Source organism: Emys orbicularis, chromosome 19 (genome assembly GCF_028017835.1).
Source record: "Emys orbicularis isolate rEmyOrb1 chromosome 19, rEmyOrb1.hap1, whole genome shotgun sequence".
Lineage (NCBI taxonomy): Eukaryota > Metazoa > Chordata > Testudines > Emydidae > Emys > Emys orbicularis.
In genome coordinates, this window is record NC_088701.1 from 18,752,087 (window position 1) to 18,821,894 (window position 69,808).

Below are 69,808 nucleotides of genomic sequence, written 5' to 3' on the forward strand. Positions count from 1 at the left end.
GTTTTCCCGACGGCATCAATGTTCGTTCTGTTCAAAATGTTCCCATTGGTTTTGGTCAAAGAACCAAAAATCAAAAACATTCTCCTTTCCCCATTTTGCTGCTGGAAAAGAGGGGGGAGACCCCAAATGGTGACTTTTTGGAGGGGGTCAAAAATGTAAAAATGTTAGGTAGAAAATTTCATTTTGTTCTGCAAAAACAGTGACCATTTTCCGACTGTCTCTAATCAGAACCATGGGGCCTTAAGAAACATCGCGGAACCCGCCAGAGTTGGCAACACCATTGTTTGCAAGCTCAGAAAATGAGGAATTCTCCCTCAGAATCCCAGAGGCCCCAGGAGCACTGATATGGTCTAGGGGGAGGTTTTAGCAGGAGCCCTTCCATAGTTGGGCACCAGGGGCCTTAGAATCCTAGAATATCAGGGTTGGGAGGGACCTCAGAAGGTCATCAAGTCCAACCCCCTGCTCAAAGCCAGGACCAATCCCCAGACAGATTTTTGCCCCAGATCCCTAAATGGCTCCCTCAAGGATTGAACTCACAACCCTGGGTTTAGCAGGCCAATGCTCAAACCACCGAGCTATCCCTCCAATAAATGGAAATCTCCTTTGAGCTGGAAGTGTAAAAGTTGGAGCTTCCCAGCTGTTATCTTGGTCGTTACACACACAGGGGTTTGAACCAGGGACCTCCAAGCCTGACAGTGCAAGCTTGAGCTAAGGAGCCAGGGTGTCATTTCAGAAAGATGGGGGGAAGGCAGGGTCGGGGCAAGGTTGTATCAGCATAGAGACCATTGTATGTTATATCCAGCAAAGTTGGGGGGAGAACAAGTGGAGTGCATAGACCTATGCAAAGTCTGGGGGGCAAACCCAAGTCTGGGGGGCTGGGCAAACCTAGGACATATCCCCCAGCTGTGAACTAGGCAGAGAGAGGGCTCTGTAATACATTCTCCCCAGTGGGTTAGACATGCTCTTTCCCTCACTCCTTTGGGCTGCACAAGGGTCTGCTCTGTTGCATTTTTCTTCCTTAGGGCCATGCAAAACCGCCCCCCGCCCCCGATTCCAGGCCGAAGCTCGCTTCAACCCATCGGCTTTTATGTGATTAGGGTTTTTTTGTTTTTTTAAAGCTTAAATACAAGCTTCACTTGGTTTCAATGCAAAGCACTAAATCAGCCCTAGGCGGGCTCCAAACATTGACACCTGCTGCTTCCTTACTGCCTTTCATCTTAGACATTCAAAGGCAGGCTCGCCACCCCCTTTTGTAGGGATGGGGAAACTGAGGCACAAGGCGGGGCGGCGACTCCACCCAAGTTCACACAGCACATCGGTGTCAGAAACAGGCACAGAACCCAGCAGGCCTGACTCCCAGTCTCAGACACCCCCCTGCTCTGGCGTCTAGATCACGCGTTGTCCGTCTGGAGTGGGCAGTAGAACCCAGGACCCCTGACTGCCTCTCCGCTCCCAGAGCTGGGAATAGAACCCAGGAATCCCAGCAGCCCAGCCCCCTTCTCTAATCAAAAGACCAGGCTGCCTGCCGTAGCAGGCCCATCTCAGTTTCTAACATGCCATATAACAATCCCTCTTGTGAGCTCCTCGCACAGCCCAACCTCCCAGCGGATGCGCCAGGATCTCTGAGCGCTGACCCTCTGTCACACACTTGCAAGAAGCGAAGGCTGGAAACAGGGGAGAATACTTTATTTCCTCCCCGGCTGCTGGCGTCTCTGTTGACGAGTTCCCCCGGCTTTGCCATTCTGGCTACGTTCCTTTTAAAAAGGTCTTTAATGTCATGTTGGAAAATCAGTCTGAGGTCAGGAGCGCATGCCACTGCAGTCTTTGATTCCCCCCTCCCCTTTCCACCAATTGCTGATTCCTTCTCCCCCCCCACCCCACACCCGTTGACTTCAGATGCACAAAAAATAAATACTTCCAAATGTGGCCTCCAAATGGGCAGCGAGCTGCTGTATCTTTAATTAGTGGCTTCCCCCCTGCTAACTAAAAAGGAAAATCCAGTCAAAGAAAGGTCTGAACAGACCCAATGCAAGGCCTGTCCTTGTAGGGAGGAGGGTAGGAAGGGGACTCAGCAGATGAAAGACTGTCTGATTTTATTAGTGAAACGGTTGTGATACTTGCATTGCACCATTGCAGGGCCTCTGTGAATGTAGTGCAGGGACAGGGCGCTAGGCTGGGGCCCTGGTTTTTAATTCCTGGCTCTGCCACTGGCTTGCTGGGTGTCCATGTGCAAATCACACCCCCACTGTGTGCCTCAGTTTCCCCTCCCACCCTTTGTCCGTTTAAACTGCAAGCTCTCCAGGGCAGGGCCTGTGGCTCACACTGTGTTCGTTCAGCACCCGGCACGATGGGATCTTAAGTGCTACTGGGGTGTGAAGCATAATCAACGGTCTGAAAGTCTCCAACCTTTCAAAAGCAAGTGCAAGGAGTTGTGGGGTATCGCTGGAGATGAAGTGGAGCCCGTCGGTGCTGGGCATTTTATTTGCTAGAAGCAGGCAAATTACCATCGAATCCTATGTTCCCAATGCCACACAGAGCGAACGCTGGTCCATCTGATCAGGCTAGATTCTGCTCTCATTTATACCTGAGTAAAAGCACATCAAGGCTGCTCGCTCCAGATTTATCCCAGTGTCAATGCAGGGCACCGCTGCTCACTCCAGATTCACCCCAGTGTCAATGCACGGCAGTGCCGCTTAGTCCAGCTTTACGCCTGTTTAAATGCAGAGCAAGGCTGCCGACTCCATATTTCCACCAGGGTAAATGCAAATCAGACTCTGGCTCTACATGAGACTAAATCGGCGCAATGTACACCTCCCCTCGGCCTGTCAGTTAGAGCCACCCCCAGCGCCTCTGTCCCGGTCCCACTCGCTGTCTCGCTCGTTCACCTTTTCCTTCGTGACTTTTCTCTTTGCTAACCTGGCCTGTCTGCCCTTCTCTTTTCTTTTGTACAGTCATTGCTTTCTCTCTCCTCTCAGTTCTCTCCCTTCCTATCCCCTTTTCTTCCCCGCTTCTCCTCACTCCTTGATCCACTGGCTGACAGCCAGACAGATAGCCGGACTCTCATACCCCTTGTCCTTGTCCCACCTGCACTCAGGGGCCCTCAGCACCTTGGCCCTGCGGCTTGTGCCCCCAGTGCAAAACGTGGGGGCGAACTGGCCACCGCATTGATCCTGGTAGCGCTTTGGGCCCGTGTAAACCTCTGCCCAGAGGGCGGCAGGAGGCTGGATCGGGGCCCCCCACCCCATAGGAACCGGATCAGCCCTCGGGCGAGCGTGTTCTGGAAGAGGAGTGGGAGTCAATCTGAGCTGCGATCCTGCTCTTTTTGACGTCGACGGCAAAACTCCTAGGGACTTAAATAGGGTCAGGATCGGTGTTGAAGCATTTGGGCCTGATCCTTCAGTCCGTTTACAGACTACCCCACCCCCAGCTTCTCGGCCTGAGCGGGAACAGAGAGGGTGTGAGGACTACAGGGTTACCCTTCATCCATCCCGCAGACGCAGCCTCCCCCAAGCCCCCCGGCATTGCCTTGTGCCCTGGCGGAGAGACCCAGCCCAGCCTCCCAAGGGGCCAGGGAGCAGAATGTCACCCGGCTCCCTATTCCTGGCTTCCCCCCTTTCCATCGCTTGACTGGGAGCGAAGGAGGCTGCTCCAGAGCCCCCGAAAACCCTGGGAAAGCAAAGCAGGGGCTGAGCCGCAGCAAACCCCAAGCAGCCGGCACCAGGGCTGTGGGGGAGCAGCTGGGCTGCAGCCCCTAGAGTCCTTCTCCTCTCCTCCTTCTCTTTCCTGTCGTTCCTTCTTCCTTTCCTGACTTCCTCCTTTGTTTCCTTCTTTCCTCCTCCACTTGCTTCTTTTCTCCCTCCTTCTTTTCTTTCCCTCTTTTCCTCCGTTCTTCTTCTCCCTTTATTTCTTGTGCTCCTTCCGTTTCTCTTCTCTTTCCTTTTCTTCCAGCCTTTCTCCCTCTGTTCCTTTTCTTCCATTCTTTTCCTTCCTTTATTTCGTTGTCTTCTCTCTCTCTCTCTTTTCCTTCCATCCTTTTTTCCTTCCTCTGTTTCTTTTCTTTCCCTTCGACCATTTCCCTCTCCCGCTACTTCTTCCCCCTTTTCCGTTCTTTTCTTTCCCCATCCTTTCCCCCTCCCTCTGTTTCTCTCTTTTCTTTCCCTCTCCCTTTCCCCCTCCATTTGTTCTTTTCCATTCTTTTTTCCCCTTTTCTTTCCCTCCTCCGTTCCCCTCCCTCGATTTCCTTTCCTCTTTTCCATTCTTTTCTCCTCTTTTCTTTCCCTCCATCCTCCCCACCCCCCATTTCTTTCTTTTCTAACCTCTGAGGAAACAAGGATCAATCCGAAAATGTTGACTTCTTCCCCCCACTCCACCCCCTTCCCTCCTCCTTTATTGGATACTAGCGGGTGCTCAAAGGCTCCTAGGCTGTAATTAGAGGGTGGATCCTAGTGCAAAGGGAAGGAGCTCCCCCCCCCCAGTCCCTTCCAACTACGGATCAACTAGTTCCCTCTCCCTGTCTCTCCTCCAAATCTGCCGCAATCGCCCCAGGCTGGGACACACAGAGAGATGGCATCTCCAGCCCTCGAGGTAATCTCCCCACTGCATGTATTCAGGGGCCTTAGGGAATCCTGACTTAGCAGCAATTGGGTTTTCTCAAGCCAGGTGGAAACTAAACCCCAAGGAGCTGAAAAAAAGTAAGAAGCTCTTTTTTTTTCTCCTCTCCCCTTCTTTCTTTCTTTGCGTTTTCTTTTTATTTGGGGGGGGGGTGTCCTAAAATCAAACCCATTGTGAAGCTATAAGGACTGGGCAAAGGGGGTGCTGGGCAGGCAATCTTAAGAGGGGGTGAAATATACCAAGAGGAAGGAGAAGCAATAGAGATCAAGGATGTTTCCTCTAAACTCTGGAGTGGGAGCGCCTGGGTACTGATTGTGGGTGCCCTGGATTTCAGTGTGATCTGTGTTTAGTTTGCCTGAGTGTGCGTGTGTGTGTGTGTGTATAGACTTTCGCAAAACCAACCCAGGACTGTGCCCCATTTAACAGGGTATGTTTTTTAAATCTGAAGGGGTGTTTTCCTTGTTTAGATGAAAGGCAAAACTTGGAAGAGGGGAATCAAGTTAAAGAAAAAACTTTTTCTAGCCTCGCCACCCTTCACAAGCAGCGATTGCCTTCAGAGCAAAGGTTGGGAAAGATTCAGAAACCCAACTGCCCGGCTGCTATAGTCACAAATATTTAGGTTTCGGCTGAGGACAAACTCCCAGCTCAGGGCTCTTTTCAGATTTTATTGGCTACAGAAATTTCACCGGCTGGAGTTGCTATTTAAAGGGTTGTTTTTAAGATTTTTTTTTTAGAAAAAAGAAAAATCCTTTTTAATGATCCTACGGGATCGTGCAGCGAAAAAGTGTCTGACAGTCTTTTTTTTTTTTTAAAGAGGGGGATCGGGTAGGTTTCGAAGTTGGCTTTTTATTTTTTGAATAAGGGGGAAGAAGATAACGAGGGGGTTTTAATTAAAAGAAAAGGAAATAATGATCGGAGATGGAAAATAAAAGCTGCCCGAAGCTTGAACATTTCAAAAAACCCACAACCCAACAAGGCGTTTGAAGTTAAAATTTCAGCAGTGGCGAGAGATTTGAAGCTGGCGATAGGTGTGTTAATAAGGTCATGTTCCACATTAAAACTCCCCAGCGCCCCGCTAGCCCCCCTTCCATTCTCCGCTTCGCAGTCTCGGAAAAAAAGAAGAAAGTGGGGGGAATGGATCTTGTTAAAGCAATGGTGCTTTCAGCTTCCTGGAACCCGGCTACTGGCATCGGGCGCTTGGCACTTCAGGCAGCTGGCTTAGTTAAGAGTAGGATCAATCGGTCCTTTGAGGCCCTGAGGGCCCTCAGTTAGCAACAGTAAGGACAGGCACCTGGGCTGGTTTAAATCAGAGTCGATCTGTTGAGGGCAATGGGGCAAACCCTCCCCAACGGCTCCCTTGGAGTCAATGGGGCCAGACCCCCAGTTGGCATCATTCCATTGGCGTCGATGTCTCTATGCAGAGCGACGCCGATTGACTCCCCCCCGGGGATGTGGCGATGCGGATGCACGGCACCGTCTGAGAGGGTGCTCACAGCTTCCCAGGATTGGGCCCATGGTGCGTTGATGGGACTACCGCAAACCCAGCTATGGTCTCTCCCAAGAGGCTAGCTGGGGGTGGTGAGGGGGTCATCCCAGCTAGTGGCCTACAGACAAATATCTTTGCCCAGATGGCCACTGTTTCCAAGGAGATACAAGCCACCCAGTTTCCCTCTGCGCCCGATCTCTGCGGTGCCGCTCGCCCGTAGCTGTCTCGGCTTTGCTGCAAGTTGAGGGCACTTGGGGACAGTTTTGAAAGGTATTTAGGTGCCTAACCCCCAAGAAATCTGGCCCTTGGTCTCTAAGCTTGGCCCATGGCTGGGCCCGGAGCTGGTTCAAAGGGGGTTGCCACACCCCTGAGTCTTCTGTCTGATGTTTTGCTGACACCGGTCTGTTCTGTCTGTAGCCAGTCCCGTGTCTGTCCACCTGGGGCTGGTTAACCCGGCTGCCCCCTGCTCTGTCTCCTATGGAGAGGAGGGATTCAGTCAGGATGGACTCACCGGGGCAAGAGGGGGAGGAAACGGTCGACCAAAGGGGCTGCCTCTAATTTGGCCCAGTCAATTCCCCCCCGCCCCGCGTCAGTTTCATCCTCCCCCCACCAAAACAGCTCTGGGCTGAGGAAAGTTACAGCTGGAAAAAAACAAGGCATGTGCTGGTCCCCTAGCCCGACTCGGCTGCCGTCCATGCATGGGGAGCCAGGGGTGGCAGGGGAAGGGGGTGCACGGGAAAGGCTCGCTCCTAGCTCCTGGCACAGGTGGGCTTGGGATTGCAGCTCTTCTGTGGGCAGTAGGAGCCAGGACTCCTGGGTTCTATTCGGGGAGGGAGTTGAGTGGTTAGAGCAGGGGCCTGGGTCCCCTGGGTTCTGTTCCAGCGCTGGGAGGGAATTGAATGGTTCGACTGGGATGCCTGCGTTCTATTCCTCGGGAGTGGTCAAGTCAGGGGAGTGAGACTTCCCAGGGGAGTATTGCCTAGTGCTTAGTGGCCGGGGCTAGGTTCCGCCATTGACCTGCTGGGTGACCTTGGGCATATCCCGTCCTCTCCCCCTGCCTCCATTTACCCACCTGTAGAACAGAGTTAATCACCCTTTCGCACCTCCCCGCAGCACCCGGCGGGGAGGTTAAACAAGGCCCCTAAAAGGCAGAGGCACGGCAGGCATTGCTGCCAGCCTCGCCGAGGCATGCCGCGCTGGGAGGGAGCGGAGCATGTGCGTGCCAGGGGCCGAGACGTGGCGTCGCCGCTTGCAGCAGGTCCCACCTGGGCCAGCTGCACATTGGATGCTGATGGAGCAGATCTGGATGGGCGCTGGGGTGAGGGTGGAACTGACCCTTCTAGGAACACAGCTCGAACCATCTGAGATTCCAGGTGGGGGGTAAATCTGCTCCCGTTTTAGGGAGCAGGGATTAATTTCGAGCACGTCGGACCAATTAAAGAAATTCCTTATCCCTCGTATTAAAGACCCTTCGGGCCAAGCTCCTTTGGGCACAGCTGCAGCCGCTCTGCACCAGGTTATGGCAGGGGCAGACTGTCCCGTTTAGGGTCCCATTTCCGAGTGCTCAGCACCCACACTCAGGGCTGGATTTCCCAATGGCTTCAGCCCCTCAGCAGGAGCTGTCGTGACACCAAGTTTTCAGAAGAGTCCAGCAGCCAACTAAGCACCTTTGCCGTCTGACCTCCCCGCACCAGGCTCTTTTCCATCTTGCATCTCTTGCCGCATCCGCTGTGGGATTCACTCGTGATGCTGTAGAACATTGTTGTTTCTGCTGATATGAGTTTTACCCATTATCAGCCACATCCCCCGCTCCCCTTCCCCACCTCCTTCACATTAATTATTTTTGTCCTGTGGAATTTTTAGGGTTTCTTGAGGATTAGAGGGCAAAACACAGGTCTGATGCATCCCACACCCACCCTCCTTCCTTTGTCATGTAGAAACCGATCCTCCTCTCCTATCTTCCTCATGAATTTCTCAACACCCAGATTCCCCTCTTGCTGTAATGAAACAGGAAATCCCCAAAGGAGCAGATTTTCAAAGCCGTCAAGGGGGATTATTTTATCATCACATGACTCCAGGAGCTGGTGCTTTAATTAAAATGCCAAATATCATAAGTCTTGGCCAGCTGTATATGTCATTAACCTGCCAGAGGCCCGAGCTGAGATCAGGACTTTATCATGCCAAAGATCTCACCGTCTAAATAGACAAAGGGTGAGAGGGGAAACTGAGGCATGCAGGGTCACCCACCAGAAGCTGGGAATAGAACCAAGATGTTCTGAGTCCCCATCCAGTGCCTGTTCCACTTAGACACGTAACTCCCATTGAAATGAATCCCCTAGACAGCTTGAAAAATCTCCACCTTTGTGTGAAGAATAATAATAGTTTTGCCAATATGAATGACCCCTCACCCTGTCCCATATGAGGCCAAGGTAACATCATTATCCCCAGTTGGGTGTGGAAACTGAGGCACATGAGGCCATAATGTAGTAGCTCACCCATTAAGTAGCTCTAATTTTGCACCCAAGCAGCCAGTGCAAGGTCTGTAAGTTTCTTTCCATGGTATCATGCTTAAATTCTCAGTATCCTCAGAGCTAGCAAGTCTCCCACTTATTTGGAGCTTAGGGTCTAGGAAAGGTGAATTGTGGCATTGCGCATACACTGCACTGAGGTCAGAGGGGATCTGAGGTCTAGTCACAGCTTGGCCTGCTGGGTGACCTCTCTGGGCCTCAGTTTCCCCATCTGTAGAATGACGATAATACAGACTTGGAGATCTACTGATGAAAAGCGCTATTTAAGACAAGACATTTCTATTATTATTACGGGTGCAGGCTAAACCAATCTGAAACTGATCGAAAGGTGTCCACACAAGGGTTTAACCACATGGTTTGTTAAACTGGTGTGACTTCTGTGTTCGGCAAGCCCCGAGTGTGTCCCCAGGAGTGCTTTGCATTGTGCATTTTTAAATCTGTGTCATTAAACTGGGGCACTTTGCTGGCCCAGACAAGGCCAAAGAGAAGACGAAAAGGAGGGGACTGAATTACTGGTGGTCGCTGTTAGCATCAGGCCAGAACCCTGGCTCCTTCTTTGACTGGGCAGAGGCCTGGTCCAGCTAGTGGATCAGAGACATAGTCTATTGTTGGATGAAATTCCCTCTGCCAGTATCAGGCACCAACAGAGGATCAGGCAGAGCCCAGAGCTGAGAAGAATCCAGCCCAAGGTCTGGTGAGTTTCCCCCCCGGTTCAGCCCAGAACTCAGAGCAGGGACTAAAAAAAAAGCACAGACACTGAGCATATAAACGCAGCCCCCATTCCTCTGCCTCTGATTCTTCCCCACCTGTGGCAAACTCCCCGTCCGCCCCGTAGGCTCCAGTAGTCTTCCTATTGGAGCACACTGATTGTGGCCCAAAGCGCCTTGGCACGAAGACCGGCCTCCCGAACAAAGTCCACCAGGGCTCCCAGCATGCACCGGGGCTCCCCTTAGCATCTCTTTGGTTCGGTGGTTTCAAAGGCCTTTCCCAGGAGGTCCTGGGTCCCTCATGCAGAGTCCCGAAAGCTGCGTTGGCCCCTCTCCTGGAGGTTGGGTCATGTTGGTCAGTCCCCTTGTCACAACAGTGACCTGCTGGAGGACGGGCGGAGTCAGTGGCAGAGTCCAGAATGGAATCAGGGCTCGGGGGGATTAACTCATTCTATCTGCACCATCCCGTCGGTTCAGGGGTGCCGAAGAGCCCCTGGGCAAGGCAATAACAAATGAGAATCCAGGCGTTCTGGCTCCCCATCCCCTGCCCTAATTCCCAGAGCCAAGAATAGAACCCAGGCGTCCTGATCCCAGATTTCCTGCCTTCACCAAAGGACTGGAGGCTGTGAAGGGTGGAAGGAGAGGCCGGAGGGAGAACCCATTAAGGATTTTTTTTTCCAGGAAGGGAAGGACATCAAAGCTGCCCTCTGTCCCCTCCCGTCTGCCCCGCCCTCCTCCCCGCACTACTAGCAAGCGGGATAGTGGTTTCCTAGTGGTGGGTCCTTGGATCACATTTGTCCGCCCCCTAGGTTTCACGTATCCCGCTCGCTGGATTTCACACGTCTTGTTCTTGCCGGGCCGGCCGGCTTTATTTAATTCTCAGGAGGGCATTGGTGGGTGCAATCCAGTGGCACAGATCAGGTTTCCATCATAGAGCTTGTCCGGACTAGGGAGAATTGCACCTGTCGAAGGATAGCAGTGGCATTACACTGATGCAAACCCCAGATGTGGAGCACACGGGTCTGCCTACCTGGCCTCCGCTGTGAGGACATGGATCTGTTACAGCTCCTAGCCGTGCAGGCTGGAGCTTTAGCTCACGCTGTAGGAGGGTGGGCTTGGGAGGTCCCTGGGGTCGGACATCACAACTGCATAGGTGCATAGGCGTTACTGCAATTTACGTGTTTGCGCTGTTGCAGTGTATCCACATCGGTGTGTGCAACACCTTCTCCCCAGGGCCGGGGCCTTAGCTCTGCCAGCAGAGATCGATTCCAGCTGTGACTCCAGGAAAAGCCCAGGGAGCACCCGGGCGGTGATCAGGGGCAGAAATTTGGGCTGAATAGTTTCTCTCTCCCAAAACTGGAAGGGGAACCGTCTGTCTGTGATGGCTGAGCTGACCGACTCGGCGGGCAGAGAGAGGGTACTTCATCGGCGTGGGCAGCAGAGCCCTGCACTGGTGCCGCCACAGTCTTTCTCCCGTCAGGGTTTCCATTACAGCCCACGCTGCACCCCAGAGGTAGGGATAGAGCCCAGGAGTTCAGGTCCCCTGCTCTAACCACGACTCTTTCCCGGAGCTGGAATAAAACCCCAGATCCCAACCCCCTGCCAGAGCCTTCTTTCCATTGGAACCCAATTTCATTCCCAAACCATCTCCCTCCAAACCAATTAATCCCCCCCAGCCCCCTAATTTCATTCTGGGAATAAAACACATAACCCTCCTCAACAAAGAACCTGGTTTGAATTCTTGAGAAAAACATACGGACTCCCCCACAACAGGCAGCTTTTAAAGCACTCAACCCCCGCCCCCCCATTCATGACTTCAAAACCTCAACTTTCAGACAATGCCCCAAAAATCATATTTAAAGAGCACTCCCCCAAATGCCCCAGTTCCATTCTTTAAAACACGCTCCCCCTAAAAGCCAACTTCATTCTTCAAAAGCAGACACCCCTCCCCGCCTCATTTAATTATTTTTGACACTCTCCCTTCTCCCCCAACCCACTCCTTTATAAGCCCTAGGTCAGGGGTTCTCAAACTGGGGGTCGGGACCCCTCAGGGGGTTGCGAGGTTATTACATGGGGGGTCGTGAGCTGTCAGCCTCCACCCCAAACCCTGCTTCACCTCCAGCATTTATAATGGTGTTAAATACATAAAAAGGTGTTTTTAATATATAAGGGGGGGTTGCCCTCAGAGGCTTGCTTTGTGAAAGGGGTCACCAGTACAAAAGTCTGAGACCCCCTGCCCTAGATCATGCCACAAAAAACAACAACTCCACAACCCAAAACCAGTTCATTCATTCTCGCTCACACGCCCAGCCTGGGGTGCGGTGGGGTGAGCGGGCAGCACGGGAAGAATCTAAAGTCCTTGTTCTCCTCCACTGGGGTAAATCAGAACGAATTCCACTGAAGTGGTTGGAATTACAGCCATTTAAAATGAGTGTAAATGGATTACAATCAGGCCCTCATTTCTTGCCGATGCTACTGTGCAGAGCCCCATCCGGCTCCGATTTAAGCCAATGGAGAAGTGTGACTGTTTAAAGAGACCTTAGTGTACATGAGAATCCCAGTGTTGCGATTTTACCATGAGTCTCGCGAGCTGTGGTTTTTCGGGAAGTCCCAGAGCTGGGAGTCACGGGGTGAGGTCAGAATATCTGGTCTCATTGTTTTAGACAAGGAAATAAGTCTCTAACTCTCATAATTGTGAGGAAAAGCTCGAAATGCGACTGACCGGAGTGTAACCCGAAATGCTCAGACCCCAGAAAAACAATAATACAGGTAGACAGCGAGGGCCACAGTGCTGGGTGTGCATGCCCACGTTGTATGGCTTTATTCCGGGCATCTAAAAGCTCCAAAGGGTTATTACTGAGTCAGTGCACCAGGTTAATCACAGGTTAGCCACCAGTCCAGAGCTGGCAAAGTCCCTTCCTGAGCTCACGTCTGATTTTCAGGGCATGATGTGCGAGGACTTTATCTCCAAGGCAGGCTATCTGACCAAAAAGTGCCAGCTGGCGATGACATGGTGACTTCAGTCCGCCCGAGGCTAGTTCTCAATAATACATCCCTATTACTGATGTAATCTAAGCGTTTTACCAGAAGCCAGAATACACGTAAAAAAAAACCCCAACATTTATTATTTAATTGTAAAAGCTTATGAGTTTTTTAAGCCAATCTCAGGCATTATTCAAAGCTTGACTGATGGTTTTTGAACACTCCAAGTTGGTAATGCTAGAATCAGGCCTATTCTAGTTTCATGGGAGCCAGGTTGGAGCCTTATTATTGGCCCTAAAGACGTGTAAAATGTGCTAGATCTTGAGAGGTCAGATCTTGAAGTCTTTAAATCATGATTTGAGAACGTCAGTAACTCAGCCGGAGGTTCTGAGTCTGTTACGGGAGTGGGTGGGGGAGGTTCTGTGGCCTGCGACGTGCAGGAGGTCAGATTAGATGATCAGGACAGTCCCTTCTGGCCTTAAAGTCTATGAGTCTAAGGGCCTCGTTGGTGCCCATGGAAACTGTTTCACAAATAAGCCGAAATACGCGAGGATCCATCCAAAGGCAGGCGGGCACTCTGCCAGTTCCTTGCGTAAAATAAGAAGAGAAAGAATTCGGAACCAACAAAAATCAGCCTGGAGATATTTAGCTGCAAGAGCAGAGTGGCCGATTTGGGGAGAGTTTTATAAAAATGAGGGGGATGCTTTGTTTATTTAAAAAAAAAAAACCCAAAGAAGAATCAACAAAGAAATAAATAGATAAATAAAAAGTTTGGTGCTTCAGGAAACTTCTCACTGGCTTGAGGAAGTTCTAACGGGCCATGAAATATTTTTAGATTTTCTTTTTTAATACTTTTCCCTCCTCCCAAAAGTAAAAATCCCCCCTTTTGCCTCATCCTCTAGCCCTGTGCTTGGCTACTTGCACAAACGTAACAGCTACCCTGCTTGGGACTGAACCTGGAGCAGTTTCTAGTGAAGAGTATGAATGGGTTCTGCTTTAGCTAAAGCAGCGGCTCTCTGAACTTGGTGACAGTAGTTGACGCTCTGGTTTTGGCACGGACATTTTTTATAAATTTCACGGCAAATGGGGCAGGAAAAAAATGATACGTCACCAAACGGTCACAAAACAACGTAGTTGGCGCTGAAAGGTCAGGCCCAGGGTGTGTGGTGGGGGTGGAGAGGAAGCCCACCCTGCATTCGCCCCACACTGGTGACTCCTGTCCCGTGGGGCTGGACTTGATGTCCTGCTCCAGGCATTGCAACCTGGCACCACTCAGGTTTGGCCCGCCCACCTCTCCATCTACAGACGGGCCAAACCTCAGTGGTGTTGCGACCGAGCGCGTGGGGTTTCAATGCCAAAGGGGGTCTAATCAAACGAGGGTTGCCACTTTTGGTGGGACGTATTCCTAGAGGTTTCATCACAGGACGTAATCTTTAAAGATTAATTCCTGGAGACTTCAGGACAGTCCTGGAGGGTTGGCAACCCTACATGAAATGTGGTTTTTCCACGATTTCAGGGACTTTCTTCAAACTTGCGATTTCCATGATCACTATGACCCTCCATGACAAAAATGCAGCCCTACACATAAACCCCTTGGTGTGGTCCGGCCTCTGTTGAGGGCTAATCTAACCTATAGGCACTGACAGAGGGGGTTGAAACTGCTGGGTCTGCCAACCAGATGGCAAGGGCTCCACCTGCCCCCCACTTCCTGCTTTTGTTTTGTTCTGAGTTTCACCCAAATCAATAGGGTTCTCCCCACCGCTGCCTAGAACATTGCCATGGAATTGATCAGCTGTAGCATGCAAAAGTGATCGCGATACACAGACAGACAGAGACACGCCACTAGTCGCATGTAAAAGGCCTCAGAAGCTTGGGGCCAATGGTATTTACCCAGAGCTCTCGGGGCAGATGCAAGCCTGCGAAGGGGTTGTAATGGCTTAACCCTAATTCATCTTGCTAGGGTAATCATGACAATTACTCCTGGACCCCGCTGGCTCCCTACCCCCCCGACTCCCATCGCTCCTGGCTCCCTCTGTCTCCCTCAATCCCCCACCCATTGCCCCAGCCCCTGCTGCCTGCCCATCCATCCCCCCAGCACCCCTGGGCTCCGCTGCCTCCCCAGGTTTCCCCCCAATTGCCTCTGGCCCCCGTTGCCTCCTTGGGATCCTCCCAATCGCCCCCCACCCACCCAGTCCCCGCTGTCTCTCTGGTCTCCCCACCCATCCCCCCATCGCCCCAGCCCCTGCTGCTTCCCTCAACCCCCCAACCCATCCCCCCTGGCCTCTGCTGCCTTCCCGTCCATCCCTCCATCCCCCCTGGCCTCTGCTGCTTTCCTGGGCTTCCCACCCACCCGCATTGCCCCTGGGCTTCGCTGCCTCCCACCCCCCCCTTGCCCTGAGCTCCCTTCCATGGCCTCACACCCCAGGCCTGCCACGCTTCATGCCTCTTGACCACAGCGCCCTGGGCGGTCGCCCACCCGTAAGGCTGGCCCTGGCTAGAAGGGACCATTCTGATCAACTAGTTAAACCTCTTGCCTAACACAGCCCAGAGAAACTGACACCTAGTCAGTCCTGCATGAAGCCCATGTCTTGTAGCGGAGCTAGAACGCAGTTTGGATGCAGAATCCATCCCTTGGTAAGTTGTTCCAATAGTTAATTGCCTTTCCTGTCCAAAAATTGCACCTTATTTCTCAGCTGATTATGTTTAGTAGCCACTGGATCTCATTTGCTTTTCCCTGCTGGGTTAAAAAGCTCTCTGTCGTCTGGCACCTTCTCTTGAAATGTCCCAATTCAAGCTGGGCAAAAATCCCCCACAGATTCGGTTCGACTGAAACAGTTTGTGAATTTATGTCGATTTCTGCAAATTGTTTTGGTCAGAAAAAACGTCTCTAAAAACAATTCAGAAAAAGTCGGAACCTTTTGTTTCTGTGCTTTCGAAAGGAAACCTCTGACTTTTTGGTTCGATATTAGGTTGAATATGATTTTTTTTAATTGAAAAAGGGTGGGGGGAGCGCAAAATGAAACATCGCGTTTGGGGTCGGGGACAAGGTTTCATTCGACCCGAAATGAAATTTTTTTCAACTTTCCGATTTGCTAAAAAGTTTGAAAATTTGGGTCAATGAAACTAATCCCCCCCCCCCCCCCGTTTTTTTGGAATTGCCGCGAACCAAAAAATCCATTGTTCGCCCATCTCTAGACCCAAATGATGGTGCTTCCACTACCTCCATTGAGAAAAGATTCCCCAGCCGAACAGACTCAATCATCAGAAAGAATTTTCTGATATTCAGCCTAAAGGTTCCCCTTTGTAATATTCTCCCGTTACTCCTCCTGTGGCTACAGCCCCTTGCAATGCACCCATTCGGGGCCTTCCTTAGATGTGGGTGGCGGGTTCTTTCTGACAACTCCAACCAGACCAACTGGCTGCAAACAAAAGCACTGGGCAATGCCTGGGGAACAAAGGAATTATCACTCGCAAGTGCTGGGGTGGGGAGGGGGCAAATAAGTGTGAGTCAAACTTAAGGAAATATTCAGTGCTTGCTGGCTGTGTGCGTAGGGCAGGGGGCAAGCGCAAGGGTATGAGCCAGGATACCTGGGTTCTGTTTCTAACATTGCTGTTGAATGGCTGTGTAACCTGGTCGTTTCCTGCTCTCTGCCTCAGTTTCCCTATCTGTGAAACAAGGATAAGGGAGGGTCAAATGCTTCATTGCTGCTGTTGGCCGAATTTGTTGCATGCCCCAGGGGGCTTCTCCATTCCCCCACAAGTCCCTTGTGTGTCATCCTGAAACTCCCCTTCCCACCGGCCTAGGGTGACCAGACGTCCCGTTTTTATAGGGACAGTCCCGTTTTTGGGGACTTTTTCTTATATAGGTGCCTATTACCCCCCACCCCTTGTGCCGTTTTTTCACAGTTGCTATATGGTCACCCTACAGAGGCCAGGGGCTCTGTGTGTGACCCCCCTCTTCCTTCCCATGCCAGGATCTCTGTGTGCTCCCCCAGTTCTTTCTTTCTTTCTTTGGATGTCAGCATTTTAAGCTCAATTGGGAAATGGACAGAGCTGAAAGGAGGGGTGTTGCTGTCATGCTGGAAGGCGTTAATTTCTGACATCAGCCAGTTCCTTGATCTATAGCGAATTAGAGGCGGCTGATGCTGATGGCTTTGCCCACCTGATGCCACGGGCCCCCCTTTGCCCCTTTTGTTTTCTCCAAATTTCCCCCAACTCAGTAGGGTTCTGTCCATGGACGCCTGGAATATTCCCTGAAATTTGTGGAATGGGCAGGCTGTGGCAATCAGAAGCTATCGCATTGCAGACCGACAAGCAGCGAAACGCCATCAATCTGCATGGAAGAGCCCCATAAGCCAGTGATATTGACGCAGAGCTCGGACCCGGCTCAAAGGGTACCAGGGACTGTAATGGCGTAACAAAAAGTCAGGTGAAGACGAAAGGACAATTCCTGCTCTAGCAGTTATCTCTTAATAGCTGGGACATGGTGCTGGATGTGGTATAAACCCCTCAGCGGAGAGCTGGAGCCTGCATCTCAAAGGCCATATCTACATGCCAGACTTCTGCCGGCATAACTGCGTCGGTCATAGGTGTGAAATGGTGTGACCCGAACGACACAGCTGCGCTGGCAGAAACCCCAAGTGCAGACGCAGTTGCTCTGAGAGAGCTGTGCTTTTATTGCTATCGCTTGCTTCGGTTCACGGACCAGGGGGAATAAGTTCTACCCGTGAGATTGCAGCTTTGGTGGTATAAACTATGTCCACACTAGGAGCGCTTTGTATAGTCTAGCAGTATTCCTGTAATAGTAGAGGCCTGACCTTAGTTATAGGCTAGGTTAGCTGACAGGCTGGGGTAGCCGGAAGGCACAGGGGGTGGGTTTAGGGTGTATTTGACAGCTAGGTCACCAGCTTAAACCTGGCCTACATCCCTAGGCACTGGGAAGGGAGCCCCTGTGTGGAATAAGTTTGGAGGGTCTCAGCTTAACTCCTAAGGAACAAGGGTCAATGTTGCAAAACCCACTGGCACAGCTGAGTCCCATGATTGGCAGGGCCAGGCCTGTTGATGCTGAAGTCCCATGCTTGTCTCTCCTGGCAGGGGGGCTGGAAGCCATTGAACCAAACCGTAAACCCTGTGTATAATGGAAACCACTTCAAGCCAGGGGGTGCTGCAGTTCCAGCACCTAGGGATGCTGGGGACACTGCCATGGCCTATGCTGGGTCTAAAACCTCTGGTGATTAGAGCCTGCAGGATTTTTTCCCAGGGCTTAGGTTGGTCAGTACAGCTTTTGGGAATTGGTCCTGCTTTGAGCAGGGGGTTGGACTAGATGACCTCCTAAGGTCCCTTCCAACCCTGATATTCTATGATTCTATGATACAGCAGCTGTTCCAATGGGGAAGTGTCTAAGGGCAAAAGCTAGTGGGTTTCCAGGAGACACTGTGGTCTAGTGGCAAGGGGCACTGGCCTAGCTGGATTCTATTCCTAGTTCTGCCATTAAACTTGGGCAAGTCACCGCCGCACTCTGTGCCTCAGTTTCCCCTCCTGCCTTTGACTGTTTAGAATGTGAGCTGGGGTAGGGATTGTCTCTCCCTGTGTGTCTGTGCAGCGTCTGGCACCATGGGGCCCCGATCTCAGCTGGGGTAGGGACTGTCTCTCGCTGTGTGTCTGTGCAGCGCCCGGCGCCATGGGGCCCCAATCTCAGCTGGGGCAGGGATTGTCTCTCCCTGTGTGTCTGTGCAGCACCCGGCACCATGGGGCCCCGATCTCAGCTGGGGCAGGGACTGTCTCTCCCTGTGTGTCTGTGCAGCGCCTGGCACCATGGGGCCCCAATCTCAGCTGGGGCAGGGACTGTCTCTCCCTGTGTGTCTGTGCAGCGCCTGGCACCATGGGGCCCAGATCTCAGCTGGGGCAGGGACTGTCTCTCCCTGTGTTGTCTGTGCAGCGCCCGGCACCATGGGGCCCCGATCTCAGCTGGGGCAGGGTCTGTCTCTCCCTGTGTGTCTGTGCAGCGCCTGGCACCATGGGGCCCCGATCTCAGCTGGGGCAGGGACTGTGTCTCCCTGTGTGTGCAGCGCCCGGCACCATGGGACTCTGTTGTGGGCTCTATGCTACTGAAATATAAATAACAATGATAATCATTCTGATTTGGTCACAATTCACACCCAGCTCACGCTTGTGCCTGGAGCCGGTTTTCCATAACCGCTCAGCAGCTCCCATTGAGGACTCTCTCTCCCGCTAGCCCTAGAGATCTGTCTCCTCTGGCCTCAGCCCAGCTAGCAGCTCCCTCAGCTGCTGGTACCAACTGGCTGCCGATACCTCGCTGGTCTCCTGGTTTCACGTTGTCCCTGACAGCGGCCGGGGCACGGCAGGGGGGTGGGTAGTTGGGCTGGGACCCTTGGCCTGGGCTGATTCAAGCCGCGGGTCTATCTCAGCCACGGCCCGGCATATTCTGTTCCCTCTACCTGCCCCCACCACCGTGTTTCCTCAGACTCTGAGGCGGCAGCAACCCTGGGGTCTGGCACTTCCCACGGAGCAGCCCGGCCGCATCTGAGTCCCTGGGTGTTTTGTGTGAATAGCTGAGGCTCTGGTCTGGATGTTTCCATCTGGCCATGCCTGTTGCCAGCCAGAAGTGGGGAGGGGAGGGGGGATCTCAGACAGCTCCCTGTCCTCTCGCCTCGCCCGAGGGGCAGCACGACGTGGTGTCGACAGCCAGACTCATCCCCGGGCCAGCTCCTTGGACTGCATTGCTCCACAGTGCCTGGCACTGCCATACTGTGGTTGCATTGCAAAGCCAGCAGGACCCTCCCAGGCTGCTGAAAGAGACACTCTGAGGCCGGATTTGGCTTGACATTAGGTGCTGCTGGGAAGGGGGCGAGTTCCTCTAATGCCCAGTCAAAAATGTTCCCCTGGAATCTACGTCACAACGGCCAACAGCAAATCCCCGTTGTCCTGGCAGCGGGTCGCCACTCAGGTACTGCAGCAGTGGGTTGGCATGGAATGGAAGCATGCTGGAAACCCATGCCCCGGTCTGCCCCTCGAATCAAAGCCCCGAGACCACAATGAGGGGCATTGCTACGAGATTTATCCAGCCTGTCTACGCTACATGGGCAATCCACTCTAAGCACCCACTGTCCTGTCCCAGCACACCTTGGGATGGATCCTCGGGGAGGCAGGCTCCTCTTGGGTAGTTTCCAAGCCCTGAGACAGCTCTAGGGGCTTGTCTATGTGCAGCATCGCTCCAGTTTAATTTAAGGTGTGATTTGAAAGTGACTGAACGAAATCAGAGCCAAAGCCCCTTTGGCCACGTTTATTTCAGTTTAAACCAGACTCATGTTAGGAACAGGTTTAAGTGAAACCAAAATAAGATGCTCTTAATCTGAAATAAGATCGTCCACACAGGATTTTGCACTGGTTTAACTGAACCAGTTTAATGAATCTGGTACAACACATACTATGTGTAGACAAGTCCAGGATGTTACAAAACTGGTTGACTGATCAGCTGAAACTGACTAACTGCAATGGATTAGAACAGGAGCGGCGCCAGGGTTTTTGGCGCCCTAGGCGGGGGTCCTTCTGCGCTCCTGGTCGTTGTTGGCAATTCTGCGGCGGGGGGGTCCTTCCGCGCTCCCGGTCTTCCGGGCACTTCGGCGGCGGGTCCCGGAGCGAGTGAAGGACCCGCCGCAGAATTGCCGCCGAAGACCCGGAGCGTGGAAGGACCTCCCGCCGCCGAATTGCTGCCGAGGGCGGCAAAATGCCGCCCCCCCAAATCCTGATGCCCTAGGCGACCGCCTAGGTCGCTTAAATGGAAGCGCCGGCCCTGGATTAGAAACAAAGTGACAGACGATCTTTTTCATGGATTCATAGATGAAGGACCACTGTGATCATCGAGCGGACCCTCCTGTATAACACAGGCCATAGGACTTCCCTGAAATAATTCCTGTTTGAACTAGAGCATATATTTTAGAAAAACATCCGGTCTTGATTTTAAAGCCACCTATTTGAATCAATGCAAACTGCTAGTATAGACACACTTAATTCGGTTTTCCCCTTGCATCAATTGACTCAATCTAAATCAAAGCTAAACTGATTTACGTGAGGCTGTCTGCATTAGGCATTTGCATTGCCTTAACTAAACTGGCTTTTCGTTAAGTTTGTGCAGCTCTTTCAGTATGCAAGGCCTGTGTCTTGTTATGTTTGGAAAGCGAGTAGCAGATTGTGGGTGACACCAGAATCCTAATAAAAATAGTCTTAGCTCAGGGAAATAATAATAATAATTTTTTTTAAAAAGCCACAAATAGTGAAAAATAAAGTGCTTAAAAATATGATTCCTGAGCTGACAATCTTCCTGTAATAACAGACAAATCTAAGGCCCTCTAAAAATTCTTGGGAACAGTAGAGCCAGAACTCAGACTCTTCTGCTCCGAAAGCGCTACTACCTGTGTTCAAGGAGAATCTCCATCAGCAGTTTGCAGTAGAGGGTTTAGGACATATAGCTGAGCAGTTGTGATTCTCTCCAGCAGAGGGCAGTGGCACGTGTACAAAACTAGGCAAAACTATTACAAACATCTACAGAGTCTCTCAGCTCTTCCTCACCCCAATACAAATCAGCAGGGGGGCTGGTGGGGTGGGGGTGGGGGGATAGCTGTGATGTTAAAGAAGGAAATGCCAGTTTTTACACTCCAAATTCCAATGACAATATAGATAGATGCTTAGCATGTGGGTCAAAGCCTCTGAGTGATGAGCTGGAAATACGCTATGTTTTTTTACGCATTGCATGTTGGAATTGGCAAAGCCCCAAGCTCCCAGAGCAGCAGATTAAAAACATAAAGGGAGCAAATAAAGAGGAAGTCATTTAAGGAAGGGAAAGAGGAGGATTTAAAATGCCACAACGTAATTCAATTAAAAGGCCATAAAAAAAAGAGAGAGAAAGAGAGGGAGGCGAGATTGGAAACAGGAGGCTCTCGGAAGCCGTGAGCTCCTGCGTGGAGAGGATCAGCCATTCGGAGAAGCAAAATAATGAGACAAGCAAGGGGGGAAAAAAGCCAAGGGGCTGACGGCACGGATTCTGTGCAGCAAAGCTGGATTTATATCCTCGCTTCTGCATGTTAGGAAGGACGAGAGTTTTACTGAATGAGTTTTAACGATTCCAACAGAGTCTCTGTCCCTCCCCCAAATCAGCACTGGGCCCCAATTCAGGAAACCACTTAAGCACATGACGAGACATTTTATCATGAGCCTGGCAGTGCCTGGTGTTTAATGTCAAGCCCTAGCTCCCGGAGTCATGGGGCAGTGCGAGAATCTCACTAAGAACATAAGAACGGCCATACTGGGTCAGACCAATGGACCATCTAGCCCAGTGTCCTGTCTTCCGACAGTGGCCGATACCAGATGCTTCAGAGGGAATGAACAGAACAGGGCAATTATCGAGTGATCCACCCCCTGTTGTCCAGTCCCAGCTTCCAGCAATCAGAGGCTTAGGGACACCTGGAGCATGAGGCGGCATCCCTGACCATCTGGCTAATAGCCACAGAGGTGGCTAGCGCTTGTGGTTGCAGAGCAAAGCTGAAAAAAGGTGACCCTCCCCCCGAAACCCCCCCAGAGAGCCAATAAAAAGAACATCAATCAGACTTCTTTTTGCCTAAATATGATGATCTTTGGGGGCCTGACCCAGGAGTTTTTTGAACGCTGGATGAGTTAAGCACGTGCTTAAATGCTTTCCTGAATCGGGGCCTGAATTCTCAAGCCTCCAGCCCTGGGCTAGGCTAGATCACACCACAAGGGCTTAGAAGAAGGGTGGTTTTGTGACTAAGCTGGAACTCGAGAGTAGAGGCCTCTCAGGCCTAATTTTTAAGCCCAGCCTGGACTCAAACCCACCCAACCCAACCCTGACATGCCCACCGGCCGCCCCACCTTGCTGGGTTGTATGTGTTGCGGAGCGAGAGAAGCTGGGACTCCCGGCACGTTCACTCTGCAGCACACGCAGCACAACGAGGTGGCAGTGGCCGGAGGAGCGGGGCACACAGCTGCCACCGCGCTGACTCCGCAGGCAGGAGGAGGAGAGCTGATCCGAGCCCCAGAGGGTTCAGTTGTTCGCCCACGCTTGTGGTCAGGTCCCATCCAGGTCGGGTTGCAGGGCTCTACTCAAGAGACCTAGGTTCAGTTCCAGGCTCTGGCGTAGACTGTGTGTGACCTTGGGCAAGTCACTTAGACTTTCTGGGCCAGATCCTCAAAGGTATTCAGACACCTAACGCCCACAATGGGTGTGTGCCTCAGTTCCCCACCTTTAAAATTGGCATAATAATCCTGCCTTTCTCTGTCTCGCCCATGATTGAGCTCAAGGCCCCGTTGTGCAAGGTATGTACATGTAGCATGATGCGACCTTGATCTCCACTGAAATCTCTAGGTGCTACCTTAATGCAAATAACAACGTGAAGGAAATTCCCCAGATTTCATGCAGCTTGCAGTCGTTCTGTGACAGTGCAGCTTTATGACATGCATGGCAATGCCGAGTCCTGCAGGAAGATGTCGCACAGATCCATCGGGGCAACCAGATGCTTTAAGGATAAAGTGATGTATCTTGAGATTAAGGGGGGGGGGAAATGCAACAAGAAAAGTTAAAGAGTAAAGTTGCTTGGAGAGAACACTGTGTGTATAGCTCCTCTATGACAGGCTGCGGCAATGCTGAGAACAAAATGGCTGAACAAGCAGGCAGAATTCTCTCCTCAGACTATTTAATTTTTTCTCAAAAATAACAGGAGTACTTGTGGCACCTTAGAGACTAACAAATTTATTAGAGCATAAGCTTTCGTGGGCTACAACCCACTTCTTCGGATGCATATAGAGTGAACCATATATTGAGGAGATATATATACACACACATACAGAGAGCATGAACAGGTGGGAGTTGTCTTACCAACTCTGAGAGGCCAATTAAGTAAGAGAAAAAAAACTTTTGAAGTGATAATCAAGATGGCTCAGTACAGACAGTTTGATAAGAAGCAAGTGTGAAAATACTTACAAGGGGAGATAGTTAATTTTTTCTCGTTAGGTTCTGTTAATGACAAGAAAGGTAGAAATTAGGGCTGGTCAAAAATGTCCTATTGAAACTGTTTTAAGGTAGAAAATTGGGGTTTTGATTAAACAAACATTTTCACTAAACGTGTCTGCTTTCTGCAGAGATTTTCAAAGGTTCGTTGAAAAAAACCCCCAACTCCCAAAATTTATATTTGGAAGCGATGTAATGGTGCCTTATGGGAGTTGTAGTTTGGGTGCCTCGTGCCATCACCAGCAAGACTACATCTCCCATGTTACACCATGTCTATGCCGCACCCATGATGCATTGTGGCAGCTCAGCAAGAGGGAGAACATGGTGTATCATGGGAGATGTAGTCCAGCCAGGGAGCCCAGTCCAGAGGGTAGAAGGCATCGAAACTACAACTCCCGTGAGGCACCACGGCAACATTTCTGAATAGAAATTTTTGGGTTTTGGATGAAAACTTTTGAATTTTTATTTTTCACCCACAATGTTGAAATTTTCCATGAAACCCTCCATTTTCCAGCCAACTCTAGTAGAAACATAAAGGGACAGGGCAGAGAAACCAAAAAGTTTCCAGAGTTTCAGAGCAGGCCACTCTTTTGGAGTCATACATGCAACTGGCAATGAAATCCTCCCAGACCATGAGGGGTGGCAGGTGGGACTGTATGTTACCATATGTCATGGGAAAGGTAATTTCCCTTGCAGTTGCAGTAGATTTGGATTTCACCTCTGTCCACAGTGCTATAAGCAGTGGTTTGCAAAATATCTGGAACAAAAATGCAATGCTTCTTGAATTTCAAGTCTTTTCACATTTCGTTCTGAACTCCAGAATGGGGACCGTTTCCATGGCAAATTTTGGTCAGGTGCATTAATTTTTCCAGTAAAAAAAAAAAAATAAAGAACCCATCTTCTCTTACAGCCCCATCCCCCATGCAAAACACGTTGCCACCTGTTATTATTTATTATTTGTTATATTTAGGGTGACCAGACAGCAAGTGTGAAAAATTGGGACAGGGGGTGGGGGGTAATAGGAGCCTATATAAGAAAAAGACCCCAAAATCGGGACATCTGGTCACCCTAGTTATATCATAGCATCTGGGAACGCCAGCCACGGACCAGGACCCCCTTGTGCTCAGAGCTGTACAAACACCAGACAAAAAGTCCCTCTCCCAAAGAGCTTCCAAGGCAAGCTATAAGACACATGGTTTTATAAATGTGAAAACAGTCCTTTTCCCAAAGAAGTCACACATAGAATATCAGGGTTGGAAGGGACCTCAGGAGGTCATCTAGTCCAACCCCCTGCTCAAAGCAGGACCAACCCCCAGACAGATTTTTGCCCCAAATGGCCCCCTCAAGGATTGAACGCACAACCCTGGATTTAGCAGGCCAATGTTCAATTGAACATTCCACAATGGTACATGGTCCACTCATGAGTATTAGTGACCCTTCCATGAGTAATATGTAAACCAAACCACACATCCCTTCTGATTCAGATTACACATGAGACATCCGAGAGCGATCCTGACTGCAGGTGGCCATGAAGACTGATTCTGACAAGACTTAAGAACTTTTCGAACTCCAGGCATGGGAATAACCCTACTGAGGGCTTAAAATTAACTCTTTGCGTGGTCAGAGCACATCGCTTTCTGTAAGTCTGAGATGTTACTCTAATGTCCTGCCCAGATTCCAATTTTGGGGTCAGATCCTCAGGTCAATATTAATAATAATTCTATTTAATTTATCATTTACATAGCGACAGCTGTTGTGATCGCTGCTTTGCTAGCTCCTGCCCTAACTTCCGCCTGCAGTTTCAAATGGACACAGTATTTTTCACTTCCTGCCCCAAATCATTGCGAGTGTTTCTGCCCGTAGGTAAACAGCTGGCACATCCCACCCCAGAGGTGGCTGCATTTTAATGGGGGAGGGGTAAAGTCAGCCATAGGTATACACAGTAGTTAGGCAGCAGTAAAGTGGGTCAAGTGATTTGGAATCTTTTGGGAGTCAAAGACACGATAGAAACTCAACATACATTGGCTAGAATGTTATTCATTTACAAGGATAACGTCAATTCGTAGAACTTACTAATGGCTGAAATGTGGCTTGGACAGAGGCATGAGATTGGCTGAGTAAGGACACAGGAGTGAAACGACAGCTCTGGTTTGTTTACTAACTTCTGAGCTATCTCAGGATCAGGACTGGACTAAGCAGTGAGGTGTACCAGCAGAGCGGTGGGTCTAGGGTGGTCCCAGGTTTGGAAGAGCAGTGGGGAGAAGAAAGCCAGGACTAAAGAGCATGTGTGCAGAAGGCCCCATAGCAGACCCTGGGGATTGAAGGGCATCAGCAGAGCTATGCACAGGGAGGGTAATCCAGGGCTGGAACAGCAGAGGGGCTGCGTTCCAGACTGGGGGCAGAACCACAGCCTCTTGTGCTGCTGCTCAGATCAGCTCCTTTGGCCGAGCCCCTCTCTGCGAGAAGCAATTTTTTAAGATCAGAAGGACCGCGCCACCCAGAGCGAGAACAGGGGCTAGATGCGAGGCGCGGTGATGCCAATTAGTGAAGCTACTCAGTGAGACCCAGATCTGAAGAAACTGACAAGCAGATCCGCCCCATTCAGTTAGGCTCCAGTTCCCAATTAAGCCCTACTCATCCTGCCATACTCTCTAGACCAGATTTCCAAGACATCTCAGCTCCCATTTAGGCACCAAAGGTCTCAGCCGCTCAGGTGCAAATTGAGGGCTGAGCTCTATGGGAAATCTGGTCCTGATTGTGGAGTCACTTAGATTCACACCTCTGGTGAGCCCTTGAATATGTGACCCCACATCCAGTAGCTACATGAGAATAAGAGAAAAATTGGTGGGCATCTTCCAAGTTCCACCCCCATGATAGGCTTGGCCCACACCTCTCAGAACTATTATTCAGAGAGTTCACACCTCACCCAGCTATTGTTTCAGGCTCTCTGCAGATTCAGGCAGACGTCGCTGTGTCAGTTACACTTGGTAACTGCACTGAAAACGTGAGATTCTTGCGAGCAGGAAGGCAATTTGGGATAGTTACGAGTATGCTGTATTGCCACGTACTAGCCCAATCCGAGCCCTGTCCACATCTCACTTCTGTTTTCACTAGCGCTGATTGGGAACATTTTTTCATCAGAAAATGCTGATTTGTCAAAACCAAATCTGCTCATGGGAAAGGATTGATTATGACAAATCTTTCAAATAAAAAAAAAAATTGAAAAAAGAAGCGTTGACATTTTTGAAAATAAAAGTTTTGTTTTTCAGTTCGAAACAACTTTTCATTTCAGAATTTTGGTGCATTTATACTTTCAAAAAAGTAAAAGGTTAATAAAAGGTCAAAATCAACCTGCAATGTTTCGAACTTACCAAAATGAAATGTTTCAGTTGACCTGATCTGAAATTTTTTCAGGTTATTGTTTTGCAAAAATATTTGAGATTTCAACTTTTCATCCTGATTCAGAATGGGAAAACATTTGGAAATCTCAGAAACTCTCGTGATATGGGAAAACCTGCCTGGCTCTAGTTCTCAGTCCCTCTGCTCAGTTAGCGTTTGCCTCCTGTCCCACATTCTCCTTATGCCATTGGTGTGAGAACGTTTTGCTCCTGCTGCTTGGAGAAGTCTCCTTGTGTCTGTCCTCATCACAGACTCTCCTTGGTTTCTACCCCTTCATTTTTTCTCCGCTTCTGTTGGATTGTGCTTTAGTCAAATGCAAGTTATTGTGCTCAATACGAAGGTGAATGGGTGAAATTCTCTGGCCTGTGACATACAGGAGGTTAGAGATGATCTAATGACACATGTTGGCCTTAAAATGTATGAATCTATGAGTCACACTATATATTTTCTAAAGTTGGGATTTTCAGAGGAGGGTAAGGGATTTAGATGTATCTGAGATTCCTACCTAATCACATGACTCCAGGAGCTGGGGCTTTAGGATAAACAGCAAATATCTTGCGATTTGTGATTAAAATCATAAGAGTTGGTAACACTGTAACTGCCCAAATCCCATTGAAATTCAGTGGGAATTGAGTGCTTAACTAAATTCCCATTGAAAACCCCAATCGACTTTGTGAGCTGCTAGGGTGCATCATGGGAATCCCATGACCGCTGTGCAGCATGGGAAGTTAGTTCAGCTGAGGAGCCCAGTCCATAGAGGGGAGAATGGGGGCGTCAGACACCCGAATTACAACTCCCACAAGGCACCACTTTGGGGAACGGGGGAGAATCCAATTACTATGAAACAATGAAGCCGGTTGGGAATTTTCCATTGAAATGTATCTTTGACGGAAAATGTGGTTTCTGCAAAATGGAAATTTTGTGTGGGAAAATGTTGACTTAGCCAATTTTTTTTTTTAAGCTGTTGGAAAAATCAAAAGAAAATGTTTAGTTTGGGGTCAGTTTGACATTAATCTGCATCTGCCCGAACCACTGCAGTGCCTTCTGGGTGCCTCATGCCTTTTTCTCCCGCTTGGGCAAGGCTTGCTGGCTGAACTACATCTCCCATGATGCACCACAGTCTCCCCTCTGGCTGGCCTTGGTGCATCATGGGAATCCCATGACCTCAAGGCATCATGGGAGATGTAGTGTCTCTGTGGAGCGCAGTCCATAACAGAGAATGGAGGCAGGAGGCACCGAACTACAACTCCCACGTGGCACCGCAGTGGCTCAGGTGAATGCAGATCTTGGGGATGCGGGGTGATTCTCTATTGTTCTCAATGGGGTGGGGGAGACTCTCCATTGTTCCCAGTGGGAGCTTATCTCTATCGTGCTGCATTTGTGTTGCCCCATGTCCTGGCCCCCTGCTCTTAGGATGCCCCTGAATCAGCTTGGCCCTGTACAAACCCAGCTGCTGAAGGCCTCACTGAGCCCATGCCAACGCACATGATCAGCCGGTCCTGTCTCCCTTTGCTGACGCCTTGCCCTCCTTTCTCCCTTCCTGCAGGAAGAAGCTCGCTATGGCTCCAGCCCCCTGGCTATGCTAACGGCCACCTGCAATAAATTTGGAGGCTCCAGTCCAATCCGGGATTCGGCCACGCCTGGGAAAGCGGGGAACCCTTTGGGGAAGAAGCTGTACCAGCTGGGAGCCGAGCAGTCCAGCCCCAAGCTCCGCAGCTCCGAGGCCATGGGAGATTCCTACACGGCCGCCTTCCCCAGTGGGAACGGGCTGATGTCCCCCTCGGCCAGCCCGCAAGCCTCCACCACCTACGGCAACGACTACAGCCCCTTCTCTCACTCCTTTCCAGCTTCCTCCGGCTCTCAGGACCCCTCATCCCTCCTGGTGTCCAAGGGCCACCCCTCGGCCGAGTGCCTTCCCAGCGTCTACACCTCCTTGGATATGGCGCACCCTTACGGATCCTGGTACAAAGCCGGGATCCATCCTGGGATCTCCAGTAGCTCCAGCAATGCCACGGCCTCCTGGTGGGATGTGCACTCCAATACCAACTGGCTGAGTGCCCAGCCCCAGTCGGACGGCCTCCAGGGCTCCCTTCAGCCTGTGCCGGCCCAGACATCCCTGAGCCCTCAGCTGCCAAGCTACAGCTCCGACTTCACCACCTTGAACCCTGCCCCATACCCGGCCGTGGGCATCACCTCCTCCTCTCATCTCCTCCCTTCCGGCCAACACATGCTGTCCCAGGAGATGTACAAGCCCAAGCCTGTGGCCAACAACTCCCTGATGGAAGGCGGGATCGGACTGAAGGCCCCACGTGGCGGCACCTTCAGCAGCACCACCGGCCGCTCGACGTGCGATTGCCCCAACTGCCAGGAGCTGGAGCGGCTCGGGGCCTCAGCCGCCAGCCTGCGGAAGAAGCCCATCCACAGCTGCCACATCCCGGGCTGCGGGAAGGTCTACGGCAAGGCCTCCCACCTCAAGGCCCACCTGCGGTGGCACACGGGCGAGCGCCCCTTTGTCTGCAACTGGCTCTTCTGTGGCAAGCGCTTCACCCGCTCAGACGAGCTGGAGCGTCACGTCCGCACCCACACCCGGGAGAAGAAGTTCACCTGCCTGCTCTGCAACAAGAGGTTCACCCGCAGCGACCACCTCAGCAAGCACCAGAAGACCCACACCGAGATGGGGGCGGCCAAGCCCGCCGAGGGCGAAGCCGAGAGGGAGGAGACGGCCACTGGCAGTGGCTCTCCAGGCGCGGCCTTGCAGGACGGGCTTGCCAACGACGACAAAGACACCACCAGCCCTGAGCAAAGCAGCTTGCTGGAGATCTAAGCTAGGGGTGGAGCTTCTCCTCCAGCCTCCTCTTCTTCCTCCTCCTGTTTAGTTCCCCCTCTCGCTGGATAATTTATTTCCTGGGGGAAGTGGCGGCTCAGATGCAGACACCTATTGGGTTCTTGGACGGGATTCTCTTGGGACCCTTGCTTTCTGCTCCACCCAGGCATGGGAGAGTTAAATGACCTTGATGCAAAGTCACATGGAGCAGGGGCTGGGATTTGAACCCAGTCCCTAGGTCGTGTTGTTTTCTTTGCCGTGAATAGGCCTACTGAGCCTTTTGTCCTACCTGGCCGGGATCGCTCGCAAAGCCACTGGCACCGTCTTCCTAAGGAGTTACTCAAGGTTGACCAAGGTGTGTGTGGGAGGAATCATCGCCCAGTGAGGGCTTGATCCCGGGCACTGGGAACCTGATCCTGCAAAGACAATGGGACTACTCGTGAGTTTGGTGTTCAGCGGGTGCATGGATGGATTGGGGCCCTGGAACTCAGCCCCTACCAGGATCGGGCCCTGAATGGTGCATCAGAACCTTTGCCCTCAGGTCAGAGGGGGCAGGGGAGGATACAAATAACCCATGTTGTCCTCCACCCACTTTACAAAGGAGGGCCACCAGTCACTATGCGGAGATACCAAGAGGAGCTTCCACCTTCCCCTCCCCCCTTCCCCCCGTGTATTTAATCTAGAAATGTAAGAATTATATTTATGTCTTAAGTTATGATGATGAGTTAAGGGAGCGGGGTGGGGGGTTTTCAAGAGACCGTTGTGTTTAAAACACAGGAGGAGTCGTCTTTTAACGAGGGGCTCCCTGTTAATTGGTCGTCTCTCTTGACAGGGCCTCTGTGATAAAGTTGACCTGCATTTAGCCTTGGGCCCTTTTTGGTTTTTGCTTCTTTATGATGGAGGGAAAAAACAACAACCCTGAACATTCCCCCCTCCCCCACTTAAACACCTTTTTAAAAAAATTCTCCTTAGTTTTTTACCTTATTAATATCAGGAATTTTAAAAATAGCTCAGGGACAGATTTCCAGTTCTTCAGCACGCTCAATCCGGGCCAGATTGACAAAAGAGCTCCGCACCCATACAGGGATAGGCAGATAAGTGAAGTCCTCAGCAACCAACCTGCCCCATATATTTAGGTGCCTAAATAAGAATTGAGCTCTTTTGTAAATTTCAGTCATAAAGTCTGATCTTCCGTGGTGTTATTTTTTTGCTAGGTGACCTTTGGGAGGTCTCAGGGATGTGTACTGTGAGCAGGAATAACTTAAAGGGGTGGTTTATTAACAATGGATTCCTTTCTCCAGAATGTTAGTTAGGCATCAGAGTCAAACAGGTGCTGACAAAGACAAGAGTTTTAACAGTCTGTCTAAAAAAATCCCTACCTGTTTCATTGCTCAGCTCTTGTGATGTCACTGTTTCACTAGATCTCTGGTCACCATAGAGTCTTCCAGCCCAGACAGGACCTGAATTAGGGATGTAGGACTGAAACGGACCTCCCAGGTCATCAAGTCCAGTCCCCTGTTTTCACAGGCAACCCTGGCAGATAATCCCCTTCATACACGTATTAAGCACCATCTTAAAACTAGTTAGGGTGTTTGCTCCCACTGCCTCACCTGACAACTCCAGACTGTAAACTCATTAGGACAGGGATTCGCTTTTGGTTTGTAGCTGGGCAGCGCCCTGCACAATGGGGCTGCAGTTCTGCCTGGAGCCTATGGGTGCTACCTCATACCAGTAATAGTAATGATGATGCTGATGATTTTTTTTTAAATGTAAAAAACAAGCAGAAAACATTTCTTCTTTTTTTAAAAGCTTTTCTGGCCTCATCCACCATAAAGGGGCAGGAGCCCATTTTTCTCCCTTGCAGGTCTCCCTAAAGGAAGGGCGCCTCTGTTAATGGTGGGGTCGTCTCTGTGTGCTAATGGAGGAGGTGTTTAATTAACGAGCGTCGCTTCATTTGAAGGGGGTTCTCTGTCAAAAGCCTGGGGGGCTCTCAACAGGGATTGGGGCTCGCAGGTAGTGGGGAGGGCTCCATATGTGTGACTGTTAATTGGGGAGCGGTGTGAGACGTGCGTCTCTCTTCCTATCCCCCCAGGAAACATGGGAGCCAGAGGGAACCGGCCATCGGGGTATGAAAACGATGTGCCCCTTTTCAGCCAAGTGACACTCACCACGCCCACGTACGCACACTTGCTCAGACTCACACTTACGCGCTTGTGCGTGCGCGCGTGCACACACACACACACACACACACACACACACACACACACACACACACACACACACACACACAGGGGTGGAGGGCAGCAGGTAGCTGGCAGAAGCATTCAACTGGACACTCCAAGCATCTATTAATTCTCTCCATGTAGGGTAACTTGGTGGACCAAAGACTTAGCTGCTGTCAGTTGCGGTAGCTTCCCTGGTTTCAACCCCCTTCAACTTTTAACACACTGCCCCCATGTCTGCCCCCAAGCAAAAAATATATGGTGCAAAAATCAGCTTTACTCTAAGTGTAACCGACTGGGGAGGGTATATCACAGATGCCCAGCCGTGCCCACTCTACAGAGTTCGTTACAGCCCCAGCTAAGAATGCTGATGCTTTTCGGTCCCCGGTTCTATCCCTGGTGCCTCCACCCAAGGTGGAGGCCATCACATAAGCAGATGTCGACGCCACCGGCATCAGAGGGAACAAGATGGTGTTTTTAAACGTCACCCCTCACCTCCCGCAACGCTCCTCACCGCCATCTGATTCGGAATTGAATTGTTTGGATTTTGGTTTTGTTGGTTTTAATTTAAGTAATAAAAGATGAGCTACGTTGGACCCGTGCGAACGTGACTTTGTTAAAAGATCCAGCGTCTCTGGCAGGCGGGGAAGAGCGAGCTAGAGAAGACCGTGTCCGAAATGAGCTTCTAGGATTCATTAGCCAATAATCAGGAGGGCCCCTTTGTGTGGGGAGCTGTACAAACACATTGGGAGGGACAGACTCGGTCGTGGAGACACGGCAGACAAAAAGGAGGGTGGGAGAAGAAAGGAAGTCATTCCAATTGAACAGATGGGGATCTGAGGCCCAGATGCTCAAAGGCATGTAAGCACCTAACTCTCATGGGCACACAGGGAGTCTGTAGTAGATTTCTCCTGACTCCCACTCCAGTGCCTTATCCATATCTTTGAGGCTAGGGAGGGTGCGCTAGTGTGGTGTCTCTCACGAAGCTGGGAGGGGGTGGGGCGCGTGTGTGGGATGGGTCACCAGGCATTGACAATCTCCCTGCAATCCAAGAGAGAGAAGGTGGGTGAGATAATCTCTTTTATTGGACCGATTTCTGCCCATGAGAGAGACGCGCTTTCGAGTCCCACTGAGCTGCAAAATGCAACAGAAAGCGAAGAAAACCTCCCTCTCCTTTTCCCCTGCCCTTAAAGGTAACGTGTCCTCTGCCTCTCAAACACACAGTGGCGTCACTGACACATTTTTCACTGTCAACATCAGGGCTGTTTGTGAACATTTTTTAGCTTGACTAAAGGTGCTGCCCTGCTGAGAGGTTTCGCTCCAGGGCAGCCAAGCGGGACTCGGCGGACCTGGCCTCCATTCCCAGCTCTGCCACTGATCCTGGGCGCATCACTTCATGATAGTGCCTAGCTCTCATCCAGCGCTCGGCACCTTTAGATCCCAAAGTTCTTAGTGCCGGTGCCATTTTACAGATGGGGAAACTGAGGCAGGGGGATGGCCGTGACTTGCAAGCTCACCCAGCGGGCCATTGGCAGAAGTAAGAATAGAGCCCAGGTCTCCTGAGTCCCAGTGCAGTGAAGTACAGTATCCAGTAGACCATGCTGCCTCCATTTTTCCTTTCTCTAACGGGGCTAACACTTTCCTCCTTCACAAAGAGCTGTGAAATGCATGAGACGCTCAGATACTACAGTGACAAGGTCCACGTAGGCACCAAGATAGATCCCCCAGGCTGCCCGTCCCCTCCTTTGCAGGCTAGCAATATTTCAGCACGGTCTGTGTGCTACCTAACGGCCCCGTAGCACGGGCTGCAAATGAGAAACAAGATTACGTCTCCGACCACTGTCGCCAATAGCACATGTCTTTGAGACGCGTTCCGTCCCGGCTTGATACACCTGAGATCATTCACTGACTCATCGATTTCAAGGGCAGAAGGATTCATTAGGTCCTCTAGTCTGACCTCCTAACACCAGCCAGAGAATTTCTCTCACTTCTTCCTGTACTGAGCCATTAACGTGTCTCTGACTAAGCATCTTCCAGAAAGACGTCCAGGCAGGACACCCCCTCCCAGCACCACAGGGCACCAGGTGGGTAAATAAACAAAGCAAATAGAATATTTTCCTCCTCTCCAAGAAGGAAAGTAAGGAATGGGGAGACTATAGAATCATAGAAGATTAGGGTTGGAAGGGACCTCAGGAGGTCATCTAGTCCAACCCCCTGTTCAAAGCAGGACCAATCCCCAACTAAATCATCCCAGCCAGGGCTTTGTCAAGCCTGACCTTAAAAACGTCTAAGGATGGAATGAGAGCAAAAGGGAGTGAGAAAGAGGGAGGAGGCGGAGGACAGCGAGAGACCTGCCCACCCATGAGATGCTAACCGCTCTGAATTTGCTGAGCGGCTCCCTGGTAATGCAGGAAGCTGGGGTGTCTGCCCGGCACCAGGCAGCCAAGAACCCGGCTAAAACCAAAACGGTGAAGCCCAAGGCGGCCAAGCCCAAGCCGATGAAACCCCAATCAGTGAAGGTTAAGAGCCTAAAGAAGAAGTGAAACGATGAGAGATACTTACCAGTTCCTGTGGAGCCCAGCTGGAGGCGTCTGCAGGCCTGATTAGGCACCACACAGTACCTAAATCGTCAGATGCCCTGCTGCCCGACAGCTGGGTCTGAGTTGGGCGGAAGGGTGCGTGCTCGGGGTAACACCAGCCCCTAATGGGACTGGGCTCCTACATCCGCAGGGAGCTGAGATTTGCATGGGCTCAAAGCAAACCCGGCAAGACCTTTGGAGCTAGGTCAGAGCTGCTAGGGGTGTACAGATATTGGGATTCTGGGGTCCCCAATGCCCTCAGCTAGTCGTCTTCTGACTTTAGTAACCCCTGGAGCCCCCAGCCAAGCTCAGGGCCCCATTGTGCCAGGTGCTGCACAGACACAGAGTGAGACAGTCCCCACCCTAAAGAACTCGCAGTCTGAATAGACAAGGAGTGGGGAGGGGAAACTGAGTCATGAGGAGGGGACGTGACTTGCCCAAGGTCACCCAGCAGATCAGTAGCAGAGCCAGGAATACAACCTGCGTGTCCAGAGCCAGCCAGTACTCTACCCACTAGCCCACACTGCCCCCTAGCTTGTGGGGCTGCTCTGTACGCCATAGAACTTGCCACATGCTAGAGCACTCTGTATTCCACTCCAGGCCCTGCTGTCCCACGCTATCTCATACACGAGGTGGGTGCCAAACCGCCTCTTTGTGCCTCAGTTTCCCCTCCCACCCCTTGTCTATTCAGACTGTGAGCTTTTGGGGGAAGGACTGTCTCTCGCTCTGTGTCCGTGCAGCACCTGGCACAATGGGCCCCTGACACGAGATGGGTGTCAAACCCGGATGGGACGAGCCGGGCACCTCAGGCCCAGCGGAGTGCACAGCTCACGGACCCGGAAAAAGAGGCAAGGCGCATCTCAAGGGCAGAGGCCCTTCCGCCTCCCTTGTGCCAGGGTCTTAATGTGGCATCGCTGGGTCTCCCCCATGCCAAGCTCTGCCTGCTGGTGAACTTCAGGTGGAGTGGAGCCGGCTCCAGAGGTCAGCGAGAGGCCAAGCGGGCGTGGTGGTGGGGCGGGCGAAGGGAGGGAATCGCCCCCCACCCTCCCCAGGACCGCAGTAATAATCACAAAGCCCCCGAGTTGTTGTTAGGGAAATTATCACCAGCGAAGCTCCCAGCCCCCACGGAACAAAAGGGCTTCTGTGCGGCCCATAAGCACACAATGGGGCTTTGTAGGGAGACGGGCTCCCGTCGGCAGGGACAGCAATTACCGCCAACACCGCGGCCACGCCAGACGGCCCCGGTGTTAACTCCTTGGCTCACGAGACGCCGGCCGGACCGAGCCCAAAGGAGCCCCGAGGAATGGGACTCGAGAGCCCTCGCTGAGTCGTCCCCTGTCCTGACGGAGCGCTGCTGCCCTGGGTCCCGAACCCACATTGCAATGCTAGGGCAAACTCAACCCTGGTGTAACAGCGCCGCCTGCTGGGAGAGGTCGGGACTGGAGTAGCCGGGACCTCCCCTTATAGTCAGAGCTCCTGCCCCACTCCCCACAGCGCCCCCTGCTGGGAGAGGTCGGGACTGGAGTAGCCGGGACCTCCCCTTATAGTCAGAGCTCCTGCCCCACTCCCCACAGCGCCCCCTGCTGGGAGAGGTCAGGACTGGAGTAGCCGGGACCTCCCCTTATAGTCAGAGCTCCTGCCCCACTCCCCACAGCGCCCCCTGCTGGGAGAGGTCGGGACTGGAGTAGCCGGGAACTCCCCTTATAGTCAGAGCTCCTGCCCCACTCCCCACAGCGCCCCCTGCTGGGAGAGGTTGGGACTGGAGTAGCCGGGAACTCCCCTTATAGTCAGAGCTCCTGCCCCACTCCCCACAGCGCCCCCTGCTAGGAGAGGCCAGGACTGGAGTAGCCGGCAGCTCCCCCCACTGCCAGCGCTCCTGCCCCGTTCTCCAGAGCACCCTCTGCTGGGAGAGGTCGGGACTGGAGTAGCCGGGACCTCCCCTTATAGTCAGAGCTCCTGCCCCACTCCCCACAGCGCCCCCTGCTGGGAGAGGCCGGGACTGGAGTAGCCGGCAGCTCCCCCCACTACCAGTGCTCCTGCCCCGTTCTCCAGAGCACCCCCTGCTGGGAGAAGCTGGGGCTGTTGTCAACCCACAGCTAAAACCGCTTTTGAGGGAGGTGAACGCTGGTTTCTGTGGCTGTTTCCCACTGTTGCACTAGCCCTGGTGCACCTCCTCTTGTGGGCAGCAGAGCACTAGTATAGACAAGAGCCTGGTGTGTTTCTACCACCATCGTGTCTGACAGCGGGCCCGGGGACATGGTGGTGAAATGTAAGTGTGCCGTTGTGTATGTCCATATGTATATGTGTGTGTGCGTGCATAGCCATTTGTATGTGTGTGCATTTGTCTACAGTCATGTGTGTGAGCATGGGCATGCATTTGTGTGGGGGGGGGTGTTCATTTTCATATGCGCATGTGTGTCCGTGTGTGTGCATTTGTACATTTGCATGTGCGTGTGCTTGTGTGTCTGTGCCCATTTGTGTGTGTACATGTCAAATGCGTGTGTACCTGTGAGTGTGCGTGTGCCTGCACACGTGTGTGCATGGAGATCTGTATGTTGACTTCCACGGGACCACTTATGTGCTGAAGTGCTTGGCTGGATCAGGCCCCGAGTGCACCAGGGCGCAGCATCAGGGAGAGATTTCTCCGAAAGTACTGCTGGGTCCCCATAGCACCACAGTTACAGGAGCATCCACAACTAACCCCTCAACACCTCAGCCAGCCAGTCTGCCTCTGGGGAGACCTCCCCCACCCCTGCTCTGGGGAGCCCTCCCCCACTGTCCTCTCCACCCCTGCTCTGGGGGGACCTCCCCCACTATCCTCTCCACCACTGCTCTGGGGGAACTTCCCCCACTGTCCCCTCCCCCACTGCTCTGGGGAGCCCTCCCCCACTGTCCCCTTCCCCACTGCCCTGGGGAGCCCTCCCCCACTGTTCCCTCCCCCACTGCTCTGGGGGGACCTCCCCCACTGTCCTCTCCACCACTGCTCTGGGGGGACCTCCCCCACCCCTGCTCTGGGGAGCCATCCCCCACTATCCTCTCCACCACTGCTCTGGGGAGCCCTCCCCCACTGCTCTGGGGAGCCCTCCCCCACTGTTCCCTCCCCCACTGCTCTGGGTGGACATCCCCCACCCCTGCTCTGGGGAGCCATCCCCCACTATCCTCTCCACCACTGCTCTGGGGAGCCCTCCCCCACTGTTCCCTCCCCCACTGCTCTGGGGGGACCTCCCCCACCCCTGCTCCAGGGAGCCATCCCCCACTATCCTCTCCACCACTGCTCTGGGGAGCCCTCCCCCACTGTCCTCTCCACCACTGCTCTGGGGAGCCCTCCCACACTGTCCTCTTCACCACTGCTCTGGGGGCACTTCCCCCACTATCCTCTCCACCACTGCTCTGGGGAGACCTCCCCCACTGTTCCCTCCCCCACTGCTCTGGGGAGCCCTCCCGCACTGTCCTCTCCACCACTGCTCTGGGGAGCCCTCCCCCACTGTCCCCTCCACCACTGCTCTGGGGGCACTTCCCCCACTGTCCCCTCCCCCACTGCTCTGGGGAGCCCTCCCCCACTGTTCCCTCCCCCACTGCTCTGGGGGGACCTCCCCCACTGTCCCCTCCCCCACTGCTCTGGGGAGCCCTCCCCCACTGTTCCCTCCCCCACTGCTCTGGGGGGACCTCCCCCACTGTCCTCTTCACCACTGCTCTGGGGGGACCTCCCCCACTGTCCTCTCCACCACTGCTCTGGGGGCACTTCCCCCACTGTCCCCTCCCCCACTGCTCTGGGGAGCCCTCCCCCACTGTTCCCTCCCCCACTGCTCTGGGGGGACCTCCCCCACTGTCCTCTCCACCACTGCTCTGGGGGGACCTCCCCCACTGTCCCCTCCACCCCTGCTCTGGGGAGCCCTCCCCCACTATCCTCTCCACCACTGCTCTGGGGAGACCTCCCCCACTGCTCTGGGGAGCCCTCCCGCACTGTTCCCTCCCCCACTGCTCTGGGGGGACATCCCCCACCCCTGCTCTGGGGAGCCATCCCCCACTATCCTCTCCCCCACTGCTCTGGGGAGACCTCCCCCACTGTTCCCTCCCCCACTGCTCTGGGGGGACCTCCCCCACTGTCCTCTCCACCACTGCTCTGGGGGGACCTCCCCCACTGTCCTCTCCATCACTGCTCTGGGGAGCCCTCCCACACTGTCCTCTTCACCACTGCTCTGGGGAGACCTCCCCCACCCCTGCTCTGGGGGCACTTCCCCCACTATCCTCTCCACCACTGCTCTGGGGAGCCATCCCCCACTATCCTCTCCACCACTGCTCTGGGGAGACCTCCACCACTGTCCCCTCCCCCACTGCTCTGGGGAGCCCTCCCACACTGTCCCCTCCACCACTGCTCTGGGGGCACTTTCCCCACTGTCCCCTCCCCCACTGCTCTGGGGAGCCCTCCCCCACTGTTCCCTCCCCCACTGCTCTGGGGGGCCCTCCCCCACTGTCCTCTCCACCACTGCTCTGGGGGGACCTCCCCCACTGTCCCCTCCACCACTGCTCTGGGGAGCCATCCCCCACTATCCTCTCCACCACTGCTCTGGGAGCACTTCCCCCACTGTCCCCTCCACCCTGCTCTGGGGGGACCTCCCCCACCCTACCCCACACCCCAGCTCTAGGGAGACCTCCCCCAACCTACCCCTCCACCCAGGGACAACTCTATGTTTTTTGCCGCCCCAAGCACGGCAGTCAGGCGGCCTCCGCTGGTCACGCAGATTCGGTGGCGTTTCCGCGGGTGATCTGCCGGTCCCGCGGCTTCGGCATACCCGCCGCCGAATTGCCATGGAAGCCGCGGGACCGGCGGACCTTCCACAGGCATGCCGCCGAAGGCTGCCTGACTGCCGCCCTCACGGCGACTGGCATGTCGCTCCCCGCGGCTTGCCGCCCCAGGCATGCACTTGCTGTGCTGGTGCCTGGAGCCGCCTCTGCCTCCACTTCTGCCCTGGGGAGATCTCCCCCACTGTTCCCTCCACCACTGCTCTGGGGGGACCTCCCCCACCCCTGCTCTGGGGAGACCTCCCCCACTGTCCCCTCCACCACTGCTCTGGGGAGACCTCCCCCACCCTACCCCCACGCCTGCTCTGGGGAGACCTCCCCCACCCCTGCTCTGGGGAGACTTTCCCCACCCTACCCCCCACTCCAGCTTTGGGGGGACCTCCCCCACCCCTCAACCTCTGCTCTGGGGAGACCTCCCCAACCCTACCCCCCACTCCAGCTCTGAGGGGACCTCCCTAACCTTCCCCTCCACTCCTGCTCTGGGGAGACCTCCTCCAACCTACCCCCTCACCCAAGCTCTGAGGAGACCTCCCCAACCCTACCCTTCTCCCCCTGCTCTGGGGGGACCTCCCTCCACTCCTGCTCTGAGGAGACCTCCCCCACCCTACCCCCCACCTCTTCCTGGGGGGGGAAACCCCCACCCTACCCCTTCACCTCTGCCCTGGGGGGACCTCCCCAACCTTGCCCCCAACCCTGCTCTAGGGGGACCTGCCCCACCCTACGCCTGCCTCTGCTCTCTCCCAAAGCAGCAGGAGACACAAACAACCTTGGGATTCCTTCCAGCACCGACAACGCGGTCGCCTGCACCCAGCAAAGCCCCGGGCCCCGACTGCCCTAGAGCTGGGCTCACTTCCCCACAGGCTCCTCGGGCTCGTCGCTGTAGGGTCTGACGCCTGGAAGCCGCCCAGCTACGTCGCTAACGGTCTCTCCCACTCCTCCAGGAAAGGAAGCCCCAGAGTGGGGCATCTGGCGGGGGGGGGGGAAGGGGAAGGAACTGCCCCCCACCCAGGAAAGGCTCTCACCGAGTTAGTCTCTCCAGCCTGGGGCACGCGAAGGCCCTCGACGGACCACACACCGTGAGGCGCACAGTAGCTGCACAGCTGGGAAGCACATCTGCTCTCCTTCTGGCCTACGCCGACCCACGTGCCCGGCGCGGCCCCGAAGCCCAGAGTCTCTGTGGTGCCCGAGCCCCTCCCCGTCTTCCTCTCCCTTCCCTCGGAGGGGGGGGGGTGTCAACTTCCAGCAGCCTCATCCTGCAGTTTGCATGAGGGGACGGGTTTCCAAAGGGTGTGTGTGGGGCGGGGGACTGCATCTTGCAATGAACTTCCATGATCTTCAGGTGAGCTGTGACTGAAAAACGCTGCCCCTTGGCTGGCAGGGGGGCCACGGGCACGATGAGCCAGCCCCCCCTTCCCCCACACCTTCCAGGGCTTACCCAGCAGGAAGCAGGCTGGCTGGTGCCCGGGTGATCTGGAGTGATCTGAAGCGGGGGTTGGCCCCAGCAGTGGAGATGCCGAGGAATTTCCTCCATTGCTTTGTGACAGGCCAGGAACTGGAGCAGGAGCCAGCGGGGCCCTGCTGGATCATGGATGTGCAAGGATTGTGGGTGTGCGCAGATGCATGGGATGTGTGTGTGTGCACGTGTGTCAATGCATGTGCCTGCCTTATGTTTGTGCATAAACGTGTGTCAACTCCACCGGGACACCCACCCCCAGGGGTCACCCAAGCAGCCGCGGAGCCTTGTTCCCTTCTTCCAGCTTGCCTGGTGCTCCGCCCTGGCCCAACCAAATCGGATTGATTTTCTGTAGCACCCCCATTATTAGTAGTACTCTGAGTTTTGCTCTGGTGGGGCTGTCCGGCCCCATCAGATCAGGGTCCCACTGTGCCAGGTGCTGCACAGACAGCCCCGGCTCCAGAGAGCTCACAGTCTGAACAGACAAAGGGTGGGAGGGGAAACTGAGGCACAGAACGGGGCAGTAACTTGCTCAAGGTCACCCAGACTGAGACTGGAACCCCGGTGTCCTACGTCCCAGTCCCGGGCTCCACCCACTTCACCATACTGCCTCTCCTCCCCCACATCACCTTAAATGCTTTCCAGACAGAGCAGAAGGGGCGCTCCCGGCCCTGAAGAGCTACCAGGCAAAGAGCCCCACACTGTGATCACACAGGGGGGGTGCGGAGTCCCGCTGTCACTCCCTTCCCAGTCCAGCTGTTATAGCACAAAGTGCCTGAAAAGGGTTAATAGGGCGTCAGGATTGTCCCTAGCCTAGCTGAGAGCAGGCGCAGGGTGTCTTCCAGTGGGGAGGAAATTACACCTAATCCCTTGGCAGGCTGAGCTGCTAATCCCCCCCCCCCACGCCCCTTCCCTAAACACCCCCACACCTCTCCCCGCCCAGCAACCCACTGGCCTCCCCTTTAGCACTCACCCTGAGCCGACAGAGGAATAGAGCTGCACGCAGAAGAGGCCCTGGCCAGAGTCTCCGGGGTTCCCTTAGCCTCCCCCCACCCAGGAGCAGGGGGCCTCCGGAGCTGAGCTGGTGGCACTGGGTGGTTGCATGGCTCTGGGGGTGCCAGGCGTAGCCAGCTCTTCCCAGCGCCTTGGGCTCCAGCCAGGCCTTTCATCTCTGGGCGTCTCCGTTTGGGGCTTTTTTGGTTTGCTGAAAGATAAAAAAAGGCCTCCCCTCCATTGGCATCCCTCTGCCAGGACAAACAGAGGGAAGGGAGCTCAGAGCCACTGCTTTGGACATGTGCAGATGGTTACTGTGCCGGGGGAGGGGGTCCCAGCTATCTGCTCCCCAGGAGATGCACTGGGAGAGAGAGCGACATCAGCACGAATTAAAGAGACGGGGAGGAGGGTGGGGAAGGAGAAAGGGGGTGTATTTTGTGAACTTCCCCACCCAGCAGTGCCCAGAGAATGTCCACTGGGCAGGGATCCTGGAGCATGAGCTGTGTGTTTGCTGACAGCAGTGCCCATCCGGGGACCCCAGTGCTGTGAGCTTCCCCTCAGCAGTGCCTGAGGCTGAAACCCCACGTGGGTTATGAATTGTGACAGTGTGGATGGGCGGAGGCTGGATGTGCAGCAGTCTTTGCTTGATGCAGTGTGACCTAGTGGCTAGTGCTGGGGACTCAGGAGACCTGGGTTCTATTCCCCATTCTGCCACTGGCCTGCTGGGCAACTTTGGGCAAGTGACGGTCGTGCTCTGTGCCTCAGTTTCCCCACTCTCTGTCTATTTAGCTCTGTGCCTGTGCAGTGCCCGGCCCTGATCTCGGTTGGGCCCTCCAGGAGCTCCTGCATCCAGAGAGTGGCCTGTCTTCCCTGCTAAGTGGCTGCACATTGTAGCTCGGTTGTTGCTGTTAACACCCCCCCGTGGTGCTAGTCACATGAGCTGGCCTGCACAAGCAGGGGTATAGGCTAGAGCTCAAGTGAGTGGCCCTCATCAGGGGCTAACATGATCTCTGGGAAGTGTGGATGCAGGGTAGGCCACAAAACCACAATGGAGGGCTGCTGTCCCTTTGCATAATTCCCCCCCGGCCATCCCCAAACACACACACACTCTATAAGGAGCGGACTAAGGCCAAAGAAACCTGGGACCTGGCTCATGACTGGAGCTCCGAGCCGGTAAGCCGAGGTGAGCCGGTTTTTCCCAGAAGCCAGCGAGTTCCAGTGAGGCTGGGCTCTACATTCAGGCCTGTTAAATTCGCTGAGCACGGCCGCCCGTTTCATGGGGACGGTGCCGAGTGCTTTCAGGGAGGTCGCAGCCGCCATCAGCTTCGGTGCGTTTCATGGTCCTGACACAAACCACAGACGGGCCTGAACAGCCGCCGGGATGTGGTGGGGTGGGAGCGGGGAGGTCCCTACAAAGTCCAAGCGGCTTCCTGTGAAGTGGTTTTCCCTTGTGGGTCAAGGCGGGGAGCTGCTCCCGTTGGTCTGTGGATGAGGCAGGCCGGGTGGCTGGAATTCCTCTGCTCTCAATGGGGACTGTGTGTGTGTTGGGGGGGAGTGGGGACGGGCAGGCTGGGCAGGGGGAGCTGTTTGTAATAGCCACGGGGGCTTTGGAAGGCTGAGATCCTCCCTGTATGGGCCCTGCCAGGCTGCCCTGCTGCCGACCCTTGGGAAACTGCTAGCAGAGGGGGCAAGGGAACAAGCGTGGGTCTCTCCCTGAGAAGCCCTTTGCAGGGGCAGGGGCAGCAGAAGGGTTGGGGGGGAGCAGTCCCAGGGTGACCACTTGATGCATGTTTTCCAGGAGAGGTTGATTTTGGTGGGAAGGCCCCAGGACCCATCAGCCTGACTAGCAGGATGCACTCGGGGCTAGGAACGAACTCCAGACCCGGCTGTGTCACAGCGCAAGGGCGTCATGTGATACTGACCCAGCAGTGTGATGCTGTGACACCGCAGCCGAGATGCCACGGTTGAGATGTCGCAATGTTGTGCAGCGACAGTAACAAATCCCTCGTCGCCAGGACTCTGTGTGGCCAATTTGCTGCCCTCTGCAGCCACTCCAACTTCACTGCAGGGTTCGCTCTCTGATTCCCCTGCTCTCAAAGCTCGAGCCCCTTCCTTCCTGAGCTAGAGGAGAATCTCCATCAAGCTGTTGGCAGTATAGGGGCTGTGACACACAGATGGACTGTGTTTGTTCCATCCAGTAGAGGGCAATGACATGCTCATCCACATACACAAGAGGATTGCTAGTGCAGGGGACTTACAGTGCGTGGGGTTCTTCGTGGCTGGCCGTTGAGCCAGCTCTGCTCCGCCAACCTAGCTCCTGGCCTTAGGGGCTGAGCAGGGGCATGACAAAAGCACACAGTGCTCCGACATACGCCACTTCCACCCCCACCCCAGAATGGGCTGCACCTCCTCTGAGACACAGATCAGAATCTGGCCCTCACGGTCCAGCTCACATACGCACGCTCTCAGGCCAGATCCAGAGTTGCAGATGCCAGATCAAAGGGGCTGTCGGGGAGGGCATTAACCCCAGAACCCTTGGTACAGGAGGCCTCTCTGCTAGGGGCAGAGCAGGCCCCACCAGCTCTATGCCCCAATGCAGTCCCAGCATGGGACATCCTGGCCACATGTCATGAGCAGCATGAGGATGGGCTGGAGGAGGAGGGGGCAGGGGGTATTACCTGGGGACCCCCAACAAGCCCCACAGGAAACAGTGGGGTAGCACAAGACTGGGTAGCCCTGAGGGTAGCGCTACGGGTCACACTGGACCTCTGAGCCTGGAATCAAGGAGGAGCCAGCCTAGAACCGGTGGCTGGATTGGACTCTCTCTCATGCAGAGGGCTGCCCATGGCAAACGCTGTGATGACCAGGCCTTGCCCCTCTTCCTGTTGCTGTGTCCGCACTGAGCGTGTCATGGGACAGATAGCTGCAGGGGCAGCTGTGATACCTAGCCACCCCTTCCATCGCAGCTGACCTTACTTGGGACAGTGGCCACGGTGCTGCTCTTGGGGATGGAGGTCAGAGGAGGCGAGGCGTGAGCACCACCTGCAGGCAGCACCGGAATACGTTTCCCGAGCGAATTTGGCTCTGGAGAATGGCGCCTGCTTATTCTATCCAGAACAGGCCGATCTTGCATGGGGGCAGGGACAGGGCATGTTCTGGATTGCCCCATGGCGCCCTGGAGGGGGCCCTCTGGGAATCCAGGAGAGGGGGCTGCAGCCCCTGTGACAATGGCTTATGTGATGCGGGTATTACAAGCTAAGGAGTGATGCACAGAGATGCTGCGTGTGGCCATTTATTGCATCAATACAAGCCTGCCCTCTAGTGATTGGCGTGGGTAGATGCACTGGGAATGCTGCTGGGGAGAGGAAGGTGGAGAGTACAGGGCAAGACCTGACCCACCATGGTCAATCAATCTCGCCTAACGCTTTTCATCCATCGAAGGCACTTACACAGAGCCCATCACTGTAGTATCTGGGCACCTCACAATCTTTAATGTAATTATCCTCCCAACACCCCTGCGAGGCAGGGCAGAGCTATTATCTTCACTAGGGAACTGAGGTATGTAGAAACTAAGGCCTGGATCCTCAACGGTATTTGGGCTCCAAACTTCTGTTGAAATCAATGGGCGTTTGATCGCAATGGAAATCTAACACGCACAGATGCTCCACACATAAAGACTGTGGAGGAGCAGGGATGCGAACCCAGCACTTCTAAGTTCTAGGGCTGGTCTACACTGGGGGGGGAATCGATCCAAGATACGCAACTTCAGCTACGCGAATAGCATAGCTGAAGTCGAAGTATCTTAGATCGAATTACCTGGGGTCCAGACGGCGCGGGATCGACGGCCGCGGCTCCCCCGTCGACTGCGCTACCGCCGCTCGCTCTGGTGGAGTTCCGGAGTCGACAGTGAGCGCGTTCGGGGATCGATATATCGCGTCTTAACGAGACGCGATATATCGATCCCGGATAAATCGATTGCTACCCGCCGATACGGCGGGTAGTGAAGACGTACCCCTAGGCTAGTGCCCCAACCACTGGTCAATAAGGATGTTAACCCCGGTAGCCTGGCTAAATCCCTGATCAGATAATATCCTGCTTCCCTAATCTTTCCCCTGCAGCTGGATTCCAATTCCACCTGCAGGCGGATGAGGAATTCTCTGCCTGTCCTAAACTATTGTGTGCTGTTGTGGGTTTATCTCAGAAGCATCCACATCTCACTGGCATGCAAAAAACCCATGTGTACTGTTTGTAGATTAGTTGGTAAGCACTGAGTGGTGGTCGGGGGATGGGAACCATAGATATTATAGGCAGAGCTGATAGCACAACCTAGAGCTAAGGTTACCTAACACGTTTCCATTATAAGCCCCTGTCTTTAGGTATAACTTTGCCAGACTTAAACAATTTGGGCTGAATTATCCCCTGGTTGCTCTCAACCTCAGGCTGAATTTTTTGTTTCTGGGAGATTTTCAGCAAAAAATGGTCCATCTGAGAATGAGGTTAAGGAAAATAATAGGCCGTTTTACCAATGTTAAGCAATTTTTCCTACTGTTTCTTTGAAGAGCGCTAGCACCACCCTGGTTTGAAGCAGGATGTTGAAATTTCGGAGGAGTATAGCCCTGGAGTCAGAGAGGTGCCTTTTGTTGTCCACAGGAAAATACTGCTAGATTTGGCCGAGTTATAATCCTCTGAAAATCACCATTTGCCCATTCTCAGAGCTTGCTCCTAAAAGTCTCTGAACATTCCCTTTGCACTGAGCAGACTCCCAGGCACAGAGCTAGAGCATCATATGCTGCTGCTGCTGCTACTCCTTTGACCTAGGGAAGTAGATTGTGAGTTCTAGTCTCAGCTTTTTCCACTTACTGATGCTAACAATTGCCTCCAAGGTCGTTGGGTTGGGACCCAGCTAGCCATTTAAGAGACACTCCTCGTATGTTGCCCTTGAGAGATGATTTGTATTTATTTTTTAATCTGGAGAATGTCTCTTTTAATGAACATCTTTCTTTGCCGAGCCCAAGCCGATCGCTGGGGTTACCAAAGCCAATGCTGTAGTGTCACATGCTGTGGATGGGTGCAGGCCAATGGCCCACTGAACTCAATGGAAAGACTCCAGCTGACTTCACACGCTCCAAGGGGTACAGTGAAGAGATGACACTAGTGTGGCAAAAACCCAAGGGGAATGCTTGGGTCCTTGGCGGGGAACTTCCCAATCTGGGGGCTCTGTTGGTGCGAGCAGATTTTTATCACCCCATAAGGCTGACCTGGGGACCCCTTGGCAGAGGGAAGTGGGCACCTCAGGCGTTGCCTGTTTCCCTTCCCCACATGCAACTCCAAGCAGGATTTCGCCTGTGAGTCTGTGTCCAAGGGGGGGAAGCCATCAGGGCCGAGCCAGGCCTGTGGTGGTTCTGATGTCTTCCAGCAAGAGGCGCCGTCCAAATCGCCGGCTCCTATCAAACCATCTTCTCTGTGTAATGGATCAGGAATGCAGGCCCCCTCCCGCAGCCCCCTCCGCCAGAGCGTTTATTTAATATCCTGGAAAAATTAAAATAACTTCTGTGGCCACTAACTCTCCCCCCCCCCCAAAGATAAATAGAATAAAAGTGAGCTGAAAATGGGAGGGAAAGAAAATAGAACCCCAAAGAGGGGCTGGGATCCTTCCAAACCGGAGAGGCTGGGATTCGGGAGGGAATGTGAGCATGAAGGAGACACACAGACGGACACACACGCACAGAATGACACACACACACACACACACACACACACACACACACACACACACAGAGGGACAGGCAGACACAGGCGCACGGACAGACGGAGCTAGGCAGCAGGATATACGCACAGAAAGACAGAGGGACACACAGAGAGATACAGACAGACACAAATGGCGACGGTGGATGCCTACACACACACATACGCGCGCGCGCGCACACACACACACACACAGAGGCTGATGGATTTGCATATACAGAGAGATGGACACACCCAGAGAAAGACACACACAGGCACATACCTGTGCATACATATAGACAGGTACAGGCACACACACACAGACATAGCAGGACACACACAGCTAGATGGACACGCTCATCAGACAGACAGACACATACGTCTTACAGCCCCATGGCAGGAATGTGCCAGTTGGGGGAGAAATGAAACAAATCTGCTGAAAAGAGAAAGGCTGGGGGGAGTCGTGTGTGTGTGTGTGAGAGAGAGCATAGAGCCATGTGGGGGTGTATGTGTCTCGCAGGGACTGGTGTGTGTATGCGCGGGTGTGGAAGGGAATAGGAGGCGCGCATGTATAGGAGGATACATGGGGATTTGATGGGTGTGTGTTTACGAGGGGATGCGGGGCTTGGCTGGAGGTGGTTGTATAGAAAGGTGTCTCTCTGCGTGTGGCCTTGTGTGAACAATCCTTCTAGCCAGCTGCCTACAAGCTCCCCTATTATCCCCTTACCCCCCCCATGGAGCTGGATGCACCCACACACTCCTGTACATCCTCCCCCTCCATCAGAGACACCCCCCCCATGTGCAGATCACTCTGCACACACACACACACACAACAATGCCACGTGCCCACCAACACGGTTGTCTCCCTCATGCACCGTCGGCCTCCCTCATAGCATTGCTGGGCTCGCAGTTAGACAAGCCCTTGCAAAAAGCCTGGCTATTGGGGTGTCATGGCTGCAGGCGCTCAGCAGCGGCCTGTGCCCTTGCAAGGGCGGAGAGATTCCTCCCCGCATGTGGGCAAACTAGGAAGTGCCCAGCTAAGGTGACATGTCCCACCCAGCACAGCCTTAACTCTGACCCCATCACAGTGGACCTAGGAACAGCCTGGTCTTAAGGAAACCTGCCATTTAACCTCTGCCCGCCCCAATGTCAAGGCAGGACTTCCAGCTACCCCACCCGCGTGGTCTGCACAGCACTTGCTGCTGGTTGGTTGGCAGAGATCACAGTGGAATATCTATGCTAGGGATTTGTAAGGCCCTCCATTACCATAGTGACTCAGTGCACCACAGCCTTAGTGTATTTCTCTTCACAACTCCCCTGTGAGGCAGGCCGGTGCTATTATTCCCATTGTACAGGTGGGGAAACCGAGGCACATAGTGGCTAAGTGACTTTCCCAAGACCACACAAGAAGTCTGTGGCGGAGCAGGGAACTGACCCTAGCGCTCCCACATCTGAAGCTAGTGCCTGGAACTGCTAGAGCACATCAAGGAGAGGTAGGGTGCTGCGATCACCCAAACGGCTAGGCTCAAATGGGGCAGACTTAAGGTACTTGGCTAATGTCCCCTTAAGGCGGCTGTGCTCCTGCTTTTCCAGCATTTGAGTTTGGCCAGTTAAACGCATGCTCTAGAAGGGCAACCATTAACAGAGAGATTGCAAATGCTCTGGGGCAGGGACTGACTCTTCGCTCTATGCCTGTACAGCGCCTCGCCCTGGCCGTAACACTGCGTCTTCCCTGGTTTCACAGCATTTGAGAATTTGGGGAATTAAGGCCGGGATTTCCAAAACCGCATAGTGGGAATCAGGCATCCGGATCCGCCGAGCAGCTCTGAAAATCTCAGCCTAAGCACCTCTGCTCCAGAAAGGTGTGAAGAGCCCAGGGTGGAGCTGAGAGTGAGACCCTACAGCCCCGGCTGCCCCATGCAGGGGTGGGGGTGGGGTGTTTGCATGCTCACGGCCTGGCCCTTATGTCCTTTTCTAAAAGTGGGTGGTAAGGGGGGCATGATTGAGGGGCATCTGGGGGAGTGAATAACTGGGAGCCATGGGAGGATTGTCCTGGGAACCCCAGCTCAGAGCCCCCCAACTATCCACTCCCCCCTACTCCTGCCCCGCACGCCGCCTGTTTGGGAGGCCAGAGGAGGAGGGGAGTTAGAGAGAGATGGAGCAGGGGGTGGAGGGGGACAGGGAGAAATGGAGGGGGAGAGGGAAGGAGGGAGGGGGATGGGGGAAATGGAGGGGGGGAGGGATGGAGGAAGAGGCAGGAAGGCCACAGAGCTGCTTAGGGGCGGGCTGGGGGCCAGACACCGAGCTGGGGGGGGGGGGGCGGGGCAGCAGCGGGGAGCTGGAGGCTCAGGCCGAAATGCGGTCGCGGCCCCTTTAATTGCCGGGCCGCTGCTCTCCCGCGTGCTTCTCCCCCCCCCCACCCGGCACCAGCGAGCTGCCGGGAGGCGCCGGTAGGGGGCGAGCGCGGGCCGAGCGGCGTGTCCTGAGCGGGCTTCCGTCGGGTTCTGAACCGGGCCCGGGAAAAGCAGGGGCTGGTGCCTGGTAACGGCGGACTCCCCCAGGGTCTGGGTGGAGGCGGAGCCGTGGGGCAGGAACGGGGGTGGCTGGGGCTCCGGGGCACGTGTCCCTCTCTGCTGGGGCGGGGCGAGGCGGGGGAGCCTGGGGTGAAAGGGGCGGGCTGGGGGGGTCCTGCGGTGGGACGGGGGAGGCGAAGGGGACCCCTTGGGGCACGTGTTCCCCTGACCTTGTCTCCGGGCCCCGTGCGGGGTAGGGAGAGACGAGGTGATGAGTGTGGGGCCCTGGGGTCTGGGCTCCCCCGGGCCGGCGGTGGGAAGGGGACCCTGGGGCAGGGCGGAGGTGATGGGCTTGAATGGGCCCCCCGACGGGGGCTGCGCTCCCCTCTCTGACCCGGCCCGGCCCGGCCTTCTCCCCAGGCCCTGCAGCAGGATGTGCTCCCTGGCGCTGTTCCCGCCCCCGCCTGCCCCCGGAGATGTCACCCTGTACGAATTTAACAACGCGCTGGTCTCCGGCCACATCTACGAGAAGCTCCCGCTCGCTTTCCAAGACCAGGCGAGTGCTGTCCTCCCGAGGGGCCAGCTGGGGCCGCCTCAAGCACATGTTCCACCAGCTGCTTCTTGGAGACTCTGTCCCTCTGGGATGGGCCTGCTCTCCCCAGGGGCAGGTGAACCAGAAGGAGATCAGTGGACTGAACCCATCTGCTGCTCCAGACCAATAGACCAGGACAGCTTGTGGCTGTTTTCTGGTGGAGCAGGACTAGAACCCCGCAGAGCTTTGGAGCTCCATGCACGAGCTGGGGTTTAAGTAGATTGGACAGCAAGGAGCACTCACCACACCGGTCAAGAAGAAGGGGAGCAGCCTGGGGAAGTGCTGCCTATTCAAGCCGCGGAGGGACGGGGCTTGCCCCTCTGGTCGTAGCCGGGGGCATCTGTGCTTTCTCCCAGGTCCCCCTTAGTTTAACCCCTGAGCAGGAGGCGTCGTTGTCCCTGAAGGATTTTAATGCATGGAAGAGGGAACTGCCAATCTTAAACCCTCAGAACCGTATTATGTCACTATTTCCTTGTACTCCCACATCCATCTTTTTGTGTCCACCTTTGTCTCTTTCCTTATACTTAGATTTTAAGCTTTTGGGGACAGGGACTGTCTCTTTGTTCTCGGTTCACAAGTTATCTAGCAGAGTGGGGTCCTTGTCCCTAAGTGCGGGTCCTCAACCTGCTTTCTTCGTACTTGAAGATGAGGGAGACTTTGGCTTCTGGCAGTTTCCATCCAGCACCCAATTCACAAATTGAAGAAAAAAAAAAAAAACCACCAAAACTTCAAAACCTTTTAAAATTAATCAACATTTTGACAATTTGTAGAAGCCGCTGTGCCTCCTGGCCCAGTTTTTTTCTGTTTCCTTTCCTATGTGACCTTCTCCTTTCCAGGAATCCTAGTCACTTGCCTCCCAACTGCTTATTTCCCCACCTGTAGCTATAATTATGGTGTCTGCTTAGCTGGCAATGGAAGCTGGTTTCTGATGAATGAGTTGTGATCAACTAGCACTCACATTGTTAATATGTTCTCCTAGCAGATTGCTTACATCAAGTTGAGAATATACCCTTTAGCTCAGGTTGCTCATTACTTAGAGGATAAGCTCCATCTTTTTGATCTGTGTTTGTATAGCGCTGAACGCACTGGGGTCTTGCTTAATGACTGGGGTTCCAATACAAATAGGATTCAACCTCCTTCCTCAGATATAGGTGCATTTAAAATGGCTGGCAGGTGCCACTCTGCCAGTCCTGGAGACTGACTCCTTTGTTTATGCACAGAGCAAATACAGTTGGGCACAACATGGCAGGCGTTCCCTATATGCCGCCCCTGCCAATGTGCCTCAACCCTGATCTGGTCATTGAACCAGCCTCTTATTTCTATCAGCCCTTGGCGTCTTTGCTGAGGTTGCCCACAAGAGGGGTCACTTGGCTGGTGGTTTTTGTGATTATAAATATTTATTCGTTTGTATAATGGCCACAATGTGCCAAATGCCTTGCAGACTTGTGAGAAGGCATATTCCCTGGAGCTTACAGATCCTTGAACTGCACTGAGATCTGCCTGCTTGTTACATGCAAGTTGTCCAATGATTGGAGAGTGGTAGCAGCTTTCAGATGCTCTTTGGAAATGGTGTCTTGGAAGTGATTCGTTCTGTGTCCTGTTCCCAAACCCCTCAGCCATTGGTCCTCCGATCAAGCCATTTCACTAGAGTCTGTTTGATTGATTGTTGGTTTTTGTACTTGCAGTTGGCTGATCTGCCTGTCCTAACCGTCCCCAAGGAAACCCTGAAAGCTCACAGCCGGCTGGAGCATAGCACAAAACCTGCCTTCATCCACCACCAGGAGACCCTCTGGAAGAGATGTCTCAATGCATGGTGAGCGATTGTGTGCAACAGAAAGCAAGGAGGCAGCTGTCACTTACTAAGATTGCAAGCTTTTGGGGGCAGGAACCATCTCTTTAAGTGTTTGTACAAGGAGTCCCTGATCTTTGACTGGGTCCCCCTAGGCACGACCATAACACAAATGATAATAATTAATAATCCGGGGTCAGTGTGTTGGAGACTGAGAGGTGACTGTTCCTCAGATAACCCTGATTGTGCTGGCTGCCATACAGAATAAAAATTGTGTCTCATTTCAGTTCCCTATGCTGGCCTTTTATAGCAAAGCCCATGCTGAAATTCTCCTTTCATCTCTCGTTTGCAATCAGTGGACGAAAAGCCTGTGCTGTCCTAAGGGCAGGTACAGTGCTGCTTGAGATGGGAAGGGGTTCTGAACCCTAGACTTTTCTGCAATTTCCAAGGGTGGGCGCATGTCACTTGGAAACTGGGAAATGAGGTTGGTCATTTTTTTTTTGTCCTGAGGTTAACAGGCAGGTCCGTGCAGCTGGAAAGCAGGTCATAAGCAAGTCAGGTAGCAGGTTTGCCTGGTATAAACTGACAATTTCCAACAGCTGGGAGGCAAAGGGGTTGGGGGTATTGGATATTGGACCAGGTTGGTGGGAGAGAACCAGCAGTCGAAAGGAGGAAGTCAGAGTTGGTGACTTTTGCTGAGGGAGGAGTTGCAGTAAGGTGAAGCAGAGCGAACAAGGTTGGGTTGCAGGGAGATTGCGAAACAACTTGAGGCCCTGTTTAGAGTCTGGCTCCTGGATACTGTGTCCAGTTTGTTCATGCCAGAACGTCTTGCTTACCTACACATGTGGCTACAGAGAGGGTATCTCAGTAGGGATGGGCTGTTTATATAAGGTATGCTACTGTAGTATATCTGAGTGCCTCATAGTTTTTAAGGGATTTATCTCGTTTTTTTCTCTCTCTTCCCCTCTACTGAGGCCGGGCAGTGCTGTTATCCCCATTGCACAGATGGGGAACTGAGGCACGCAGAGACTAAGTGATTTGCCCATAGCCACGTGGGAAGTATGTGGTGTAGCAGGGAATTGAACCTGAATCTCCCAAGTCCCATGCTAGCAACCTGCATTGCTGGGGGAAGTGCTACTCCCCACCCCTGCTGTCTAGCTTAAACCTGTAGCCTTGTGATATGTAGGAGACTCGTATCGTTTTCTGTCCACAGGCGCGATGTGGGAATGTGTGGGGTGCTTAACGAGATAGCAAATGCGGAGGAGGCAGGTGAGTCTGACTGTGGCATAGGGGAGCAGCCCTGGCTACGTGTTGGGAAGGAGTTAGGTAGCTGTCTCCTAAATCTTTTCATGCCTTGATCCCTCCATTCCCTTTAGTCCCTGTCTCCTGGGACTCTGCTGCTTCCTCCCTCTCATACTCTGGCCCCCTTTCTATGTCCCTGCCCTCCCCACCTCCCTGTGGCTCCTCTCTCTGTTACGTGAGTTAGTGAGGAAGGGGTTCTAGCACTGAGCGGATCAGCTGGAGTTTGTGGGGAAAAGGAAGTGTGGACAGGGTTGACTTCTTCTGAAACAGCTGAAGCTTGAGACGAGATTAAAGCTGCCACTCCGTCCTTTCCTCTCTGTCAGTGCCTAGAGTCACTGTAGGACATAGAGGGAGCTGCTGCTGCCACAGCAACAAAAGCTTAAAGCAAAACCCATCTGTTCATTTCACAGAGGGGAAATAAAACCCAACCGGTATCATACACTGCACGGAACCTGAAATAACAACCCGACCCGTAATGAGAGAGCAGCGGGAGACTTGTACAGACACGTCCTGTCTGATGCTGTCTCTGGGGGGGAGCTGTTGGATCGTGGCAGCTCAGTGCTGCTCCCAGGAACACTAGGCTAATGATGTCTGGTTACGGTTGTGCTTAAAATCCCATTTTCAGAGTTACCTGCTGAGCCTGTAAACTGCTTTCAAATGAACATCCACAGACACAGAACACCATAGTGTCTCCCACCCTGAAGGATCCCAAATAAGCTCTATGTAGGAATTGCTCCCCTGCCATCCCCTGGAATAGCTGAGTAAATGACCTAGAGGTTGCCTTGCTGGTTAGTCCAGTGGTGGTCCTGGTTCTGTATCTTGTTCCCAACAGTGCCCAGGACCAGATGCTTCAGACAGAGGTGCAAGAAATCCTCTAGGGGATACCTTGCCCCCCAGGGAAAGTTTCTTCCTGACTCCTACTAGGTAGAAGTTGGCTTAATCCCTGAAGCAGGAGGGTTTAGATCCCTGTCAAAATACCTGGGCTTTGGTGGTGCTGTTTTCAGTCCTTACTGTTGTAACTCTGCTGGTTATTTGTAGAAATCTCTAATCCGTCTTTGAATCTTGCCAGCTCTCTGCTTCAGTGACATATTGTGGCAGAGAGTTCCACATGCTTTTCCCCACACACACAGTTAGCATCTCCTTTCTGATTCTGCGTGTCAGTTTTAAATTTGCCATCTTTCACTTTTGTTAAATCACTAAATCCCTCTCCGTGCACCTCACTCTCCACAATTCCCTTCTGATTTCAGCAGACTCATAGCACTTCACTGGGGTTTCCCGCGCTGTCCGTTGCCAAAGTTTGGCCTGTACCCCCTCACTGCTGGGTGCTGCCTTTCACCCCGAGGTGTCTGCATTTCCATGGCACTTTGGGATTCTTTGGGCAAGGCCAGAGCCACAGAAATAGATGGGATTATTTATTAAATCCGATAATGGTCCATGAGATGCAGACAATACATGTGACAGTCCTTAAGTTTCTGGGTTAACTCTAGTCTGTGCATCCTTCTTCAGTCCTGGCTTGGAAAATCACGATTCCAGAAGGATTGACTACCCTCTTCTCTTTTCCTTCCCATTCTTATATCCCTCTCTTTCTTCCTAGATCTCCAGTGGATGAAAACAGGATCACGCTGGGCTTTGGCTCTGTGCCACTGGGTCTCCTCTCTCCACGGCTCCCTGTTTCCCCATTTGTCAGTGAGTGCTGTGAAGAATGAATCTGTCCCTAACTATTACTGAGGCCTGGACTGCACTAGGAAATTATCTTGATATAACTATGTTGCTCAGGGGTGTGAAAAATCCACCCCCCTGAGCGATGCAGTTAAACTGACCTAACCCCCGGTGTAGGCCCTGTCAACCTAGCTACCTCCTCTTGGGAAGGTGGTGTACCTATGCAGACAGGAGAACCCCTCCCATTGGTGTAGGTAGTGTATTCACTGAAGCAGCTGCGTTGCTGCAGTGTTTTAAGTGTAGACAAGTCCTGAGTGTAATGGAAATGCTGGCAGATGTGGCACATCTTGTGATGGTAGCTGTTTGTGCACTGCATGGGGGTGGAGGGTCTGTATGTTTCCCTGACCCTGAAGCTCAGCAGGGTGTAACATTGGACCAGCTGGGCAGGAATATAAATGTTGTTCGCCCTGTTGTATTACAATTAAACTAGGTGGCCTCATGTCCATTTGTGGGCTGTGTCCATCCCATTGCCTTCCAGCAGCATGAGAGGTACAATACAGGCATCGAGGAAGCTGGTCTCCTTGCCCAAATTAAAAATGATGCTTTGAACTTGCAGCGCTTTTCACCTCAAAGGGCTTTACTTAGGTGGGTTGGTATCATTATAGATGGGGAAACTGAAGCAGAGAGAGGGCAAGTAACTTGTGCCTATGAAGCTTAGTGAGTCAGTGGGAATAAGAACCCAGGTTGCCTGATTCTCAGCCCAGTCCACTAGGCCACAGCTGCCTCGCGGATCCCCTCAACACACAGAAAACTCAGACGTCCCCAGTCTCTGAATTCATTGCAAGGGGCGAATGATCAGAACTGATCAAAGACCAATCAATGCAGACATCCTGCCACTCAGAGGGTGGCAAATACCTCAGGCAGAATCAGTCTGGTAACTGGCATTTTGGCCTACAGTGTGTGTGATTACAAAGGGTGTCACGTCCCAGTTCACGTGTCCAAATTCAGCACTGACTACAGACGTGGGGCAACCTCAGAGTAATTAAACTAGCAGGATCTGCAAGTTGAGAAGCAGAGTGATGCAGTGAACAGAGTACTGGACTGGGACTTGGCGAGCAGGGTTCTGCTCCTGGCTCTCACTGACCTGCTTGGCCAAGTCACCAACCCACCCCGTGCCTCTGTTTCCCCCACCCCTTTGTCTATTTAGATTGCAAGTTATTTAGGGTAGGGACTGTGTAGCTGCGTAATGGAACCCCAAATTCAGCTGACTACTGTAATAGAATAATAGTAAGTTACCATTTAAAACTCAAGATGGTTAAAAATCTCCTTTGTTTATAGTGACTGGGATTTCCAAAAGGACCTAAGGGAGTTAGGCACTCGCTATGATGTATTCCTCTAATGCTGGCTTGGCTGGGCACTCCTGGTCTCCCTACACTGCACTCAGGAGGTGTGACTGCAGCAAATATAGTGTGGTTAGCTAGTTCAAAACTAGCTTGAGTAATAATAGCAGTGACGCTGCAGCAGCAGGTGCGAGCCCCATGTCCTGCTGTTGTTTGTCTGTGCGCTGCAGTCGTACCTCCCAATTGCAGTGTAGACACAATCTCTGAATGTTCTTTCGGTCTGGAGAAGGAGAGCAACAGGGTACTGAAAAGCAAGGGTTAAATATGGCAGAATATTCCAGAGGAACGGTCGAGGGTGTGTATGAGGTGGGTGAAATGTGAAAACCACTTAACTGATAACTGTAACTCCCATCAACTTCTTGTGGCTCTGATACCCACTCCACAGGCAGCTGCTGCCTTCTCTATGCGGTTTGCCAGATCTGCCACTGACGTGTTACTTCTTTTTCCATCTGTCCTTAAGCTATGCAGTGAAGACATGATTGCGGAGTTCTCCCAAGCGGTGGACTGGTAAGTTCTGCACGCTGAGGTTCTGCAACGTGTGCATACCTAGCTGGGCTTTTATAAGGGTGCCCAACGCGTTGGGGACTGAGTGCCTGCAGTGTTACAGAGAGGCGGAATAGTGCAGTGATGAGGGTGTTGGGTCTCCCAAGTCTGACTCCCTGCTTTGCCTTGGGCAGGTCACTTTGTCTGCCTCAGTTCTCCATCTGTAAAATGGGGTTAATGGCACTGCCTGAAAGATAGTGAGCTGCTTGGGTACTACAGCAGTGAGGGCCTTAGATGATCACCTAACTCATAGCTGTGCTTTTAATCCATAGAGCTCCAAGTACGAGGTCAGGATCATTAGCCCAATTTACAGATGGAAAAATCGAGGAGGAAATTACTTGCCCAAGGTTACTCAGCTCTGGTGGGACTAGAACCCAGGTCTCCTGAGTCCCAGCCCAATGGGCTGGCCACTGAGCCACAATGCCTGCATGGAATTACTGCCTCTTGCGGTTTCAGTTTGATCCTACTTCTGCACCTAACAGGCGTCTTGGTTGCTGTGCACCCCAGGAAATGTTAAATCTAACCTCCTGCCACCTGCGTGGTGTTATCCCTGTGGTATGTGTGAGGCCCAGAGGTGGAGTGACGTGCCCAAGGTCACAGAGTCGGTGGCACAGTTCCAGCCTCTCTCCCTTAAACTAATAAATGTTTTCTGGGAACGGGAGGGATTTGATAATTGGAGAGAGTCCAGCGGAGTGCAGTGAAATTGATTAGCGGGCTGGGGCACATGATTTATGAAGAGAGGCTGAGGGAACTGGGCTTATTTAGTCTGCAGAAGAGAAGAGTGAGGGGGGATTTGATAGCAGCCTTCAGTTACCTGAAGGGGGGTTCCAGAGAGGATGGAGCTCGGCTGTTCTCAGTGGTGGCAGATGACAGAACAAGGAGCAATGGTCTCAAGTTGCAGTGGGGGAGGTCTAGAAGGGTGGTGAAGCACTGGAATGGGTTACCTAGGGAGGTGGTGGAATCTCCATCCTTAGAGGTTTTTAAGGCTCGGTTTGACAAAGCCCTGGCTGGGATGATTTAGTTGGGGTTGGTCCTTCTTTAAGCAGGGAGTTGGACTAGATGACCTCCTGGGATGTCTTCCAACCCTGATATTCTGATAGCAGAGGGCCAGGCAGGACCACAGACTCTGAAAAGTGCCTAAGTTAGACTGACCTGCGTTTACTCCCAAGGGCTTCTGGATCCACCTTACTCCCTTTACAAGTCAGATAGCGAACTTTCTAATTGTCAGTGCTGCACACTCCACCTGGGCTCTTGGTATTGTCTTGGGTTTTCTCTGCTACCACTGATACAAGAAAGTGGGACTCGGCTCCAGCCCGCCCTCCTGTGGCTGTGTCACCCCTTGCGGGACTAAGGGGAATCAACAACCGTCTTGTTTCCATGAAGCTAGTAGATCAGACTTGCAGCCTGTGGGAGTCCCTCTTCAGGCTTGTTCAATTTTGTGCACAGTCCAGTTGTACACATTGGGCACTGTTGGAGACAGGCCTTGATGTTCCAGCACTCAGATTCAGAAAGGCATTCTCCAGGATATTGCTATATTTGACATGGTGCTCTTCGTCCTGACATCTCTCAAGCTCTGAGTATGCTTTCGGTGGTACTTATCTGGCCCCCCGACAGTAGTATCTGAGACTCTTACAATCTGCAATGTATTTATCCTTCCAGCAGCCCTGTGAGGAAGGGCAGTGTTGTTATCGATGGGGAACTGAGGAACAGGGAGACTGACTTGCCCAAGGTCACATGTGGCAGAGCAAGGAACTGAACCCAGGTTTTCTGAGTCCTAGGCTAGCACCCATCCTTCCTCCCTAATGCATATGTACAGCACTACTGAAATCCAGCTACTTCTGGGGTGGAACTGAGGGGGTTGCACATTGCACTGCATAACAGTGAGGGAGTAGTGAGACTTTTTTTATTTTTTTTTGCTAGGGACCATAGCGCCCCTTAGACCAACTGAATTCTCAAAGGTTACTCCTCTTGGTAAGGATGAAAGTTTGAGGAGACCTTGCTGGGGTTTGAACCTGATACTTCACCTTTTCTAATCCATCCCTTACTGTCTTTACTATCGGGCAATCCTGTTTTGCATCTCAGCCTTTCAGACCCTTGTGGCTGTGTAACGCCGTGTGATCCCTTCTCTCTTGCTCATTGTTTTTCCAGGGCTGGCTGCTCCATCCGGGCTTTTGCCTGGCACCCTCACACCAGCAAGTTTGCGGTGGCCCTTTTGGACGACTCCATCCGAGTTTACAACACAAACAGGTGAGGAGTGTCAGGTTGCTCGTGCTGCCACTGGCAGAGTAAAGACCCACTGGGGTGGCAAAGCTTGTGTGATGGCGAGGGCTCATGCAGTGAGGTACGGACACCTCCACTGCTGCTACAGAGACCTCTATGTATCCCCATTCTTGGGGTCTGGGAGCCTGAGCCACAAGCTACTGGAAACGGCACTCCTCAGAGGCCGCCTGAGCAGTGCTTTGCTGGCCGAGCTTGGGAAAGGGAGGTGCAGCCTCAGTTGTCTCCAGTCCTTCCTGCCGTACCTTGCAGGGACAGGAATCTGGCGCTGTGTCTGAGTCTGCCTTTGTCAGAGATCTCTTGGCAGGGTCGCACCCCGAGCCCACGGGACCATGAGGCTCCGTGCAGGGTCCAGACAGGCTGTCGTCTGCTCCTGAACCCTTGATTCAGGGTTCTAAGCTGACTCTCATGCTCTTGCCAATGCGCACGAAGACTGAGGTTGGTTTCAGGTTTGTTGTGGGCCCCATGGAAGCTGCAAACTGATGTCCTCAGCGAGAGGGGAGTCTGCCTCCTGTGTGGTGGACCTCTGTCGCAGCACAGTTGTTGTCAGACCCGTCTCTAGTTCAGCAGGTCAGGTTCTTAGAATGACGCTGTCGGTGCGAGGCCCTTCTGCTGTGAAGCCTGTTAGAACCTTGGTGGCTGCAGCCAATGTCTTTGTTCTGAGCATGAGGCTGAGATTCCCTAGGAAGTTCCCTTCTTCCCCTCAGGTGCCTTCAGGCCTCCAGGCTCCTTACCCAGCCTACAGAGCCCTTATGCCCTGCCCTGCCCTGCCACGCAGGGAGAGAAGGTGGTGCCCTGGGGTAGTTCCTTGGCAGTTCCAGTGAAGGCAGCACTTCAGCTCTGGGTCTTTTGGCACCAAATGCCACCATTCCAAATGCTTCTCCAGTATGTCCCAAAGACTCTGCATCCCTTCCCCCTCCTCCCCTCTGTAACCCACCTCTGATCCCTGAGCTAGCCAGTCCTTCCGTCACACGCACGTCTTCAGCTCTTAGCTGGTTCTTTGTGTTCCCAGAATTTCTCACTCCATAGCAGAAGTTCTTATCGGACGTTCAGTAAAATCTCCAGCTCCTGCGGCTAGCCAGTTTTCTCTCCGTTTCCCGCCTCTGTTGATCCAGGCCATCCCATCGGAAGGAAAACAGCACTCGCTGTGCATAGTGAGGAAAGGTGGAATGACACTGCAGCTGGGTGACGTCTGCTGTCAGCAAGGCCTGGCCCTTGAGTGTTAGTGACAGGAGCCAGAGTGTCAGATAAGTGGCTGAGCAGAAAACTCCCCAGCTTGGGGTTCAGACCAGTCCTGTAACTGAGGATGCCCCATGTGGGTCCTTCTCCCATACAAACCTTTCCTCTGAGCACCTGTGCAAGGGGCGTGTTGGGGCCCAGCACTGACCCCATGTTCCCTGGAGAGCAGGTATGTTCCCGCAGTCTCATGAAGCCAGCATAGCTCCTCTGGCACGGAGGCCTCCTTCAGACCAAGGCCCAGAATTGTTAATAGCGCACCTATCGCCTCGCCAAACTAAGCAGCAGCTGTCAGTAAGGGCTGATCCATTCGTCTTCAGGTTAACACTTAAGAAATCCATATTTCCCTATTCACGTCACTAGGTGGCTGGGCTAAGCAGTAGGAGAGCAGAGCTCGTCTCACGTGCAGCCTGGAATTTGTCCCTCTTCCCAGGTGATGGCTCAGCGGGCAGAGCAGGTTCAGACTGTCTCCCGCTGGCCTGCGAGAGGCTTAGATAGGGGAGGTCTCTCGCGTTTCCCCCTTGGGCATCCATTGAATTTCGTCTCTCCTGCAGGTCTCCCCACTCTCCAAGTGGGTCCCAGCTAGCAAGTAAAGGCATCCTTAAAAGAAGACTCTCCCAGCTCATTGTGAAATGCTGCCGGCTTTCCCCTTCGCAGGCTGCATCCCCCGGCTGGACTTTCATGCCAGCAAGTGCCAAATCACCCCCATTAACTGCTGGGAGTAGGCTGCAGGCAGCACCGGGCACGCCGCTTAAACAAACGAGGTGCGCTGCCATCTCTCTGTCCTCTTGAGCCTCTGAACGTTGCAGCTCTGCCACCCTCGGCTGTGATCTTGTCAGGTTCCCCCAGGCTTAGCAGTGTCAGGGCCTGGTCATTACGTATGGGGACTCCTCCAAAGAAAACCCAACATCTTGCTGGAAGTGGGATTGGCGATTCAGTACACCCGCGCTGCACTCAGTCAGTCGTGACCTGGCGTGGTGCTAGGGGGCGCTGTCTTTCAGACTAGGTATAAAACTGAACTCCTGGGGGATCTGTGAATTGGCCGCAGGTAGTTAGAACTTTTCCCAAGAATCAATGTGTTCTGGTCAAATTCGGCCGTGTCCCGCCTGCTTTAAATCCCCCTGGTATTCTTTACCTCCTGCACTGAGCTGGTGTGCAGTGCTATGATACAGTTGCTGCGTTCCTCCCACCCAGAGGGGGCCATGTTTCAGTGGCATGTGTACGGGCCCTGGGATCATTTTTTTCTCTTTGGTTATACCCATTACCGCAATGCCTGAGTGCCTCATAATCTACAACGTGTTTCCCTTCAGAACCTTCCTGTGAGGCAGGGCAGTGCTATTATACCTAGTGACGGAGGCACCGAGACCAAGTGTCTTGCCCAAGATCCCACAGGAAGCCTATGTCAGAACAGGGAATCGAACCTATGTCTCTAGACTCCAGGCTGGTTCCCCAACCCCAAGGCAATCCTTCCTCTCCATTTAGGACAAAAGGTGCTAAAGAAATAGAAGATTGTGTTAGGTCTCATAGAACTATGCTGTATGCACATCCCGGGCATCAACCCAGGCAGAGTATCTGGAGCTGATGACTGGGCAGAGGCAGATACCAGAGGTGCCAGTTACCTTGCTGCTGCTGTGAATGCTGCCTTTGTCTCCCATGTCACACCCCTCTCTCCTCTCTTGCAGCACGACGGTCCCCATCCTGAAACACCGCTTGCAGAGGAATGTGGCCTCGATGGCATGGAAGCCACTGTGTGCATCCATCCTCGCCGTGGCATGCCAGAGCTGTGTCTTGCTTTGGCACTTGGATCCTACTTCCCTTTCCACCAGGTAACCAGCCACCTGGAGACATGGTCGTGCCCCTGTGGTCTCTTCCCATGTTGCCGGCATCTCTCTGCCGGCAAGGAGGCTGCCTCTAAAGCCTGGGCCAGAATCCCATGTGTCTAGTAGTTATAGTACACCCATCACCTGGGCGAGCAGAGCAGCATGCTGTCATTAAGAGCCCAGTTCAACGGTGTTTGGATCAAAGCCACCTACCCATCAACAAGCCACCTGACACAGACAGATGTGGCTACATGTCCCCTAGAAATTAGCAGCCTCCCTGGAACATGTCAGAGCAGTTTGGACCCTACTAAGCAAGGTCTCTCTCTCTTCTCTTTCAGGCCTTCCTCTGGCTGCGCCCAGGTGCTTGCCTACCCCGGTCACAGTCCCGTCACCAGCCTGGCATGGGCCCCCAGTGGAGAGATGCTGCTCTCGGCCTCGCCTGTTGATACTGCCATGCTTGTGAGTAAGGAGGGCCCTCCTACGTTTCTCTCTGCCTGTGTCCTCCTGTAGTGCGGGGAGTGGCTGGGGTGTCTCTACCACTCAGTGCTGGATGGAACAGCAAGACCCGCTGAACTCTCAATCACATGCCCTAGGAGATGAGTGTGACTGTTTCAATGGGTTTCCACTAGTAACTAGCACTAATAACTGTGTGTCTAGTTCAGGGGTGGCCAATCTGTGGCTCCTTGCATAGGTGCTGACTCTGGGCCTGGAGCTACAGGTGCCAACTTTCCACTGCTCAACCCCAGGCCTTGCCCCCACTCTGCCCCTTCCCGCCCCCTCCCCGGAGCCTGCTGCACCCTTGTTCCTCCCCCCCCTCCATCGCAGAGCCTCCTGTACACTGCAAAACAGCTGATCGCAGCAGGCAGGAAGCACGGGGAAGGAGGGGGAGGTGCTGATTGGCAGGGCTGCCAGCGGGCAGGAGGTGCTGGGGTGGGGGCTGCTGACGTATTACTGTGGCTCTTTGGCAATGTACATTGGTAAATTCTGGCTCCTTCTCAGGCTCAGGTTGGCCACCCCTGCTGTAGTTGGTCATCCCCAAGATTTGAACCTGCGATGTCTGGATCTAAAAGCATGGGTTTCTACTGCCTGGCTTACAAATCCAACTCCGCTAAGTAAGAGGCAGTAGTGGGCTCACATCTCTGCGGCCCAGCCACTAGAGAGGGACAAGGATCTATATAGATACTAACGTAGGTCACTTTAGCATTATTCCCTAGACCAGTGGTGCTCAAGGTAGCCTCATACTGCTGGTGTGCTGCAGAGGACTGGAAGGAACCTCCTGGGTCCTCAAGTCCAATCTCCTGCCATCACAGGCCACCCTTTGCCAGAGGGCCGTTGACAGCCTGCTGGCGACATCGCTGCCTTTTAGTTTCCAGCTGCCAAACTCTATTAAAACAGCTAAAAATACATTAAATTGGGTCCTGATCTTACTCGTCCATGTAGTTGCCCCAAGAATGCTGTGTGATGGAGAACGGGATGGAAGGGGGCCTCTGCACAGATGATGATAGTGTCGCTTCAGGCCTGGGTTCGATTCCACCCAGCTCAGTTTGGCAGCAGTCGGCCACCTCTATTCAGAAACCTCGCACTGCAGCAGCAGGGAGCTGCAGGTCAGGAATGAGGGGCAGTGGCAGTGCTGCCGCGAGGCGTGGGGGGCAGGGAACCTGACGGGAATAGCAAGGACGGTGGGTCAGGGTTAAGGGCCGTTGGCAGCACTTTGTGTGGGAGGTGCTTAGGTCTTGAATAGCAAAGGGGCTATGGGTCAGGATTGAGGTGCGTTGGGCAAAGAGTGTGTGTCTGGCTCAAGCTAGCCCTGTCTGTGAGTAATATCTGGACACCCTGATAGAATTTTAGGGCCAAAACCTCCTGGCCTGGGGGCAGCCTGTCTGCTGCTGTGAAGAATCCCCAGGTTCAATTTCTAGATTCTGCGGCTTGCTTCCTGAGCCAGCAGGACCTGGGTGGTTTGGAGGCAGCGTGCTTGAGCTTAGGGATGGGGCGAGCTGTGTGCCTATGATCTTGTGCCACCAAAGTTCATTCCTGATGCTCAAATCCACTGTGTGCGATTCACAACTTCCAGAAAGGTTGTAGAGAGCTGCAGAGTGGGAATTGGTCTCTGACATGACCAAAGGGACTAAAATACTGCTCTGACTGGGGGAAAACCATTCCCTCCTTGATGTGTTGCAAGGCTGAGGCCTCTACTGACACTGTGACGGCTTAATATTGAAAAGCATGGCCGGTGTCTGTCTTGCTCTTCCTGGCATAGTAAGAGCCTGCCTGGAAGATAGCGAGCAGAGGTGCACAGATCCTTTCCAACTCCCAGCTGTTTATGGGTTGGAGGGAGACAGACTTGTTTTTCCAGTATGTTACCCTCATCTCTCCCCCACCCTTCTCTCCTTCTCTAGGTGTGGGATGTGTCCACGGAAAACTGTGTCCCGCTGCAGTGGTTTGGAGGGGGTGGAGTCACTTACCTTGCTTGGTCACCCGATGGCAGCAAGGTGCTAGCAGCCACACCCTCAGCAGTGTTCAGGTGAGGATGAGGAGTGCTGGGACCTGTGAGAGCATGATCTAGTGGTTAGAGCATGGGACTGGGAGTCAGGAGTCATGGGTTCTGTTCCCACCTTTGGACTGGGGCAAGTCACCTTCTGTGTCTGCACCTTGAGCTGTAAAATGGAGAGGATGTTATGGACCCATCTTAGAGGGGTTTGTCAGTCTTCATCTGTAAAGTGCCTTGAGATGTGGGGGTGAAAGTTAACAGAGAAGTTCTTCATTCTTCTGCTGCAGGCAGGTGGTATCTGGGTGACGGCATCTCCAAGCCCTCCATCACTGCAGGTTTTCTGCTTCAGAGTCCCATGGCTTTGCTGTATCTGTCTGTCCCTCCCCTCCTCCCCAACCAGTAACGTCTCCCCCCCGCCTAGCTCCTGCCATCCAAGGGGCTCCAAAATGTTCTAACTTTAGCAAAGCCTCACACTCCTCAAGGAAGCAGCTGTTCTGTGGCTTAGTTAGAGGCAGAATCCAGGAGTTTGCACACCCCAAGCGTCGGTGAAGACCATGTTGTCTGCCTGCTGATGGCAGTTGTTTGGTCCCTCTCAGAGAAGCAGAACTGGATTAACCCTTGTCTCTCGATGAACTTGGGTCTAACACAAGAATTGAAATGGAGATGCTGGAAATACAGTGAGTCTGCGCTTTCATTCACCCCGACCTATGGTCTCTTCCAGGGTTTGGGAAGCTCAAATGTGGACGTGCGAGAGGTGGCCCACCATCAAGGGACGCTGCCAGGTATGTGGGGTGGAGGGTTGTTCCTGATTCCGCGCTAGTGAAGGGGAAAGCACCGAGTAGATTGCTCTTGTGAAGGTTAAAGGACAAACAGCTGAACTGTGAGATCCTTCCACCCTCACTGCCCTGCTACGTACCAGGTACACAGGAGCAGATGCAGTGAGTCGCCCTGCCTTGACCATCACCCTCTTGCGGGGTGAGACTAGCTCTCTGCTTTGTTCTCCAGATGGGCTGGGCCCTTCCTGATGCAAAACTGGGAATTTGATCCAAAATGGGGTAGTGGGTTTTTTTGTGTGTGGACTCCCATCCTCTAGGGTAAGAACAGATAAGACCCATCAACCTCCTGCCCCCTGCTGTCACAGGCAACCCCTTGCCAGAGGTCTGTGGAGAGCCTACTGAGGACGCAGCTGCCTCTCCTTATTTCCAGCTGTCAAGCTCCATTAAGTCAGCTAAAAACGCATTCACAGAAAAAACCTTGAGCTGGATCACAGCGGCATAAGACCAGTGCTTCATCCCCAGCACCCCAGACTTTACCTCTGTCACATGATGGAGTCGTCCCTTGTTCCTGTGTGGGGTGGAGAGACTTTTCCTTACATCAGGGTCAAACGAAGGCCTCGATCTGCGCTCATTAAATACCCCAATTCTGATCCAAAGCACCCTGGGATATCCGCCCCAGGGTCCTGGCTGAATGCCACTCTCCCTACTTAAACTCCCCCTGCAGTGCGAGTTGAGCACTTAAAAGCTGAGTTAGCCACATGACTTCCATGACCGGTAAGGGGAAGCTGAGTGGTTAGCTCTGAGGATAAAAGGTGCCCTGTTGTTGTTGCAAGTCGTTCTCATGGTCTGGTTTTAAACGCGCGTCTTTCCTTCCCACAGACAGGGTGCTGGAGCCCGGACGGCAGCCGCTTGCTCTTTACGGTCCTGGGGGAGTCAGTCATTTACTCCTTGTCCTTCTCGGAGTACAGTGGTGAGTATGGTAAACTTTCCAAGAGGAGATAGCCGATTCCACCGAATTGTCTGATTCCTTATAGCCACACTGGCCTCCCGGACGCTTTCCAGCCAGAGCTTTGCCTTCCTCCTGTGTGCTCTTGTTAATTTCCTGCTGGTCTGGTGAGCCCACCCCGGGTGCTGACTATGAAACACACCAACCAAAGCCAGTGTTTGGGCTCATCTTTCATTCTGTTTCCTCTCCCCCTCCTTAATCCAGCCCATTGTGCCATAACATCCTGTAGTGCTACGTGTCCGAGGCACACTCTAGTGGGGGGACAGAACTCTTTGTGAATTTCACGATGCTTGTAGCTCTGAGTTACTGGTCATTAGCCTAGTGGGGGGAGATTTTCAGAGGTACAAAGGGGAGTTAAGTGTCCAACTGCTATGGACTTTCAATGGGAATTGGGCACCTAATTCCTCTCTGAAACTGTGAAAATCTCCCCTTTGTAGTCTAAACCACAATGCAGCTGCTTCTGGGGTGGGGCAAGGATTCTTTTCAACAGTGCACAGCAACATATGCAGTGGCTTAGGCCAGGAAACAGAGAAGAATCCTGCATCCAAGCCAAAGTGCAGGGGCAATTTAGGGAGGCAGAACGGAACAACCCGTCATGGGATTTGGTCAGGACATGGGGGCCAATACAGCAGCCACAAGCTGATTCCACGGATCCACGTTGTTCCACACGACTCGGCAACTTTAGCTACTAGCTGAGTGGCAGAATTCACCTGTCTTGGTCTCTTCCATTCCAGGCGAGATGCAAGGGCAAGTAGGAGGATCAAAAACAGCTTCTATTGTGGCAGACCTGTCCGAGACCACCTTCGAGACGCTGTATGGGGAGGAGAGGTGAGAGCAGGGCAGCTGGCCCTGCTACAGGGCTGCGGTGGGCAGAGCGAGTGGGGGGACGGTGCCGCAGATTCAGGCCCTGAATGGAAGATGCAGGTGCCGATGCCTTAAAATAGCCCGTGTATGTTACTCGAGATACTCAGATCTGTGTGTGGGGTGTATGGGGCATCACTCAGTGCTTGCACGACATGTTTCTCTCCCAATCTCTCTTGTGGGTGATTTCAACGGTAGATCGATATCATTGCGCAGAGCCTGGTGTAAAACAGGCAGGCCCTTTTCTCTCTCTTCCCAGGTTCTTATCTCTGCACCCATGATCTCAGTCACGGCCTGCAGCAATCCTAGGTGACTGCAATTCTGGGTAATCCCTGAGGTGGGAGAACTAGGTATAGGTTGCATGTAGCAGACGAACTAAGCTGAGCTCAGCTGACTTGTGTCACTTGTGACTTCATCCGAAGGGGTCCCAAGCCAAGGCCAAGGGTGGAAGACTGGGGTGTATCCCAGTTATGCTATTCTGTCCCCATAGGACAGAAATTCTGTGATGCAAAAGGCAGCTTGGAACAGAGCTCACTTGGAAGGAAACGGTGCGTGTGGGGCATGGGCTTCTTCCAAGCCCATCTAGCGAGTGAGGTTCCTGGCAGGGTTCCTGGCAGCTGAGCCTAGCTCACATTGATGCTGCTGTCTAATGCCCGGTGCGTTGGTTTCAGGATCGGAGGGGAAGTGCACGCCATGGTCTGGGACCCCAGCGGCGAGAGGCTTGCGGCTCTCATCAGAGGTAAAACCTTAAGTCCTTCAACCCCCTCGCCCCCAAATGGGATTTTCCTAAGCGACCTTGGCTTGTGTAACTTGGTTCCCGCACCCCATGTGAGGTTAACCAGGGAGTGGGAGCTGCATCATGCAGGAGGGGAAGGGATAGCTCAGTGGTTTGAGTATTGGCCTGCTAAACCCAGGGTTGTGAGTTCAATTCTTGAGGGGGCCATTTAGGGATCTGGGGCAAAAATCTGTCTGGGGCTTGGTCCTGCTTTGAGCATGGGGTTGGACTAGATGACCTCCTGAGGTCTCTTCCAACCCTGATATTCCATGATTCCAAGGGAGGTGCAGCTGAGAGAAGTGGGTGGTCTCCTCTCACTCCAGAGCTGATCCTCACCTGAATAGCCTCTTCCCCATCTGCGTTAAACGGCTGCTCCTGCCCCCCAAATCCTCTACTCGCAGGCCAGGAATAGGGTGGGCTTCTGAACCATCCAGTCCCCTGACAGTCCCCTAATCTCATTCAGAGAAGTCCTGTGTGCTGCGTAGGAAGCTCAGTCCAAGAGAAGAGGAGTAGCTGCAAAACCAGGGCCGGTCAGGACGCATGGTACAGTGACAAGATATGACTGGTGCCCTGTGCTATGCCACCCCCCCCAGCTGGCCCAGGAGTGAGAGCAGATGTGTCCTGCATGCATCCAAGCATATAAAATTGCATGCTTGAGAGACTTAAAATAATCTGCATTTTAAAGCAGCAAGCGGGAGGCTGCTGGGATTCTCTTCAAAGGCTGGTTATAAATGAGCCACCTTTGTTATTCAGAGAGCAGGAACCCAATGGGATAGCTCTGTACCAACCCCCTCAGAGAGCTCCTGCAACTCCAAAGAGGGCTGTCAGGAATGTGGACAAACTGTGGTGTCATTCCTGCCCAGGACCTGGCCGGGGAGTTTACCCGCACCTTGGCCTGAGGGCACTTTTCATCCCTTCCAATGCCCCTTTATACCACTTGAGCAGTGTCAAGTGGCCTTAGTCATGAGAATCCGCCATCTTCTGTCTTAAAAACGCTTCTTTCCTCTATTGCCCTGTGAAAGACCCCACAAATGATGGGGAAATTGTCTGTCCAAGGGAAGCTGCCTCCCCCAGCGTGCTGTGTAAAGCCACTGATAAACTAGGAGGAACACCCACATTTCCCCCCCCCCCCCCCCCATCTTTCAGTTGTAGGTGTCTTAGGGTGGGATTTTCAAAAGTGGAGCGAGAGGATGGTGCAGTGGTTAGCGCCCCAGCCTGGGACTGAGGGAACCCAGGTTCAATTCCCTGCTCTGTGGACTCCCTTGGGGAACCTAGCGTGTCGTGATTCCCCCTCTGTCCAGTGGGGATAACGTCTCGTGGCAGGGAGCGAGGATAAATAGGTAACGACTGTATCTGAGCACCCCCACAATGGTAAAGAGGGCCAGATAAGTACCATAGATTTCCCCCCCTTACCATAGC

The 69,808-nt window shown here is 53.3% G+C and overlaps 2 protein-coding genes across 2 annotated transcripts in view; both read left to right on the forward strand.

Moving 5' to 3' along the window:
* The first annotated feature begins 4,600 nt into the window (after positions 1 to 4,600).
* SP7 (Sp7 transcription factor) lies at positions 4,601 to 29,578 on the forward strand. The gene is made up of 2 exons (XM_065419689.1): positions 4,601 to 4,688; positions 28,299 to 29,578. Exons 1-2 carry the CDS (start codon positions 4,601 to 4,603, stop codon positions 29,576 to 29,578), a joined length of 1,368 nt encoding a protein of 455 aa, XP_065275761.1.
* Positions 29,579 to 49,846: 20,268 nt separating this feature from the next.
* Positions 49,847 to 69,808, forward strand: part of AAAS (aladin WD repeat nucleoporin) — a 22,730-nt gene continuing 2,768 nt past the window's right edge. Inside the window, exons 1-14 of the mRNA XM_065419524.1 lie at positions 49,847 to 49,893; positions 50,286 to 50,421; positions 52,143 to 52,270; positions 53,460 to 53,515; positions 55,143 to 55,234; positions 57,068 to 57,114; positions 59,299 to 59,397; positions 62,346 to 62,489; positions 62,822 to 62,942; positions 64,880 to 65,004; positions 65,693 to 65,753; positions 66,627 to 66,717; positions 67,488 to 67,581; positions 68,286 to 68,353. Coding sequence (XP_065275596.1) covers positions 50,299 to 50,421; positions 52,143 to 52,270; positions 53,460 to 53,515; positions 55,143 to 55,234; positions 57,068 to 57,114; positions 59,299 to 59,397; positions 62,346 to 62,489; positions 62,822 to 62,942; positions 64,880 to 65,004; positions 65,693 to 65,753; positions 66,627 to 66,717; positions 67,488 to 67,581; positions 68,286 to 68,353 — 1,249 coding nt within the window. The 5' untranslated portion in view covers positions 49,847 to 49,893; positions 50,286 to 50,298. The remainder of the gene's footprint in view (positions 49,894 to 50,285; positions 50,422 to 52,142; positions 52,271 to 53,459; positions 53,516 to 55,142; positions 55,235 to 57,067; positions 57,115 to 59,298; positions 59,398 to 62,345; positions 62,490 to 62,821; positions 62,943 to 64,879; positions 65,005 to 65,692; positions 65,754 to 66,626; positions 66,718 to 67,487; positions 67,582 to 68,285; positions 68,354 to 69,808) is intronic.

Bases quoted from the DNA above. Each gene is read 5' to 3' on its own strand.
- SP7 (XM_065419689.1), top strand. From the start codon at position 4,601: ATGTATTCAGGGGCCTTAGGGAATCCTGACTTAGCAGCAATTGGGTTT. The intron at 4,689-28,298 runs AAAGTAAGAAGC...CTCCCTTCCTGC, and splicing joins AAACCCCAAGGAGCTGAAAA to AGGAAGAAGCTCGCTATGGC.